At 38.2% G+C, this 72,089-nt stretch overlaps 1 protein-coding gene and 1 long non-coding RNA gene across 4 annotated transcripts; one reads left to right on the top strand and one right to left on the bottom strand.

Annotated features, from left to right (window-relative positions):
- The first annotated feature begins 40,055 nt into the window (after positions 1–40,055).
- On the top strand, positions 40,056–41,656 carry LOC139192869 (uncharacterized). Of its 3 annotated transcripts, none has more exons than XR_011577374.1 (5): positions 40,056–40,304; positions 40,392–40,610; positions 40,723–40,822; positions 40,915–40,995; positions 41,092–41,656. It is a non-coding gene; the product is annotated as an uncharacterized lncRNA (long non-coding RNA). The 3 variants fall into 3 exon arrangements; XR_011577375.1 differs by having other exon boundaries at positions 40,057–40,286; positions 40,445–40,610; XR_011577373.1 differs by having other exon boundaries at positions 40,057–40,286.
- Positions 41,657–57,694: 16,038 nt separating this feature from the next.
- On the bottom strand, positions 57,695–58,594 carry LOC103404016 (uncharacterized). The gene has a single exon (XM_008342874.2). It carries the CDS (start codon positions 58,592–58,594, stop codon positions 57,695–57,697), a length of 900 nt encoding a protein of 299 aa, XP_008341096.2.
- Positions 58,595–72,089: the final 13,495 nt, after the last annotated feature.

Genomic DNA, 72,089 nt, shown 5'->3' with positions numbered 1-72,089 from the left:
TAAGCCTATGCAAGGTCCATCCTCCCATCAGTATGTGATTCATTCTCAACATGTATCCTCACATGTGGCGATTTTTCAAGTCGAACATGTGGACAACACAGCATCCTTATATGTGACGAATTTTCAAGTCTAACATGTAGACAACACAACAGGATGACTGTAGACATCGAAATTTCAGTAAATAAATGTTGACCGATAAATCAAAGTTTCAACGCTCATGTATTACATAAATTTTACACGTAGCGTGTGTCTAAACAAAAAATCGAAATAAGTTGGAAAAGTCATCAAACAAGACACGTGTCAACGCCCGGCAGAAATGATTTATTTCATCTGATTATTTAATCCCAAAAATCAAGTTTTGGAATTCTATAAATAGAAGCCAATTTCATTCATTTGAGGGGGACAAAAATTCATAACCAATTGATATTACACCAAAACCTTGAAGCTTTGAAATTCTAAAGCTCTCAAGCAAATTCCGAAGGATCGAGAAAACTCTCTTCGTTCTTCGCCAAATCTGCCTTCAAGCTCAAGCCCCGACGGCCCCTTGAAGAACTTCCACCAATTCAAGATCAAGCGCCGACGACCCTTGAAGAAAGTGTTCATCGTTCATCATCCGTTCATCCTAAGATCAAGCCCCAACGGCCTTTTGGATCATCAACGTCGACAAATCCACACATCCAACCGTCCTTCAAGATCAAGCCCAAAAGCCCTTGAAGATCCGTTCATCACTGTTCTTCAAGATGAAGCCCAAAAGCCCTTGAAGATCCATTCATCAACTATTCATCAAGATCAAGCCCCAAAGGCCCTTGAAGATCTGTTCATCAACAGTTCTTCAAGATCAAGCCCCAAAAGCCTTGAAGAAAGCGTTCATCATTCGTTCATCCTAAGATCAAGCCCCAACGACCCTTTGGATCAACAACGTCGACAAATACACACCTTACAGAGATCGAATCAGAGGATCAAATTTGAGAGAGATTGTAACACAAAATCATCAAATACAAATATTATTTTGTGCACGTGTTCTTGTCTAATTTGTTTTAGAAATTTTCGTGTTTACAAATTTGGCATGCCCAGTGGGACCATCTCTACCTCTCATCTCTTTCTCCATTCCAGAAATTCAAGCACACTTCCAAAATCAATGGCATCAAGGAAGGCTCAAACTGTTCCCGCAACCGGTGCAAAGAACAAGAGCGTCCTCGTCGCAAGTGGTGTCACTTTGGGCATCACGACTCGAAGCAAGGCAAAAGCTATTTCTGCCGCCTCTTTCACCTCTGTATCAACTCTGCCAAGGGAACAAGAGCACCCAAGGCACGAGCCTGTGATCACCTTAGCCTCACTAAGGGCGTCAAGGGGGGAAAGCCCAAGGAAATACTCTGAATCCATGCTCTCCGATGCCGATTCAAGCGGTAGTTCAGCCATGCAAGTCATGACCACTGGAGCAACTTCAATTGATGAGCAGCTGGCTCAGATGAATGAAGCAATCGCAAGGCTAACCCGAACTGTGGAAGAAAAAGACTTGCAAATCGCTGAACTCGTCAGCCGACTGGGGCCACAGGACGGCGAGAACCCCGACCCAGAAGATGATCCACTAAAGAGAGGAGCTGGCGAAGAAGAGAAGCCTCAAGTGGAGAAAATCGATGTGAAGCCGGAGCCAGACCAAGCAGCGGCACTCATTGGATCTCTTTCTATCCAGCAGCTGCAAGAGATGATCACCAACACCATCAAGGCGCAGTACGAAGGGAGCTCACATACCTCATTGTTCTACTCGAAGCCCTACTCCAAGAAGATTGATGCCCTAAAGATGCCAATGGGTTATCAACCACTAAAGTTCATGCAGTTTGATGGAAAAGGAAACCCAAAGCAACACGTTGCACATTTCGTCGAAACTTGCAACAACGCGGGGACGGAGGGAGACTACCTCGCCAAGCAGTTTGTGCGCTCGCTGAAAGGAAACGCCTTTGAGTGGTACAAAGACCTGAGTCCATCAACAACTGGGAGCAATTGGAAAGAGAATTCCTTTATCCCTTTTACAACACCCGCCGCACTGCAAGTATGTTGGAGCTGACAAGTACGAAGCAATGGAAAGATGAGCCAGTCGTGGACTACATCAACCGATGGCGCACTCTAAGTCTTGACTGCAAAGACAGACTTTTGGAGACCTCCTCGATCGAGATGTGTGTTCAAGGCATGCAGTGGGGATTACACTACATCCTTTAAGGCATCAAACCACGGATCTTTGAGGAGTTAGCCACCCGCGCCTATGACATGGAGTTGAGCATCGCCCATCATGTGAAGAAAGAACCGATCGCCGACTACAAGAACGACAAAGCTCTTGGGACAAAGGTGGAGAAGGCTGCGTGGAAATCCACCAAGGAAGCAATGACGGTCAACACAGCTCCCGTCAAAATCTCTACACGAGGGAAAGCGATTCAAGCCGAAGCTTTTTGTAATCAAGAGATGCGTAAACGTACTTTGAAAGAGCTCGAGGAGAAGATTTATCCATTCCCCGACTCTGATGTGGTTGCCATGTTGAAAGACTTGCTTGACAAAAAGGTGATCGACCTACCTGAGTGCAGACGGCCGGAAGAGATGAATCATACTGATAGTCCAAGGTACTGTAAATTTCACCGTTTCATCACTCATCCAACGAAAAAGTGCTTCGTACTGAAAGATCTCATCCTGAAGCTAGCACAACAAGGGAAAATCGAGCTTGACCTCGAAGACACGGTTGCAGCACACACTACTACTATCGTGTTTGGATCACTCGATCCTGTGCATCTCCGAAGCATGCATAACCATTCCCGTCAATGTTCAAGTCACATGGCACCTCCTACACAACCATCACCGGGGGCAAGCAACCAAGATGCATCTACTGGTGATAAGGAAGGGTGGACATCGGCGACCTACAAAAAAAACAAGGAAGCTAAGACCACAAGCCACAAGGCCAAAAGATGAGCCTAAACCCGTCCCTCGAACTTCAGTTTTTGACAGGCTGAATCATTCAAAACCTAGAATTTCGGCACTTGATCGCATCAATGGTCGAGACCGAACTTCCGTCTTCAAAAGGCTTAAGACGTCAACACCGCAAAGATCTGTCTTTGAAAGGTTATCAAAACCCAAGAAATAAAGCGGCACAGCTAGATCTCCTCCACAACTGTCGGCTTCGGACAAACTTGAAGAAACTAAGAAGCCTTCTAGAAACAGGAAGACAACGCCAAAGGAAGAAAAACTAGACAGTCTAGCCGGAAAAGACGATGTTCAAAGCTTGATTCCTTCAAGGATGAAGCGCCAAGCAACTTTGGAGGTCGACAGAAAATGACCACTGAAGCTAAGGAGGCGCACTATCATCTACACTGGCTAATCTTCACGCCAACAAACCTAAGGGGACCGCACTGAAGAGGAGGCCCAAGAAGACAAAGAAGACGAAATCCCGGAAGAATACGTCACTTCCGGCTCTGTCAACTTAAAATCTTCATCTCAATCACTAGGGGCATGCTCCAAAACCATGCCAATCAAGTCGAGTGAAGTTGAAGGATGGACTCATGTCACTCCGAAGAAATTGCACAAGAAGCATATGTCTTCTCCACAAGTGCACCAATCGGAAAGGGGGCAAAGCAGCTTTCGCCGACCTCCAAAACGATGTGAAAGTGTTGAAGATGAGGAAATTTCGACACAAAGATCGACCATGCACGATCTCTTCTTCTTCAGAAAATTATTCAGCTACTCGATCAAGGCTCCTTGCTATAAAGATTGCGAGGAACGCCTCTCTAGGCAGCAACCATCTCTTCCACAAGTTCACCAATGAGAAAGGGGGTAAAACAGCTCCTGTTAACTTCCAGAACAATGTGAAAGTGTTGGAGATAATGAAACTTTGACACGAAGATCATCCATCCCCATCACAATGCGTGACATCTTCCCAGAAGACTTCTTTAACTACTCAGTCAAGGCTCCTTGCTATGAAGATTGTGAGGAACGACTCTCCCGGATCGCTTGACGAACAAGCAACGCTTCTGGTCTGCACGAGCATAAAAGGCAACACCAAATTCTCCTTGCCTGCACGAGCTAAAACTGCAAACGGCACAAAAAAAAAATGTATTTGAACTACGTTACGACTTGATCTCTTCTTTGGAGGGGTACGTAGGCAGCTCGAATATTCAATTTGAGTTCAGTCACACCAAAATAAGGAATAAAGATTTTATTAAAAGTTTGATGCTATTACAATTTATTTGTACAAAAAAAAAAGAAAAAAACAAAGAGATACATGTTTTATGTATTTACAAAAAAAAAAAAGTTTGTACAATATATATATATATATATATGTATATATATAAAATCTGCAATTGCTTCGGCCCAGCACGGTTCACACCATCAACGAGTCCACCAACGTTGGGCCCAACTCCTGTGGCCCATCCTCACTAGACTCCAAGCTGGTCCAAATCTTCTTCCAAAGCTTCCTCGTCTCAAGTTGTCCATCTCTCTCTTCCGACTTCTGTCATAACCATCAATACAAATCAAGAAACTCATTTTTCTGAAGCACATGCACTTTTGGATCTAACCCATAAGAAGCTCTGCCGTCTCCCCCATGTCTTCAGCCAGGTCCTGGAGCTTCCTTTTCGGTTCGACGGTAATTTGCTGGTCCTAGAGAATCCCAATTGTTTACAATTCGTCGCCGGAGCTAAGGCAAGCCACTACGAGTTCAGCAGCCTCAACTCGTCACTCGATCAGCGGACTCGACCCAAAATGGAGATAAGCACTTCGATAAGCACTCGTCTTCATCTCCAGTGCTTCGAACCCTCTTTTCCTTACTAACTTCGGTGCCGATGCATCTATGACACCTGCTGCAGGTCCCTCATCACCATAGTTATCTCCTTGCGACCCAAGTTTTTCTTCTCTTCTTCTGCCTAACGCCAGTCTCCTTCGTCCTCACTCCACCCAAACCCCACCTACTACACATGGTGTGCACACCCGGAGCAAGTGGACCTCTAAGCCAGCCGCATGATCTCCTTCCTCCTCGCACCACGAAGCTCATCTGATCCACCTCCATCAGGCGTGTCTGTCTCTATGGTGTTGACCCATTATCAAGGCTTTCGCCTCCAATCTCAACACGGCAGAGAAGTGGGTGAATTGCATCGCCCAAGCTCATCCCTGCATGTGAAACGCCCAATCTATCTCTTCCACCACTACTACACTGCATTTGATGAAGAGGATGAAGATTGGCGACGCAGAGACGAAATGCCAGGCAGTACTTCTCGCCCTTCAAACATAAATATGGCAAGTCGTGCGTGAACAAGGAAGAGCACGATTACAGGTTCCACGTGTTCAAAACCGACATCATGGAACATCTTCTGTACGAGCAGCTTGTGTCGACACACGTGTCGTGCTTAAGGATCGCGACGTCGGTCGATCAGCTGTCGAGGATTGACAAGCAGCTAGTGCAGTCCCAGAGCGTGGTCGACAAATACTCGGGAGCCGATAAGGATGTTGGAGTCATGGATGAGAAAGACCTTGATCTGCTTCATTCCATCAAAGAACAGCTGCAACAACATGTCCGAGTTCAAGGAATGGAAGTAGTGATGGCATGTTGAGAGCTTGATCAGTCTTTGCAAAGCTTAACAGGTGTATCCACAAGTGAAAGGGACAAGTCCGCCAAGTCCGCTTCCTCCGCAACGGCAGGCAGTGCAACGGGTGTGCAGTGGTTATGCAGTTGTTGTGCCTTGGAGGCAAGGACCTCGTAGAGCTTGTTGATGTTGGACATGAAGTTGGTGCCGGTGAGGTTCTTCTTGTTGATAACTTTCACGGCGACGCTCTGGCCAGTGAGGACGTTACGAACGTGGTAGACTTTGGCGAAAGATTGCAGAGATGTTGGAGGTGCCGACAACGTGGCAACGGCAGCTGGTGATCCATTCCTTCACGATGGCAGGCAGTGCAACAGGTGTGCAGTGGCTGTGGTCAGTAGCTGTGCTCGGTGGTTGTGCTCGATACACTCGGCCTGGGTTTTCACCCACGAACCCAGCTTGCAGAGAGCATCATAAAAAGAAGGGAAGGTGTTGGCCGCCAAAATATAAAGATATATAAATATATATATATATATATATATATATATAAAGGTTTCACGAATGGTGCATGGCACCATGACAAAAGAAAAAAAAACAATAATTTTTTTTATAAAGGTTGCAAGAATGGTGCACGACAGGAGGAAAAAGAAAGAAAAAAAATGTATAAAAAAAAAGTTTTGGAATGATGGATGGGCACCATCTGAGAAAAAAAGGTAAGGAAGTAATGATGGTGGTAGGTGTGAGCACGACCGAAAGCAAAGAAAAGAAAAAAAAAAAAGAATGATGGTGGACAACACCATGTGAAAGAAAAAAATATATCAAAAAAAAAATTATAAAATCCTTTGGTGCTTCTGGCACCATGTGAAAAAAAAAATGTACACTAAATGAAACAAAGCTCGTTTATTGATTTTTTTGGTAAATTACAAAAATGTACATTTACACGAGTCAAAAAAAAAAAAGAGCAAACATGAGGGAGCCTTCACGAAGGTTGCTCGTGTGAAGCCTCATCACTCGACGGAACTCCAGGAAGAAAAGGAGCCGGAGGTTGATCATTTGGAGCTTCATTACGCGGTACAGCCTCAGAAGACGAAGGCAACTGTTTTTGGAACAAACCCACAAACCTCTGATGATCAAGTAAAATCTGACCATCAGATTCCTGCATCTGGTCAATCTTCCTCTTCATGTTTGTAGCATAGTTATGGGCGAGCCTGTGCAACTGTTTATTCTCATGCTTGAGCCCTCTAATCTCCTGTTTGAGACTCATCACTTCAGCCGCCAATGATTCAACTTGACGGGTTCGAGCAAATAAGCGTTGTGCCATATTAGACACAGAACCTGCACACTGAACACTGAGAGCCAGAGAATCCTTAACAGCCAACTCATCAAACCGTTTGGAAAGTAGTCTGTTATCTTTGGGAGTGACAAGGTTTTTGGCCACCACTGCAGCGGTCATGTCATTTTTCATCACCGAATCCCCAACGGTAAGAGGACCAGTAGGGGATATGAAGGATGGGCGCCATATGTTGTCTGGAGAAGGTGGGACCGCCTCTTCACCAAGGTTCAAGTCAAAACGACGGTTGGAGGGTCCAGACATTTTCAAAGGTGTTGAAGAAAGAAGAGGTCAGACAAATCAAGATCTTAGAAGTGCAAGAAGGGAGTTTCTACTAGCGAAAATTCAAGTGTGCTTTGAAACGAACTGCATGCCTATATAAAAATCAGAACTCGACGGGATTTCAGAGATCGAAGAGGTGAGCTTAAAATTCGAAAAAGGCCAATTCAAAAATCGAAGAGGTGCTAGCTTTCTCAAAAGCTGGGCTTGCTCAGAAACCACAGGCCAAGCTTCTTTTCCAGACTTGTCCGCACTTGTCACATGTAACCTCTGCACTCGACAGAGCTTAGAAATCGAAGAGGCCAATTCAAAAATCGAAGAGGTAAGCTCAGAAATCGGAGAGGCATCTTGCTTTTCCAAACGTGTCAGCACCCGTCACACGCAAACTTAGTTGAGGAACTCAAGAAGCTGCCACATCTGCCTGGAGAACAAATAAGGAAATGCGGCATGCATAATCAACTCAGCAGAAGGAGTCCGAGTTGAAGAATTAGAGAGAAAAAGGGGTCTGAGTTGAATCTAAGAGCTCGAGAAGCTTCAACAACATATTGACGGCATCATCGCCAAAGAGCAAAGCCTCGCTGTCAAATCGCCACCACTTCTTCGAAAGTAAGAGTATTTCATATCATGCTTTCTCCCTGCCATTTTCTTTGTCTTTGTTCTTACCTGCAGGATAAGGATAAAGAAAGCAATCAGCCAACACTTGGTATCAATCTTCCAATCTGGAACCGACTGCCTGGAACCCTTCCTTGATTGCTTACCTAGCACTGCTCTCGAAGTACCCATTATCTCAACATCTTATGCTTCCAGAGAAGATACCACATATGCCAGAAGAACAGATAAGGCAAGGGAAAATGATACATTGAAGCATGTGGAGACAAGCACAACAAAACACGTGTCGATTCATCCGCTACTTCTTCAAAATCAAAAGTATCTCATATCATCAGGATTGCAATCACTCTAGGTGGAGGACTCGTTTTGACCCTCAAATTCTTTGGTCGACTCGCAAAGCGTTGTAGGCTGCACGGGCCGATTCACCACCCTTGAATCAAATCCTTAAAGATCAAGTCACCAACTAGAAGAAGAGCCCATCAATCTTGAAGATCATACCGTTGACCAAACTGCTCAAGTGTGAATTAGAAAGATTGAACAAAGCAACAAGTCGTCACCTTCACTTCGTGCCTGCTTGCCATGTGTTCGAGTCAACCTTCAAGATCAAGCCTCAACGGCCCTTGAAAAAATCTCCAGCTAAACTCAAGATCAAGCCTCGACGGCCCTTGAGGAAATCACAAGTCCGATTCAAGATCAAACGTCCACCACTCTCGAATCAAATCCAGTTCAAGAATAGGCTGTGGAAAGTCAACAATTGGAAGAATCCAGAAAATCCTCCAACCCAGTTTAAGATCAAAGCTGTGGAAAGTCAACAAGCACAAAAACAAATACGTGCCAATTCATCCACTACCAAAGCCAAAGATCATCTACCACATGAAGCTCCTTGTGGTCCAATTTCAACCTTCAAGATCAAGCCTCGACGACCCTTGAAGAAATTTCAAACAAAGTTCAAGAACAAGCCTCAACGACCCTTGAAGAAACTTTCAGCCCAATTCAAGATCAAGCCTCAACGGCCCTTGAAGAAATCTCCAGCCCAATTCAAAATCAAGCCTCGATGGCCCTTAGATTGACATTTACAGTAAGGGACTTCAAAACGCATCTCCTACACATGACAAGCACATGTATACGACGCGCCTTGAAGTGAGGGCATTTGTAGACATCGAAATTTCGGTAAATAAATGTTGACCGATAAATCAAAGTTTCAATGCTCATGTATTACATAAATTTTACACGTAGCGTATGTCTAAACAAAAAATCGAAATAAGTTGGAAAAGTCATCAAACAGGACACGTGTCAACGCCCCGTAGAAATGATTTATTTCATCTAATTATTTAATCCCAAAAATCAAGTTTTGGAATTCTATAAATAGAAGCCAATTTCATTCATTTGAGGGGGACAAAAATTCATAACCAATTGATATTACACCAAAACCTTGAAGCTTTGAAACTATAAAGCTCTCAAGCAAATTCCGAAGGATCGAGAAAACCCTCTTCGTTCTTTGCCAAATCCGCCTTCAAGCTCAAGTCTCGACGGCCCCTTGAAGAACTTCCACCAATTCAAGATCAAGCGCCGACGACCCTTGAAGAAAGTGTTCATGATTCATCATCCGTTCATCCTAAGATCAAGCCCTAACGGCCATTTGGATCAACAACGTCGACAAATCCACACATCCAACCGTCCTTCAAGATTAAGCCCAAAAGCCCTTGAAGATACGTTCATCACTGTTCTTCAAGATGAAGCCCAAAAGCCCTTGAAGATCCGTTCATCAATTGTTCATCAAGATCAAGCTCCAAAGGCCATTGAAGATCCGTTCATCAACAGTTCTTCAAGATCAAGCCCAAAAGCCTTGAAGAAAGCTTTCATCGTTCATTATTCGTTCATCCTAAGATCAAGCCCCAACGGCCCTTTGGATCAACAACGTCGACAAATACACACCTTACGGAGATCGAATCAGATGATCAAATTTGAGAGAGATTGTAACCCAAAATCATCAAATACAAATATTATTTTGTGCACGTGTTCTTGTCTCATTTGTTTCAGGAATTTTCGTGTTTACAATGACGTTGAGCGCGTGTGGCTGTTTGACTTCACACGTGGGACAACCTACTCTGATATCATGAAGAAAGTTGAGGTTCCATCATAAAACCAATTGACAATATGGGGAGTAGCCTAACCTTTTATAGGTCCATGCAAGATTCATCCTCCCATCAATATGGGACTCATTCTCAAATGCCCCCTCACGTGTGGCAAATTTTCAAGTCTAACACGTGGACAACACAACAGGGTGACGTGGAACATGTGTAGCCATTTGGCTTCACACTTGGACTCATTCTCAACATACCTTCTCACGTGCGAATTTTCAAGCCTAAAACGTGGACAACACAACGGGGTGACGTGAAGCGTGTGTGGCCATTTGGCTTCACACGTGGGACAACCTGCTCTGATACTATGAAGAAAGTTGAGGTTCCACCATAAAATCAATTGGCAATATAGGGAGTAGCCTAACCTCTTATAAGCCCATGCAAGGAACCTCCTCCCATTAATGTGAGACTCATTCTCAACACGCCCCCTCATATGTGGCGAATTTGCAAGCCTAACGCGTGGATAACATAACGGGATGACGTGGAGCGCATGTGGCCGTTTGGCTTCATACGTGGGACAACCTACTCTGATACCATATTAACTACAGTGGGACAACCTTCTCTGATACCATGAAGAAAGTTGAGGTTCCACCATAAAATCAATTGGCAATATGGGGAGTAGCCCAACCTCTTATGAGCCCATACAAGGTCCCTCCTCCCATCAATGTGAGACTCATTCTCAACACGCCCCCTCATATGTGGCAAATTTTCAAGCCTAACACGTGGACAACACAACGGGATGACGTGGAGCGCATATGGCCATTTGGCTTCATACATGGGACAACCTACTCTAACACCATATTAACTACATTGAAATATTTGAGAATTGAAGAGAGAAAAAATGCAGAAGAAAAAGTAACTGAGAAAGATGAACTAAAGAGAATATAGACAGAGAAATATGAGACTTTTATATTGACTTGAAAGAATGAAGATTACACACTCCATTCTTATACTAAAAAGTAGTAAAATTTTGAAATAGGGTCCAAAGTAACTAAAAATTTGACCTATTTCAAAAGTCAAAAGTCACTAAAAATTGAACCTATTTCAAAAGTTTGCCTATAAAATTGGACCTATTTCAAATTTTCCCCAAAAAAACTATTAAAACGAGAATCTTATGGTGTCCTCCTCGACAACCAAGTCGTCGTCGTATAGGCCACAATTTGATGGCAGCTATCTTGCGTGCTTTTGAAGAAAATACTGACAGAGCTTGCCACATCAGCCATATTATCGAGCACGGTTCGAGATAAGTTACGATGTCAAAATCTAGTTATATGTTGGCTAACCAGATTTTACCCTTGCCCCGTTCAATTCCTTGGCAGAATAAAAACTCAATAAAGGGCTAAATCCAAAGTTGATCCGTTTTGATACTTTTGCAAAGCAGATATTTGTATCAAATTGCATTAGGTAATTAACTAATATAAATTGAATCAAATTACTCAAAACTGATGTAGTTTATTCAGATGGTCCCGATGCCTACGAAAGTTGATCCGTTTTGATACGTTTTGCAAAGCAAATATCCGTCACAAGAATATTGTTCCATATGTTGGTAGAACTTGGTACAGTGGATACCAGAGTGGGGTTTGATTACTGCACTCTTCGTTGAGACTTTTTAGTTAAAAATATGGCTTAGCCAATTGGCCCGGCTGCCTCTGGATGCATTAGAGCAAGTCCATCGAGAGTGGATTGTCCAGCACCCAGCATCCAAAACAGGCCGATCCCCCAACCAAATCACTCCAGCCTAGCTTGATAGGTTGGCACCCAGCCTAAGCCGTCCCATAGACTGACTCAGAATGTGCTGACCCAAGGCCCCACCTATGTGACGTCATGTTGATGCCAGAGTGATGTCACAGGCCATTAAATTATTTTTTTTGAGCCAGGTGCGCGGGAAGCACATGCGACTAGGCGTGCATTGCCGACAAGAAATCAGAGTCGGGGCCCGCATGCGCATGCGCACTCATCGACCTAATAGGGAGGCCACGTGGCCTGTCCTGGGCCGTTGGATTTCCAACAGTAAAAAAAATTTGAATTTGAAATCCAACGGCTAGATGACGTAGCGAGTTCTGGATCGTCCGATCTGAACATCAACGGTCCACGATTTTCATTAAAAAAAATTATATATATATACCAAACGGTCAAAATTATGACCATTGGCCACGTGTCAACATATGAGCCATTCAAATCCAATTGTCCAGATTAATCTACTTAATAAAAATTATTAAAAAATTATTAAAAATTGTTAAAAATACAGAAAAAATTTAAAAGAAAATTATTATTTTTTCCTATAAATACCTAACCATCATGTTCCACCTTACACCACATTTCAATATGTTCAACACTTTCCACCAAAGCTTTCATATACTTTTTGTGTGAAAAAAAATACCTAACCGGAACCTCATCCTTTCTTTTTTTGTCCATATAAACCCTACATCCCTACATCCATCCTCACACCAAACTCTTCTTTTTAGCTCAGAATCCTTCTTCATTATTTTCAAATCTTAAGTTCTTACAATGTCTTCTTCAAGGAGAGTGTATAAATAGTTTGAGGAGCAACAGAAAAGATTGTTAGCACAACAGGAAGAATTGGTCGATCTCGAGAAGCAACAGAAAAGATTGTTAGCACAACAGAAAGAATATGGTACCTACAACTTCAGACGGGCATGGTTAGTTCACCTTCAGAAGCCTGTAAAGTTTTTAAGGCCCCCTTCTTCAGATTCTCCAAGTCTCCACCTTAGAACTATATGTAGAGCTGACAAGCCCATCTATCCCCCTGTAGCCTTGGCTCAAATAAGAACCTTGATAGTAATCATTTTTCTTTGCCATTTGGGTTCCTTTTTACTTTGCAGTTTGTGTTTAATCTTAACAAAAAATGTAAAAGAAAAATGATAAAAATTCGGGTATGACCAGTGGCGAAGCCAGGATTTGCCGAGGGGAGGGATGAAATTCAAAAGAGTGCATGGTTCAATCGAAGTGGTTGCTTTCACATTGGAGAGTGTAAAGTTTTGAGTCCATATTCATAGCAGAAAATAGTCTCTCCACCAAAGCAGTTGTAAGCAATAATATCAAAGCCAATGTAAGAAGCTTAAATTGGCTAGCATTAGATACTAAAAAATGTTAGGCGCTAGTCAAACAACGGACTGTGACCTAGTAGCTAGTTGCCTAGGCGAGATCTAGGCAGGAGCTAGCCTAGATGGATTTCAATTATTGTAAAATAAGCATTAAACAATATTTATATTGTTTTGAAAAAGTAATACAATATTTATAAATAATGTGAGAGTTTAAGATAAATACGGTGGGAGTCTTAAAAGAGAAAATAAAAATACATACAAGAATTAAAAAATAATAAATAAAAAAAGGGAGAAAAATGGGTTAATAAACCACAAAAAAAAGGTGGGGTCAAAAGAGAGAAAAAAAGGGGGGTGAATGGGTAAACAAACAGGTGGGGCAGAAAGATTAAGACCGAAAGAGAAGTGGTGGGTCAACACAGTATTTTAAGAGAGAGAAAATAAATAAACAAACGATCAGCAGGATAATACTTGGGTAAGGTGTCAGTACCCAATTTTTACTGATTTAGGTGGCCCAATAATTGTCCAACACCTGTCTTTAAAACTCACACCCAAATTCTTGCTATCTTGATAACCAAACACCTATCTTCTTCCTCCCTTCCCCGTGCCAGCTGCTCCGTCAATCCCAACCTCATCCTTCCAACCTCTCTCCTCCGTCTTCGTCATTCCTCTATAAATCCAACCAAACTATTGCCCTTCCTCTACAAATTCGACCAAGACAGTGCATCGGCCAAAACCGATTTTTACAGGTGCCATGAATTCTGATGAGAGTGAAGGGGCTGAACTAGGGGTCCTAGGCATGTTTTCCGGTGAGTGGAGGGGCGGCCGCCACTCCTCGCCCTCACATAGCTTTGCCACTGGGTATGACGTATGAGTAATGGCTACGAACACAACATCAAATCTACGCTACCTTAAAAGACTAGTCCTAACTAAGTATCGATGTTATTGCAGATATAACAACTACATCCGCATTACCATTACCATTACCATGCAGAAACCAAATATTTGCATGGAAGAAAAATCTTAGGGTAAGGTCGTGTAGTGTGAATTTTACCAAGACAAGACTAGAGAGAAGAAAATTGGGTCCAATGATGAATGATGGTGTTTCGTTTTCCTAGGTTGGTCGGGGTCCATCCTCTGCAGCTACGATGACAACCATGAATGGTCATGGGTGCGTAGACGTGGCTCAGTCCAACAACCAGTTGGAATCTTGCGGATTGGCTCAAATTATTTGCTGTCTATCAGTCTCAGTCTCCCTCAAATGAACCAACGAAACCCTAGCAAACCAACAAGACCTCTTTGCTCCCAGATATCATGGCTCGGCCCCAGCCCAACCTCTCCTCTCGTGCAGTTTGCAAATAATGGGACCCAATGGCTGATCCATCTGTTTATAGACACCACACAATGATGTTTCCAAGTTCCATCCAAGTCTACAACGAGGTTGGCCTTTTATACTTTGATTAAAAGGAGATTAATTTTTAGACTATATTTGTAAATTATGTGATGTGTTACTAATACGAAATAACCATATTAATCAACACGTCAATGTAATGCAATTATCAACAACCACGTCATATGATTTATAAAATATGATTTCATTAAATAGTCTACCTAGTTATAAGGAAGAAAGAACTTGGCATGTACTTATAGTTGTGCTACTCCCATATTATCAATTAGCTAGAAGTTGATGCTTGTCCACTAAAGCCATCTCTAACCGAATGGTCTAGAGAGTCAGAAGGCTGAAAATAGCTCGAAAACCATCTCCAACTGAGGGCTAAGCTAGAGGGCTCATGGGCCCCACATAATCTAAAAGGGCCAAAGGGCCAACCGGCTGGCCCAATTCAGCCAGCCCCAAGTTAGGCCAGAAATTCTAGCATTCCTGTAATATATTCCTATCGATTATATCCGACAGGAATTCTAGGCCAAATTTCAAATGCAACGGCTAGCTGACGTCAGCTAGCCGTTATTTTTTTTATTTTTTATTTTACAGTTTTTTATTTTATTTTAATTTTTTTACACAATTTTTTTTCCTATAACTTCTATTTTTATCTATAACTTCCTATAACTTCTATTTTACAAAATTTGTTTTATATTTTTTTCTAAATTATATTTTTTTTTCCTATAACTTCTATTTTACAAAATTTGTTTCATATATTTGTTCTAAATTCTATTTTTCTCCTATAACTTCCAAAGCCATTATACAATATTAAATTAAATTAAGTAACATGAAACAACATTAAATAACATTAACCAACATAAAAATTATACAACACAAAACTTAAACGCCTATTCCATGCTATTTTTGGCCCAAAGATGTGCAAGAAGATCCTGTTGTAGGTACTTGTTTGTGGCACGGGAACGTATCATTCTATAGCACCTCATGTACTCATTTATAGAGATACTACCAGTTCTTCGAATTGAAAGGCAAATTAGGCCCATCATATATTTTTGCACGAGCCCTTCTTGACCTATTTGGATCTTCTTGGTCATCATCGGACTCTTCATCAATATATCCATCTCGCTCATCCTCCACTATCATATTGTGTAATATGATGAAAGACATCATGATGGAGTCCAAATTTTCTCGACTCCACCCTCTTGTCAGTTCGCTGATGATCTTCCACCGTGCTTGTAGAATACCGAAAGCTCTCTCAACATCTTTCGGGTATGCCTCTTGGTGTAAGGTAAACAACTTTTCTGCGTCATTCCTAGGGTTTGGAATTGCTTGGACAAGTGTCGCCCACTTTGGGTAGATGCCATATGCCAAGTAATACCCCATATTGTATTGACGGCCGTTGATGTAGTAGTCAAGTTTAGGTGCTTTACCTTCTGTCAGGTGATTGAAGAGGGGTGAACGCCCAAGAATTGTAATGTCATTTTGGGATCCAGAGACTCCAAAGAAAGCATGCCAGATCCACCCCATTGAGGTTGTTCATCCGTTGGCTGACACACTATGGCTGCAGCCATGGCTGTTGCTCTGTTTTGTTTGTTGCACCTTACTTGCGCCCATTTTTCTTCCAATTTGGAAATGGATGAGGACCCCCGGTTGGAATTCATTGCAAACTTGAATTGAAAGAGATTGAATTGAAATATATTGAATTCAAAGTTGTGTGAATTATAGCCCAATATCCACCCTATTTATAGCAAAAAAAATTCAAATCTAACGGTTAGTTGACATCACTTAACCGTTGGATTTGAATTTAAGTTGTAGTTTTTATATAATAAATTATGTTTGGCCCTATGGCCCTCGGTTGGAGACGTTTTTTTTGTGATAGGGCTAAAACGAGCCCTATGGCCGTATGGCCCTTTGGCCCTCGGTTAGAGATAAAGGCAAATATGGCCCTGTACTATTCATTAAAATAGTAATTTCTTGGAGGGCCAGAGGGCTAAAACGAGCCCTCCGGCCAACCGTTGGTTGGAGATGACCTAAAATATATAAAATAGTCTACCTAGTTATAAGAAAGAAAGAACTTTGCATGTACTTGTAGTTGTACTACTCCCATATTGTCAAGTAGTTGGAAGTTGATGCTTGTCCCCCTAAATATAAACATGAGTAATTTTTTGTTAATAAATTTTTGGAACGTGACGTGAGTTTTATACAAGAAATTTTTAGTCGAAACATGGGCTGATACATCATACATCGTACACCACGTGTTATGATACAAGTAGTTAGACACTTAGAGAAAAACTATTCTCCACTTATTATGATACGTAGAATAGCGACTTCATATTTCAAGAACACTAAATATCTGTTAATCTTGTACATCACGATTATTAATGAAAAGTTCTTACATGTGCACATTTGCATTGTTTTGTGTCATGTATTGGTACAGTTTTTGTCCAATGCAACCAACATCTATGAATGTACCTACATATATATTATTTAGCACTATATCTTGGAATTTGAAGTGAATTAACTATAAAATAAGGAGGGTGTATTCAATTGAAATTTTGGAGATATAAATGGATTTATAAATGTACGAATTTTGATGGAGTTAAATTGATTTGTAGATTTTTCGTGTAAAATTTTGATTCAATTTCGTCAAAATTTCAGGGGAAGAGGTGAGATATGGGAATGTATAAAATATACTACGAAATCAATTCCCTCAAATTCCTTAACTTTTTAAAATTTTCTAAAATATTCCTAATTGAATACACCTAAACTGTTATAAACTTCTTTAAAATCATAATTGAATACACCTGAATTTCTAAGGATGTTAATAAACTGTCTTAAAATCCTGATTGAATACATGTTGAATTTCAAATTACTTAAAATTCTAATTGGATACTTCTAGATTCATTAAAAGAATTAAAATCCCTCAAAATCCCAATTGAATACACCCCCCAAGTTCCTATTGTTTGAAAAAAAAAATCTACAAAACAAGTTAACAAAATTAATCAATAAAAAATTAAGTTGATCACCTAGTTGGGTATCAGGGCCGGTTTTGAGATTTTTGAGGTTTGGGGCGACGCAAAAATATGTGTCCTAACTTCATATAAGAAAAATTATTTGTTTTCTCATGTAAGATTTCGATAAAATAATACTTAGAAAAGCACTTCAAACTCAATAATTTTGAAATACAGAAAAACTAATTTATTTTGTGTTGAGAGAAGGTAATCAGAAAACACCGGGCTTACAAGTAGATAGATGATGAGTTTTGTTTTCCTTCTATATGAATTTTTAAAGTGTTTTATATAAATCGGGAGGTTTTTCTTTTCTTCCCTTTACTAACCTTGTTAATTAATCATTCTTTCAAGTCTTTAAGTGATATGTATAAGCAATGAATGATGACTTAATTAAACCTGTTGGTGACAGGTCATATGAATTGCAAATTTGGTCTAAAATTATGCATTACTCTTTGTTGAAGGTTAGACTTGAATTGGAATGAATGTTTAAAAACTACAACTCACATTGCTATTAGCTAGTAATTAAGAAGAAATTAACAGCCAAACAAAAATTGCTAGAAATTAGAAAGAGTAAACATGCACATAGCATTTCGAACTCAAGACCTCTTGTTAATTTTAAACAACAAAACCACAGCTTCTGATTAAACTTATTGATCATTGAACCAAATGTCTTACGATTTTTTACTCTTATGAAAAGAAATTCATAAAAATTGGAAAGTAAAAAAACCACACACAACATTTATCTAGAACCTCCTCATTAATTTAAAATAGCACAAACCACCACTTTTAGTTAAACATTTTGAACATTTGAACAAATTATATAAATTTATATTCTTATAAAAAGAAATTCGTAAAAATTGGAAAGTAAATAAACACACAGTGTTTCAAACCCAAGTCTTCCTCACTAATTTTAAACAATAGAACCCACCAATTCTAGTTAATTTTTTGGATAATTTGACCAAATTTTATAAGTTTATACCCTTATGAAAATATATATGAAGATACCACCTTAATAATTTTGGTGCTCCCAATTGTTTTGGCCCCAAATGGTTGCCCAGGCCGCACTCGGCTAGAATCAGCCTTGTTGGGTGCTTGGGCTGCACTCTCATTTCACATTAGAATTAATTATAGTGTTAGTAAAATTGAGGGATAATAATTTTGTCCTTAATTAATAGTTAGGACCTCATATCTTTGTTTTTATTTTATTTTAACAAACGATATTATCTACACTAAAGGGGGTGGGAGAGTGGCTAAGCCTAGCAATAATGTGGTTCAAATTTTCCTTTGGCGAGAATCGAACCTATGACGTCTCACTTACAAGTGAAGAGGAATACAATTAAACCGTAATACTAAGTAGCCATATCTTTACTTAATAATAATGGCCAAACACTAAAGCAACACATATTCTATTATTTTTTATACAAAAATATTTTACTGTATGGGGTAGAGATTTTGTTATCAAATAATGAACCAACCATAACAATTAGGTATCGAACTCATCATTTAGGTTAGTCAAACTTGAGTCATCTTTACCTCAAAATAATAATGGTCGACTACTAATTAATACAACATATTTTCCAATTTTCTGTACAAAAATATTTTACTCTTAAGGTGTGAAAATAGCCAACCATACTATCGAACTCATTAATTATCAAGTGATCAACTCGTACATGAGATTTCTTAGTTGAGATTGAGAATTGACAGATGTAGGAGAGGTTTATTTTAAGGAAAACTAATGAAAAGAGCTTGAAAATTTTGAGTTTTAATCAAAATGACAAAAAGGTGTTGTAGGTGAATATTACAATGAGGGACTTTTTAGAGTAAAAATGTCATTTTCGCTAAAAGTGAACAGTACCATGAGTGTTTCGTTAAAACTCACTTTATTTTAAAGGAGCTTTAATGAAAATGGCTTGGGTTAACTTTTATTTAATGAAAAAACACCCTAAACTATTATTTAATAAAAATGGCTTAAATTTTAATCATAAGGACACAAAACTTTTATCTTAGGCCCTACAAAACTAAAACACACGGGCTCACCAAAAAGCCCAAACCGCATAACAATTAATATTCCAAAATTGCCCCTAACGGAGCCTAACCCAAGCCCATTAGCCAAAGTTGCAGTTATAAAATTCATCATCCCTCCCAATGCCATTAATGTTCACCAACCCATTCACACCGTACCAAAAAATCGAAACCTCCATTGCTCAAAATGTCAAGATCTCAAAGCATTTTCAAGTTCAATTCAAGTTTTCAAACAATAATCTATACATCAAATACGGAATTTCTCAACCCAAAAACTCCATTTGAAGACAAAAAACTGAAAACATTCGAATTGTATGTTTGCAGAGTCGAAATCGGACAAACACAGGTACGAACCTATAATTTCTGATATTCTTGATGATTTCTTACTTTAATTTACTAAATATGTACATTTGCATGTTTGAGATTCTAAAAAATGAATTATGTTTCCAGTTCAGAGTTCTGATTTGCATCCAGACGAAAACACACAAAAAAATTGGGAAATAAAAGCAACAGAGAAGAAACAGAGGTACGTACCACAAAATTTCTGATATTTTCGGTGATTTTACAGTAATATGTAAGTTTGCATGCTTCGATTTCATTGAATGAGCAATGTTTCTGCAAAATGGTATATTTTTACTTCACTTTGATAACTGCTCGTTTTCTTATAACCTTTAAATAGTATTTTCTTGCCCTCATATGTTGGTTTCTTTGCTTAAATAACTTAAATATAATCAACATTCTATTCCGGTGGTGTTTTATTTTAATAGACATTGTTTACAAAATAGTTCACGATTTTTAAGTTTAATAAACAGTATTTACGAAATAGTTTACAATTTGCTTCATTTGTAAATGGAATTGAAATGTAAGGAAATAGTAAAATCTGGGATGCATTCACGAACGAGTATAGACATTTATTTACGCTATTACACGAACTAGTGTGATTCTCTGTTAATAATTTGTACATTCAACAAACAGTATAGTTTGATAAATAGTGTAGTTTTTGTGTTTATGTTTGATAAACAGTATGGATTCAGAATCAATATGGTGTTTTAGTTCAATTTCTTAAATAGCATGCCCTACTCTGATGTAAATCTATCAATACTTTCAGTATTTTAAGTTTATGTTTCATAAGTACTTTGAGTTATTTTGATTGATAAATAGTGTGGCCATGTTGTTGTGGATTCAGATCAGTGTGGTTTTCCAGTTGTGATCTATTCAGCTATAGATCAATAAATAGTTCAGTTTTCTAGTAAAAAATTGTGGTTTTCTTGTTCAGTTTGCTAAATAGTTCAGTTTGCTTTAGTAAAAAAGTGTGGTTTTCTACTTCAGTTTGATAAATAGTTCAGTTTGCTAAATAGTTCAGTTTGATAAATAGTTCAGTTTGCTTTGGTAAAAAATGCCTCCTACAAAAGGCCGTGCATTCACTTTAAAACTTTAAATGTGTATTCTTTGTTCAGAATGATATGACGATTGAAAAAAAAGTGTGTATTCTTGGTTCAGTTTAAGAATTAGTGTTACTTATTAGTTAAGATTTATCAAGCATTACTTCCACGGTAGCTTGGTAGTTTGGGACATTAAAAATGGAAAAATGACACACTATAATTCCAAACTACCGAGGGTACATGGGCATACAGACCAATACTTTGATCATGTTGTGCAAGTGGTAAGCACAAAACTATAACTCAATTACAAACTATATTCTTATGCTGATAGGAAAAATCAAACTTCATAATACAATTTATTTTTTTTTTGTATTTTTTGTTTTTTATGTTATTTTTATTTGTTTTGGCAGAGAGACAAAATATAAGCATTTTATAAAGATTTCAAAGGAGACATCAACCTCACAATAGATATTCAAAGATGCTTAACTTGCGCACAACAAAAGGAGGACTCGTAAGTACAAACAACAATTTGATCTCTATATTTTCAATCAAATTTATACATTCAAACACATAAGAAGGACCATGAAAATCATATATACAAACACAAGACTCATACTTGAAAAATAGTTTGTAGTTTGCAAAATAATGTCATACGAAGTTTCAAAAATAGTTGATTTTTCACTCTTTACACTTTACAAAACAATATTACAAATCAACAAATAGTTCATTTTTTTAGTAATTATATGTCATCTAACTACAAATATATGGAAATGAGACACAGAAAATAGAAAACAAAATCATTCTAGGAAAATATACTATAAATTTAGACTTTGCAACATAGTGTCATAATATAGTTTCAGATATAGTTCTAGTTTGCATAACAGTGTTACGAACAAGAAATGGTTTCATTTTTCACTTTTAATATGTCATCGAATGTTATAATATGATCTCATTATCTGTCATACTTATTTGTTTTTCCAAGAAAAAAAAATGCAGATTGGATTGTGGCATATTTGTCATTCAATTTGCAAATCAAGTGCAAGAGGGCAAACCAATAGAAGCCACCTTTGAGAAGGAAGAAGTATTTGCCAAAAGAGCTCAAATTGCAACTACACTTGTGAATCATGAGAATAGTTATGCAAATGGACTGAAGAAGATACTTGAAGACAAAAGACGACAAAATAAATATGGTCAATATGATGACATTCCTGATGAGGATTTTATTACATTAGCATGAGTTTTACAAATTACATTTTCTATCAATGTACATCTACATACAAAACCCCGAGCTTAGGTGGGCTTGTATGCTGGTGCCCATCCCATACTTGCGTATGTTTTATAATTTTTTTGCCCTAGGGGGCCTAACATCATTACTCATCTAAAGAAACCATATAAAAATGAAAAAGAAGTAGACTTTAGTATGAAGCCAATCAACTTCACATACCTAATTCTTTGAGTTATAACTTATAAGAATGAGAACTATATTAAAACAATTTCACATGCTTACATTTTGGCACTTCCTTTTTGTTAACGTTCCCTTTTATTATCCAAAGAATATAGTTACCAAATTAGATAAATTTATGCAAAACAAAAAACTAGATAACTTAAACTGTTTCTGAAATACATGTACACACTATATCTAAAAAATGAAAAATAACAGCTTTTTTTTTTTTTTTTTTTCAGTTCCAAATCAGCACCAATTTCCCATCCTTCACGCATAATTAACGCCCAGCAAAAATCATCATTTCACTCTCGCACTAACTTCACTTTCTCTTCCTAACACCAACTTCAATTTTCACGTACAGATAAGCCATTCACGATGAAGAAACTGCATGCACTATAAAAAAAAAAACCAGAAACCCAGCCCCCAGCTCAAATCATCCATCCTCATTTCCCGATTTCGTACATCATTCCAGTTCTTTTACGGACGAATTCACGCAAATTTCAGCTTCGCTGAGCAACTTGGTCGCAGAAATACCCAGAAAATAAACAAAAGGTAACAATCTTACAATTTTTCTCAACATATTTCACAAAAGCATACGGTTCATTGTTTATATAACTAACATCTACTGGAATCAAGCATATAGAATAACATGCATCAACTTAAACAAAACCCAGATTATACTATTTGCTTAAATTTATTTTGTTATTTACTCTCAGTACGAATCCATCACAGATTCACCCAAAAAAAAGACTATTTACTAGCTAATCGTTCAATATATAAACATACATCATGCTATTACACGAACTAGTGTGATTCTCTGTTTGTAATTTTTACATTTGAGTAAAATAGTTCATGATTTTTAAGTTTAATAAACACTGTTTACGAAATAGTTTACAATTTGCTTCATTTGTAAATAGAATTGAAATGTACGGAAATAGTAAAATCTGGGATGCATTCAGGAACAAGTAGTATAAACATATATTATGCTATGACACGAACAAGTGTGATTGTCTGTTAATAATTTGTACATTCAGTAAATAGTTTGTATTTTTTTAAGTTTGATAAACAGTGTTTACGAAACAGTTTACAATTACTTCATTTATAAATAGAATTGCAATTTTTCCAGATCTTACACATAATAAACCTCCTATTGTACATTTTTATTTCTAATTTATTTAGTTATATGAATCTTATAAAGATTTATGCAGTTATAAAAATGTTGTCTATTTCCATAAATAGTAATTCACCTTGGTATGTTTCAAATATAATTGTGTACTCATACTGATTTTTATTTGTTTATAATCAAGTTGCATTCTAATAAAAACTATATTGACGGATGGTTTCAGTTAGAATAACTGTACAAATGTCAAACTCAACCAAAGCCAATGTCAAAATGATATCCAAAACAACAAAGAGGACAGAACAAAGGAAAATGCTTAGAAAAATAGAAAACATATCACGTACGAAGAAGGAGACAATTCATCTACAGATTGACACCACTACTGAAGAAGAAGTTGGAGAACCAATGCAAAGTGCAAAGAAAAAGGTGCAAAAAAAACAACCACTATAAAGGCAGAGGAAGAGGAAGACACAACCTAAAGAACAAAATAATTGTGAATCAAAGATGCAGAAGAAAAGATATCAAACACACCAACCACCAACAACAATCAAGAGAAAGAAAAAGGAAAATGACAAACCAGTTTCAGAGAGCAAGAAAAAGGAAAATGCCAAACCAGTTTCAGAATCAAATAAGCAACAAATTGAAGAAGTAATAGTGCAAAAAGAGGCAATACAACAAACAAATGAGCATAGTGACACAATTGACACGTTGCCGGACAAAAATGTTTCACCAATGGCAAATGAAAGAGAACAAGAAACATATATTGAAGCTCTAAAAAACATGCTCTCAACAAGAATGATCTGCAAGTCAAAAAGCAAACATTCAGCCAAAAAGCAACAAAGCCAATGACAAAAAACAGAAAGACAATCTTGGGTGAAATTCCATCATTCAACCTAGATTTAAAAGATGAGTCTTCTTCACACCCGGATGACCTTACAGCAACAAATCATATAGACAACAGTTTGAATTGGACACAACTTCAAGTGTACAAGATGCTGAAACCAGATGATAGAAGAAGAATAACTCAATTCTGGTCAACAGACAGCAAGTAAGTAATACAAAACAAAACTCTTAACTAAAGTTTTTTTACACACTCCATAACTTTATAAGCACTGACGAATTATTATATAACTAATACTTTTGCACTGTCCTGCAGCGATGAATACTGGACGGCTGAAACTACATAATTCAACTATTACAGAATAATGGTGTTGAAAGAAGACCTGCACAGTTTGATGGCAAATGGACCTACATCAACTCAGATTGTTGATTCTTTCTGCTACCTGAAAAGAGAAAAAGAGAACATCATGAAACAAATGAATTTCTATGTCTCCACAACAATCTTTGTGAGCAAACAAAACAACTAATATTCTGCAAAAAATTATTTACATATACATATAAAAATTAGAACAATTAATCTGTAATTATGATTTTACATGATTTTCATTTTCAACAGCACAACATCAATGAACAAAGCATTGAAACAACTTTGCGAAACAAGGAAAGACTCTACAACCAATTGATGGACCAATATGGAAAAGTATCAAAGATTTTCTTCCCATTATTTCATTACAACCATTTCTCCTTGGTAGTTTTGGACACAAAAAATGCAGAAATGATTCACTACAATTCTCTTCGACAAAGCACAACAAATGAAGATCTAGACTTTGATTGCTACTGGGAAAATGCAACAATAGTGGTAAGCAAAAACGCACAACCAAAAACTCTATCATTTTTATAGAAAACAAGCATCTTATTATTACATTATAAATTTTTGCAGGGCCACTTTGTTCAATATTGGCTCGATAAAGCAAGAAAATCAACAAGCAATTCAAATGCTATGGATTCAACTCAAACCACAATGAAGAAAATCAATTCTATCAAAAGTAACATTGAATTCCAAGTCAAAGAAGACAGAACCTGTGCACAACAGAAACCAACATCGTACGTTATAAAATTAAAAGCATTTTAGTTATATATATGTATAGTTTGTGCTTACTGCAGTTTCAGAAACAATATGAATAATTTGATACAGTTATAGAAATAGTTTGTACCACACACTTAATTTCATTTTAATACTCATAATCATTCCATGAATTTCTTTGTAAAAAAGATTAGATTGATGCTTATACATGATGAGCTTCATTGACCAACTATCAATTTACCAGAAGGTTCAAGGACGTATCAAAGATTATCAAGTAATGAAAGTAAGGAAAGATATCCTCGTGGATTTGATGAACCATAATTTCAGCTGGACAAAGGAACAAGAAGCATATATCGAAATCTCACAACAACTCACAAGCATTGGACATTAGAATAAAAAATAAAAAATACGCATTATATGTAATTTTGATGTAGATGTACTTTTTAAGGTTCAAGATGAAAATATGAGAGATGGTGGAAAGTATTGGTCTAAACTAAAGCAATACTTACATGTTCAAGCTTACTTTTGCTATGATTTACAAATGTCATTATCAAACATGTTTGACACAACTCTATATATAAATATATATATATATATATTTATATATATATATGTGTGTGTGTGTTTCATGACTTAATCTAAATTTTAATCTATTTTGATAAATAGTTCAGTTTGCTTTGTTAAAAAAGTGTGGTTTTCTAGTTCAGTTTGACAAATAGTTCAGTTTGCTTGGTAAAAAAGTGGATTTCTAGTTCACTGTCATAAATAATTCAATTTGATATATAGTTCGGTTTGCTTAGGTAACAAAGTTTGGTTTTCTACTTCAATTTGATAAGTAGTGTGGTTTTTTTTCATTTTCTCTTACCTAAAATGGAATATTAACTGGATCAAGAATGAAAACCAACATACTTGCCTCCTACAAACGGCCTTGCATTCACTTTAAAACTTTAAATGCAACACACAAACTTACATACAACCTATAAAACAGATATTGAAACCACAAAGCCATAAACTTAGATATGTATTCACTGTTTATCAAACTCAACATACTGTTTCGTAAAACTGGAAATACTAAAACATTGAATTCATATTTATTACTCGAACATAATTCCAAATCAACAATTACATACTCCCAAACACCAATTGAAACAAAATAAAAAAATATGTCCAAAATGAAAATCTGTTACATATCACCAAAAACTCCTATCTCTCAAAACAAAAAAGAAAAAGAATCAACCCTCTTGTACAACAACTGTACATGAAACCTTGTTATGTCCCGAACAACCACACCTACTACAAGTGACAGTCTTCTTACTCCTACTGATTTCCCCAGCAGATTTGATCCTAGTTTTCTTTAATCTTCCAGACAGAACCTTTGTAATTGGAGGCATAAGACCATTTATGATAGTACCAACATTCGGCTTTTCCAAATTTGAAAATGGATGCTTGACAAATTGATATGTTTTTCGATAAAAGCTTGCTTTCCAGTAATCATCAACGTAATAAAAAACATCATGAATATCATGTTGCAACACCTGCAAAGCATGAGAACATGGGAAACAATTATGCTGCCATTGCACACTAGAACATGTCCTATCATCCAGACAAACAACAAACCGATTTCACTCCGTCCTAACTTCAAAAACATCCACATCAGAACGACTAATCCTCCAATGCATGCCCTCCTTCAACATCAACTTCATCTCATTTTCTTTCTTTGGACACAAAATTGTATGAATATTCTGACCAAATATTCTTTTCTCAGCCATACTACCCATCAACCGAACTCTAATGTCTTCAAGAAGATCCATAAGTGGCATACAACGACTATTCGACACCATGGCGTTAAAAGATTCTGAAAGTGCATTGCTCATCAATCCCCATCTCTTACCAGATAAATGGGCAATAGTATAGTTCTCTTTTGGCAAATCACACAAAAAATTCTTCACATGCCCTTGCCCATTATCCTTGAATTCCGCCATGCAATCATCAAAATCAGATAGGGTACATGCGTACGCACAATTTGCCAACAGATTCATCATTTTCTTCTTTAATCCTTCACCAGCAGCCTTTGGAAATAAAGTACTCACATTCTGTTTCAAATAAACAATACAAAATGAATGTGGACACTTGGGAAAGAATTCTCGAATGCTATTCAAAATACCATCATGTCTATCCGACATAAATGTGATCACCCTCCCTTGAGGCCTCAATATACCAGATAATATTGCCAAGAATCATCTCCAATTTGCTATCGTTTCTGAATCAACAATAGCATAAGCAACCTCAAAAATCTCTGCACAACATAAGTGAAAATGCACTGTCAAATGTCAACTACTTCTAAAACTGTAATTGAACTATTTAGTATACTCTATTTGAACTACTTCTGCAACCTTTTTTCTTTATTTGAACATAAAATCAAAGACCAATGCACAAAAAAAAAAAAAAAACAGATACAGTCAAAGTATCACCTATTTATGAAACTGATTGAACTATTTCTTAAAATGTTCTTCAACTAGTTCTGGATATGTTTCTTTTGCACAGTAAGCAAACAGAAAAAAATAATATCCAATATAAAAGTCTGAAATTATTAACTCACCATCGTTACCATTTTTTACCCAGCAAGACAGAAGTGTTCCCTTGTATTTGCTCTTAATAAAAGTACCATCAATGAATAACATCGGGCTACAAAACATGAAACCTTTTATCCATGCATCATAAGCAATAAACAAATGAAGAAATCTATTGCTTGAACGAGCAGATTCAACATACTAAGGTAAGAACTTGTAAACATCAACATCATCACCATTTAACTCAAAAACTGCCCTTTGTTTGCCAAAATATGCAGTAAAATAATCGATATCTAATCCATAAAACTGTTTTAAGTTTGAAATAATCTCCTTTGGTTTAATAAGAGGATTTGACTGAACCTTGTCCTTGATGAAAGAAGCAACAAACTGTCGGCCAACAACTTTGTTTTCTTCTTTCGAATCATACCTTTGCATGTATGCAGATTATGCAACTTCCGAATAACAAAAAAGTCATTAATATCACACTTGGATGCATACACACGCCAAAGACAACCATCAGATTCCTTCCTAGAACACACAAATGTGATTCTTATCATTCTTCAAATACTTCAAATCAAAACTACATTCAACAGAAAACTTCTTCAACTTATCTCGGAAATCAACACAACCTCCCCTAAAGACTTGCCCCTCAAATTCTATGTAATTGTCCCATTCACATGACATATAATTGTGCACACCGTAAGAACCATACTTTCCTAAATGATCATTTTCACTAAAAACAATCATAGAGTCTAATGTACGGCAAGAAGAAGATGTGCTTTCCGTAGGTAACTGAACTATGGAACCATCACATTTATCTATAACCAATATTTCTATAATTGATTTCCCAACAAAATTAAGAACCATCAGCATGTTCAGAACATCGGCATCACAATCTAACATGCAATTAGGATTTTCATTCAAACCATATCGCAACTCAAAACAACTAACTCTCAAACCCTTAAACCTAGAACAAAGATCAATGCAAATCTGATTGAAGGTAGAAGTTGATGAAATAGAACTAACAACGCATAAACCACCATATGTAAACCGAGCTAGTTTATCATTCTCCATAACTATTTATTAATAAACAACAACTGTTTATTAATCTGTTGCAATTCTAAATTCCAATATTTGTAAAACAAATCAGTACCTAATAATTAAACAATATGCATATAAAGTGAACAAAAATAAAACTATTTATAAAACACAACAATCACAAAAAAACAAAAAACAAAAAAAACAAAAACAAAAAGTAAACTGAAATATCCACTGTTTCGTAGAAAAAAACACTATTTCTAAAAAATGTTAAAAACATAAAATGTGATGAACACCTATTAGTTAAACAATATAGATATAAAGTGAACAAAAAGTACACTATTTATAAAACACAACAATCATAAAAACAAAAAAGTAAACTGAAATATCCACTGTTTCATAAACAAAAAGAACATTATTTCTGAAAAATGTTATAAACATCAAATGTGATGAACACCTATTAGTTAAACAATATACATATAAAGTGAACAAAAATTACACTAGTTATAAAACACAACAATCACAAAAACAAAAAATAAACTGAAATATCCACTGTTTCATAAAAAAAAAGAACACTATTTCTGAAAAATGTTAACAACATCAAATGTGATGAACACGAATTAATTCATAATAAATTTCTGAAAAAGGAAAACAAAATCAAGATGACCAACATACAATATATATATATAAAAAAAAAATAAACAAACAAACAAACAAATCAAAACTTACCTGAGATTCTTCGAAATAAGAAACTCCTAACTGAAAATTTCACAAACCAGAATGAATCTGCTAATCTGAAAACAAATCAACAACAATATATAAGTCAAATAAAAAGCTAAGCATAATACATGCAAAAACGAATTCAAAATCGAATTCCAATTAAAAAAAAATAAACAAACAAATCAAAACTTACCTGAGATTCTTCAAAATAAGAAACTCCTAACTGAAAATTTCACAAAACGGAATCAATCTGCTAATCTAAAAACAAATCAACAACAATATATAAAGTCAAATAAAAAGCGAAGCATATTACGTGCAAAAACGAATTCAAAATCGAATTCGAATTAAACAAAAAATTGAATTCAAAATCGAATACAAAACTACAAAAACAATGTTGATTACCTCCAAACGAAAATCTAACCAAATATGAAAGACGATCACTCTAGTTAAAATATTCAAGCACAACGAACAACACCGATGACAATGATTCGATAGAATCTCAAAATATGCAACCACTGCGAATCTGTTCTGAAACAAAGGTTTATTTTGGAAAAATCCCCCTAACAAAGACGAAGAACAACGGTGATCACGATTTCAAAATGCGCTCTCAACATTCGTCGGCAAGCATTACTCAAACCACTCAACCAGATTCATAAAAAATTGAAAACCCCTCTGAAACTGGTCTGCAAAAATTAAAATTCAATTAGTTTATAGGTTCGGCTAACTCCAAACCGACTAATCTAACATAATAGTTAAATTAGGTTAACCACATCCGTTAGGGGTAAAATTGACAAACCACTATGTTATTTAGTCTGGGCTATTGTATTTGGGCTGATATAAAAATGGGCTTTGTACTAATCATTAAATAAACTTTCAATGTGGTTTTCGGTTAAAAGTTAAATTTTTCAAGCCCTTTTGGTTAGTTTTCCTTTATTTTAATAGAATGGTGGGGATTAGTCCAGGTCATGTAAATTGTTGGAGGAGTTGGTGGAAGGTTAATATGTTCGTTAGAATAGTTAGAGTCTTGCGAGCTAAGCAAAGCTATTTATGACATAAATATTTAGTGATATGTAATTGCATATATACCTAGACTCCTAAACCAAACTGTTATGACTTGCTACCAAGGCTATACAATATTCCTGATACATAGTTACAAATTTGCAATTCATTATATGACTCATCAAGATAACTATTATAGCGAACTCACAATGATCACGACAACAGATGGAGAACTTTAGACATTAATATATTGGGATTTCAAGGCTACACATTGCCGATCGATATGAAATATACTCACAACCTTGGTTTTGTCAATGTAAACTAGGTTCCATGCTTCAGAAAATATGTACAATAACTAATTATATGTTGTGCTTACTGCTTAAAACCATATTCCCTGGCTTTCTCTCAATATTAGATAGATTAAATGAAATAGAAACAAAACTGTAGTGGAGTGAGTGGGTAGGGTAGGATTTGGATATAGGGTTTTTCTAGTGAACACATATGGCTTATTGTTTCATGTAATGCAAGATATTCCAATGGCGGAGCACAGTGTGGTCCAAAGCATGAAATGATAGTACAGTCTGACATATACAGAAATAGAGTTAATTACATGATTGCCCATGGATTTAATTCACAAAGGTGACCCAGTGAGTGATGACAACCCTTCGCCCACCTTTCAAAGTTGTGAATTTTTTGTGATGCTCAAAATTTGTCTAGTGCTGCTCAACTCCTCCTCATTTAGGGTGCCTCTATGAGGGACCACTACCCCAAAACTTAATTGTCCGTTGTCTCTAGGCCCCGTGGGGTACCCTACAGCAATGCAACAGTCCTTATTCTTAAAGCTCTCCACTCGATTCGGTTTGGACAGAGTATACCTTAAAGATTATTGTTAGCACTAATATTACACCCACCCAAATGCTTAATATTGCTATATCAGCAGATATTTTTAATTCTGAGTTGTATAATTATATTTTGTGTTGCATTTTGGAAGATAAAGTGACACGGAGGGTCCTGAGATTAGCTGCAAAATTAAAGAAGAATTATATTCTTATATAGATATATGCACCGACTTGCTATTTGAGCCTATTTTCTTTCAAGAATATATCTACCAACCAACCTACTTTGACATCCTGTATTGGGTCTCAGTGTCTCTTTTGGTCTCATATCCACAGGAGCACAGGCATGCACTCCATTCCATAAGCAGAGTTGTCATGTTTTTGAACAAAAATAGAGAACAAAGAAAGAGTTGTCTAAGTTTAAACATGAGAAACGGACTTCTGTACGTGTTTCTTTTTTGGGGCACTAATCAAAGTTGAATGCAATATTTTCTTTTTCCTTGTTATATATTGATGACATTTTGTTACGTGATACTTTCTAATTGTTAAGAGTATGAATTCTTTATCAAAAGAGAAATTAAAATCCTCAACTTTCTTCAATGATCATGTAATTACAAGTGTCATACAATATGGTAAGCATCACTTTGAGGAATATATGAGCACATATAATTAAGAGAGGTTAAAAATAAGCTACAAACATACTCTTTTTCTCTCTCAGCTCTCTCCGACTCACCCTCCCCAAAACCAAACCCTAGGTTTCTACAATCTTAGTCGCTAGCCCTTTGCTTCGGCTTGGGGTAGGTGGCAGCCACTCCCCACCTTCCTCCCAGTCTCTCTCTCCCCCTCCCTAACCCTCTGCCAACCCATTCACCTATTTTATTCCCTTCAATCCCTCCCCCTTCCCAGCGCCGCCCCTTCCCCCACTTCTCCCCCTCATCTCCCCCCCCCGCCTCCCCTACACTCTCTTAGCTTCTATAACACCTCCCATCCTCCCCTCCATAGCTCTTTCCCACCATTTTGTGAGTAACTCATCCTTGGCTATGTCTTTACCCAGATTCGTGCCATCCTCGTTACAAGGTTCCTCGATTTTGGGCTGGTTTGTGGTTTAGGAAGGTTTCGTGGTTGTTTCTATTTCCATCAGCTTGTTTACATGGCAGTAACGCTCCCCTCGACCGATTTGGTGCTACACATCCTTGCACTTTCAGATCTGGTAGACCTGCTGCCTGGGCGTTCAAATCTGACGACGCTGTTGGCTTAAGTGTGGTCTTGGTTCATGACCTGCTCACTGAGATGAGCTGACTGATGGTCCTTTCTCGAAGTAGTGCTTGATTCCTTTTCCTCGCCCTATGAATGTTGTAGTTGCTTGTTTGCGATGGTTAGATGTTGTCTTCGCTTTATGCGTTGAGTTTGTGGTCTCGTCTTTTAACGATGACTTTTTGTGGTCTTGCTCTATGGCGATGGTTTTATGTGGCCTCGCATTTATGCGATGACCTATGAGGTCGTCGGTATAAGTCTGTTGCATCTATCGTGTTTTTGTAACATATTTGTATTGATGACATTTTGTGGGGTTAGGATAGTGTTTGTGGTTGTTGTATAGGGGTTTACTTGTTTGTTTTACCATGCAAATTTACTCCAGATCAATTTCTTGGTCACTGGAGCTTATGTATCCAATTGGCAACCTCTATAATTGTTTGTGAAGTTTAATGAAATACCACTCTATTGTTTCTTGTCGAAAAAAAGAAGAAACAAAAAAGAAAAAAAGTATAGTAGCAAAGAGAAGAAAATCAAACAATAGCCTTATAAAATCACTAGTAGAAAAAATAGTTTGCGCGACGTAAAAACAAATTCGTCGCGCAAAAAAAAGAGGATAGGAAAAAAATAAAATAAAAATTGCACGACGATTCGTCGCGCAAGAATACATAGTGCTTCGACTAACTGCCGTCATCGCATAAAGTCAACAAGAAAAAGCAAGGTAATTTTTTTGGCACGAAGAACTTGCGCAACCAATTGTTCATCACGCAAGTTCCAATTAGTTTTGACCATTTACTGCAGGTGAATCAAAGGAATTAACACAACATTTAATACTGATGTTTGCGCGACAAAAACTTCGTCTCTCAAGGGTCCAAACTTTTCTATAAATAGGTGCTTCTGTTGTCCATTTTCTTCACAATTCTGTTCTTCTTTCGTGCTGAGATGGTGGACAAAAACAAGGATGAAAGTGTGCATGACGCCAACCCGCATGATTAGAAGGACCATTTGGAGTTTGCGCATGCGATTGTCCCACTGCTGAGTGGCGTTCTTAGGAAGATGTGCCCGAGAATGTGAAGAAGGTTGTGATGGATGAACTATTAGTAAGTATATTGTTGATGGATCAATAATTAAGTTTGTGATATTTTTAGTTATACATTGGAATTAATTACTTGCATATATGTGTAACAATGTAAGTATACTCTTGACAATGATATAAACAAACTGTTGATGAAGTTGATGAATGGTGCGTTGGAGGGAGGTTACAATTGGTGGCATTATGAAGTCTTGCGGAACGGACTAGGACCATCCAAATAGTAGTTTTAAATTTATGTTTTGTATAACAATATTTAAATTAAAGGTTTTTTTTTAAGTTATGTATTTGGACTTAATTATGTTTTAATTCATGTTTGGTTATTTAAAGAGTTGAATGATTTATGGTATTAATTATTTTTAGACTAAATATTTAAGGTAATATTAATTTTAGAATAAAAATTTAAGGTAATATTAATATTGATTGTAATTATAAAGTTTACGTAAACATATCTATGTTTACGTAAACTTAATAATTACAATTGATAATGTCGTCGCAAAAAATATTGCCACTGACGGATGATGTGATGAGGCATCTTGCAGATGGGGAGGCATGGAAAGAGTTTGATCGAACGTTCCCCAAGTTTGCTGCTGATCCCCAGAATGTTAGATTGGGACTTGCCACTGACAGATTCAATCCGTTTGGGGTTCTAAACCAACACCATAGCACTTGGCCTATTTTCGTATTCCTATATAATTTTCCGCCTTGGAAATGCATTAAAAAAGAATACATAATGATGAATCTTTTGATAACTGAGGATCCTGGTAGGTCAATCAATGTTTACTTAAGGTCGTTGGTTGATGAGCTAAAGGATTTATGGACAAACGGTGTGCGCACGTACGATAAGTACTCTAGGAAGATGTTCACTTTGCGGGCAGCAGTTATGTGGACTGTGAATGATTTCCCCGCATATGCAATGGTTTCTGGGTGAAACACTAAGGGTTATATGGCATGCCCTGTATGCAAGGATGATGTAACATCTAGTTGGCACATCAGAAAAGTTTGTTACCTTTGTCATTGGAGATGGTTTCCATGGGACCACGAGTGGCAGGAAAAGGATAAAGAGTTCAATGGGAACACAGAGCATTGCCTCAGACCTAAAGAATGGTCCGGTGATCAGATTTTAGAACAACTTAACCATTTGGATTTTGCTCTGTTGGGGAAAACAACAAGTCGGACCAGACCTTCTACATATATGAACTGGACGCACAAGCCTAAGTTTTTTAAGCTCCCGTATTGGTCGAAACTAAAATTGAGACACAACCTGGACATTATGCATGTTGAGAAAAATGTCTTTGACACATTGGTGGGCATCATTCTAGATATCGAGGGCAAGACAAAGGACACAATCAAAGCTTGTCTTGATTTGGAAAGAATGGGCATACGGAGGGATTTATGGATGAATAGGGATAGTGATAAAGCCAGAAGGGATCTTGCGTTTTTTTTCATGAAATCGAATGATAAAAAAGAGTTTTTAAAGTTTGTATCATCTGTAACTTTTCCCGATAGGTATGCTTCTAATATCGCGCGTTGCATGAATGTTGACGGGGGTAAATTTGCTGGACTAAAGAGCCATGACTTCCATGTGTTTATGCAACGCCTACTTCTTGTGGGTATTCGGCACCTATTGCCAGAAGATGTAATGAAGCTAGTCATGTTGTTGTCCATATTTTTTTCCCAATTGACGGCAAGAATGTTGTGAAGAACGAACACTAATCAATTGCTCCATGACATTGTCCAAGTCCTATGCAAGTTTGAGAATATATTCCCTCTAGCTTTCTTCACAAGTATGATCCACGTGATGGTTCACTTGCCCGAAGAGGCATTACTTGCTGGTCCTGTCAACTATCACTAGATGTATCTAATAGAAAGGTATATAATCCTCATCATTTGTTTATGCATCATTAGCCCATGCTTACTAATTTGTATCGTATCGTTTTATTTTGGCAGGCTTCTCGGCAAGCTGAAAAAAAATGTACACAATGTGGCGAAGCCCGAAGGATTAATTATAGAGGCTTGGGTTCAATATGAGTCACTTACTTTCTGTGGAATGTGTTTAAAAGATGTCAAGATGGCTTTCAATCATCCTCAACACAATAATGACGAGTGTGTGAGAAAGGAGAACTTTTTGTTTTTGGCCAAAGCGCACGACCCTTTGGAGATCCTGTACGAGGATAATAGTTTTCCAGAAATGTCATGGAGGTGGTGCATTGGTTCATACTAAACAATTGTGATGAGATAATGGCATACTTAGATGAGCATGAAGATGAACATGAAGAGATGATGAAGCGAGAACATCCATCACACTTGTATGTCAAGAAACACCGAGAATTATTTCCACAGTGGTTTCTCGAATATGTAAGTTATAAGTGTTTTGTATTTGACATATATATTGTAGTATTTAATTTTCTCAAACTAACATGTGTATATTTTTGTATAAAATTAGGTGAAAAAATTGAAAGCATCAAATTCCCCCACTTAGAGTGAAGAGTTATATAACTTGGCGTTCAGCCCGATTCACGTTGAATTGTTCTCAAGTTGCCATGTTAATGGCGTCAAGTTTTTGGGGATTGCATGAGATGACAAGTTGTGTACGCAAAATAGTGGTGTCCATGTCTCAGGTGGAGGCGAAAGTATGGACATTGACTTCTATGGCAAACTAACAACCGTCATGCAATTGCTTTACAAAGACCGATACCAAGTGATCATGTTTAAGTGTCGATGGTTTGATACAGACCTAAATAGGCAGGGAAGTGTTAAAATTGACCATGGCTTACTATCTGTGAACATTAACAAAACTTGGTATGATGGTAACCCTTACATTTTGGCAAACATGGCAAAACAGATTGTGTATCTAGATGACCCTAAAACCGAGAGAGGTTGGAAAGTTATTCAAATGATGGATCACAAAAACGTGTACGCTATACCAGATCAAGACCCAACTTACTACAACGTCACTGACCAACATTTACAATCTTCAATGGAAAATGATTCGAAAACATTTCGAGATACAAATCTTATCCAAGAATCGTTTCAGATACAAGGAGTGTCTTCAATCAAAATATTGATTCATCTAATTACAATTGACCTTGGTGATCTTCCGCGATACGATGTTGCAGTGGGCCCGAATGACGACGGTGACATAGTTATGGAGGAAGAGGATTTGGAGACCGAAAGTGATGATAGCGACGACAGCGAAAGCTATTATAGTTCAGATGATGAATAAAGCAATTTATTTGCAACTTGCCATGTAAAATATAGTAAATGTAATTTTTTGTAATTTAATTAGCTTATTTCATAAATAAATTGGTTTTATTTCAATAAATATAAATTTGAAAAAATTTACCAGGGTAAATTAAATTTTCAGCTCTTTGCACGCGATTGTCATTTGCGCGACAATTAATTAATATTCGTAGCGCAAACAGCTGAAAATTGGGCACGCACGAAAATAATTTTGTGAAAATTTGAATTTATTGTGGGACGAATATCTTCTGTTCGTCGCACAATAATCTCAAGATTAAACTAAAATCGTAAACACTATCCCACTTTCCCCTCACTTCTCCTCTCGGTAAACTAACCCTCCGACAGCCATCTCCCTCGCACTGTCTCTTCCTGGTCCGACAACACTCTCTCTTCCTCCTCCAGCACCCCCTCTCTCCTCCTCCACCGACAGCCTTCTCTCTTCCTACTTCGACAACCCTATCTCTTCCTCCTCCGACAGTGCTTTCCTTCTGAGGTAAATTTCAATTTACATAACTCTAGTCAATTTACGAATTAGGGTTATACAATTAGGGTTCTAATGAATAATTGCTTTTATTTGATAAGTGCTTTGATTTGAGGTGGCTTTGAATTAGGGTTCTAATTTTTCAGTTTTTAGGGTTTACAATTTTGGTAATGTCAAACTTTTAAGCTATTGTATCTAGAAACTCTTGGTCCAAACTTGTTAGTTAACTTGTAATTTATCAATTAAATCCATTGATCAATAATCCTCACCACCTCTAATGAACTCTTTATCCAAATTATTATCCAAATCTTCTTATCCAAGTCAAAAAAACATGTAATCAACTTCTATCATCCAAATAAACATTTGTACCACAAAGAAAAATTAAACTTGTGATGTAGAGTCTGTTTAACTGACGAATATAGTGAGGGAAATAGAGGGTGCGTCGGCAAGGAGAAGAGAGAGAGTTTGATGTAATTCATATTGTGTCTCTATTTTTAATAGTAGGAAACATAAAATTTTGACCCAACAGGTACTACATTTTTAACCGGAGATTATTTTTAGGATACTATCTAAAAATTAAGATATGGTACAATCTCATAAGAATTTTCAAGAATTTACAACGTTATATTTCTAACTTGAGTTTTAGATATGACACTATCAAAAACTAAAGTTTATTTCTTTCCCTCTCCTCCTGAAACTTGATGGGAGATGAAATATTTTATGGGATGGAGAGACATTGATATTATGTTAAATTATAGGAGATGAAATGTTTTATGGGATGGAGAGACATTGATATTATGGGATTAATTAGTTAAATTACAAACTGTGTGTTGAGAATTTAGGGATTAATTAGTTGATTTTTGGGTACTTTGATATGAAGGCACAATTTACTGGAATATGTGGGTCTTGTACGAATTAATTAGTTGATTTTATGTTGATGTTGTTTGTTAATGTGTGTGTATATACACATGTTTATTATATAAGGTAGGTAAAGAATGTGGGTTTATTAGAACAAACAATGACCTTGTATTGACTTACCTGAGTTTTTGGGAATTTATTAAATATGTCGGTGATATTATTTGAGAATGTTTTTGTTTATCCTTCAATGAAATGCATATAGGTAAGTGGATTGGTCTTTTGTTCTTCCTTTAATGAAATGCATATAGCTCAAGATGCTTTTATGGGGTTGAAGTGAGTGATATGCCACATAATTAGGCATGTTGAAGGATATGTTTGTGCAAATGTATAGTTACTGATTTTTTTTTTTCTCATTGTGCATATGTCAAACCTTATTAGAAGTCGTAAAGAGGTCACGACTGCACCCCGTTCGCCTCCCCTGGCTCATCCATCAGATGCCACTGCTCTTGCACATATGGACCACTTGCCGGTTGGTCCTAGGGTCTCCCGGGCTCCGGCGTCATCAGCCTCATTAGTGGCACTACCTGTTAGCACCAGGCGTGGTCACTACCGCCCCCGCACGTTGATAACTGTTTTTTTCCTATAGTGCCTTGCCGGTTTAATATGGTTTGTAGTTAAAGTGGGATGCAACTTAAAGCACCATCATTGATTATGGTCCTCTCATTTTATCTGTTTATTTTTGCCTCATTTGTTTTTTGGTTGCACTGCCTCAAAAACCTTGTGCGTCTACATGTAATAACTTTTGGTTAAAACATAAAGTCACATATCCTATAACTATTTAAATTTTGGTGCATATCACAATATATCTTTGTTCATACATTCAAACAAGTATGGCAAATATTGTGGAGGAACATAGAAAAAAAAATGAAAATTATTGTCATTACAATTGTATATGTTATTGACATGGTCATGCATTGGTATAGTAAGAGTTACCAATCCCATTTACATTGGATCACAAAGTAAAGTTTTAATTTTTTATTTGATTGAACTTGTTGGTCAGTTTCTAGATTGAAAATTGATGATGTTGGTGCTGTGTATAACTTGTTTTCTGGTGTTTGTTCGAATGTGGGACTTTTTCCCCCCTTTCTCTTAGCTTTTTGCAGAGAAATTTGTTATGGAATTTTCAGAGTTGCTCTTGTACGCTTATTCTTTTTTGTTTCCATTTATCTTGAGCATAAATAGTTCAATTAGAGTCTTTTCAAAGGTATATTAATTTCTTTCTTATTATATATAATCAGCTTGTTAGCAGTCATTCTAGCTTTTTAGATCCCTAAAATGCCAACTATAGTTGAGATAAATGCTAAAATAAGTTAAAGGCTAAAATGGTATCCAAAAGTACAAACCTTATAAGGAATACCAAATATGAAATATGATAAGAATTTGGTTAACTTAGTTTTGTTATTTTAGGTTAAGTTTGTTAAGTTATGTTATTTAAGGATTAAACAGTTATTATATGTATTGTTTATTATTATCATCGTTCTGAACCTATTATTAAACATTTGTGATCATTGTGTTGGATACATATATTGTTTATGTTATTTTTAGGTTATTAGGAAATGTTTTAATTATAGGGAGGTTCTGCCGAAATTTTAGTAGGATTTGTTATTAGTTTAGAGTTAACATTAATTTTATATTTCATTGCATCCAAGAAAAACACCCGAGGACCTTGTCGCCAGTTGAAGACAGCGAAGATCACCTGGGTGACCAACGGACATATCACTCTTGGATACGACGAGCAACATCGGGCTGCACTAACGACAAAGCAGCATAACACATGGGCCCACAACATTGGTCACGTCCTTCAGACCTATTGCCCTATGCAATGGAAGTCTTGGAAGGTGATGCCAGACGAGGTGAGGAACAAGGTGCGTGCGTAGTTGTCGGTAAATATCCTACCTTTTAATTGTTTTTCCTTCAACTTTTATATATTTATATTACTTAATGTATGTAATTAATTTGTTACATTGTAGACGAACTACAATTCCGAGGACATCAATAACGATATGTTGGCGTACGTTAACAGGCTCTTCTTTGAACGGTACAAGCAGTGGAATAGCGACCTGCACCAATATTTTGAGACATATGAAGATCCACAGGTCAGTCTTGAGGAGGGTTGCCCGAAGAAGTTTAAGGGTCGGGAGGATAATTCAGCGTGGCTCTGCAGTCATTTTTAGGAGCCCGACTATGTGGTATTTTTTTTATATTAAGTTTAAAATTATTATACGTTTCTTACTAATATTTATTGATTTTTTTTATATTTTTTTTAAATTTGAACTAATACGTTTATTTTTTGTATAACAGAAGAAGGCGAAAGCCAACAAGAGCAATAGAGAACAAGAAGACTTTTCTCCACCAGTTTGGTTCAAGGCCCTTCTTATATAGGATGGAGGCGCGACGGCGGGTAATAATAAAGTATTTCATATTCAATTTTTAGTATGTCATTAATATTAATTTTTTTTCGTACTAACATTTTTCTTCTCTTGTTCTATTCAGGGGGGTTCAAAATTCCTAGAGATCGATGTCTTTAGCGACGTTTATGTTCAACCCGGGGATGAGTTGCCCGAGTCCTTTCATGTAAGTATTCTTTAATTTTAATTATTATCTTACGCATTCAAGTTTCATGGTTATTATATGAATGTTATAATTAATATTTGATGTTGTATTACACAGGCAACAATGATGGAGAAGAGGCAGTTGGTTCTTCAAGAGTCTGCCTCCCAGCTTCCTCCCGATACTCCGCTCGAGTATGTGGATCCCCAACAAGATGCGGGGTTTTAAATCATTACGGAAACCTTGGATCAGATTCTCAGGCGGAGGCCGGGGATATATTGTAAAGGGATGAGGAATGCCCGGCGGCGGGAACCTAGAGTCCCTTCATCATCGCAGTCAAAGAGTCAGGTGATCGCTTTGACAGCAGAGGTGGCCAACCTTAAGACTGAGCTCGCCTTGTATAGGAGGCAGATGTCACAGATTGTACAAGCCCTCAGTCAGTCCGACATTCGTCTCCTGGATCTTCGTCCCCCGTCGACCTCCAAGCCCCTCCAACCTAAGCATGGCCACACCTCTACCCTTTCGATGTCTCAGCCTCTTGAGACCTTCTAGCCGCCTTCGCATGACGACCACATAGATTACGCTGCATTATTTTCTTAGTTTTTTACTTCCTTACTTTTTAAACATTTTTCTTGTACATAGTACATACATTTATATTAATTTAAATATATTATTTTTCTCTTCATTACATTTTTTAATAGCAATTTAATTTTATTACCACAAAAAAATGCAATTTATTTTTATTACATAATAAAAAAAACAAAACGTAAAATTAAATTTAAAAAAAAATATATTTTTATTTTTGCACGACAAAAACCTTCGTCTCACAAAACTCAAGTGACAAGCCAGGTTTCGTTGCGCAATAATAAATTGTGATCGCTCAAAGTTTAGAGAGACGAATAGTCGTCCCACGTATATATCCTGGTATTTTGTGCAACGAAAACATTTGTTCCAAAAAATTTTGTCCGACAAAGGCTAAACCGTCGCGCCATGTTAGCGTGACCAATAATTTTTTTCGTTGTTTAAGAAGGAATGTTGTAAAGCCTTATACAAGGATAGGACCGATGAAAATGGTGAAAGGTATAGAAAAGCGAAGCAAGAGGCGAAGAAAGCTGTGAGAGAAGCTAAGTTAGCGGCTTATGACGATATGTATAAACGACTAGATACCAAAGAAGGAGAGTTGGATATCTATAAACTAGCTAGAGCAAGGGAAAAGAAGACAAGGGACCTAAACCAAGTGAGGTGCATCAAGGATGAGGATGGAAAGGTTCTTGCTACAGAGAACGCGGTTAAAGACAGATGGAAAGGTTATTTTCATAATCTTTTCAATGAAGGACATGAAAGGAGTGCTTCTTTAGGGGAGTTGAGTAACTCAGAAGAGTGTAGAAACTACTCTTTTTATCGTAGAATCCGGAAGGAAGAAGTGGTTGTAGCTTTGAAGAAGATGAAGCATAGAAAAGCAGTAGGCCCAGACGATATACCAATCGAAGTGTGGAAAGTTTTGGGAGAGACGGGTATAACATGGCTCACTGACCTTTTCAATAGGATTTTGAAAACGAAGAAGATGCCAAATGAGTGGCGAACGAGCACTTTGGTGCCTATCTACAAGAATAAGGGCGATGTACAAAATTGCATGAACTATAGGGGTATTAAGCTAATGAGTCATACAATGAAGCTCTGGGAGAGAGTCATTGAGCATAGATTGAGGCAAGAGACACGGGTTTCGAACAACCAATTCGGGTTCATGCCAGGGCTCTCAACCATGGAGGCAATCTATCTCTTACGAAGATTGATGGAAAGATATAGAGATGGGAAAAAGGATTTACACATGGTCTTTATAGATGGAAAAAGCGTATGATAGGGTCCCAAGAGACATTCTTTGGAGGATTTTAGAGAAGAAAGGAGTACGAGTAGCATATATCCAAGCTATACAGGATATGTATGAAGGAGCAAAGACTGCCGTAAGAACTCATGAAGGACAAACCGAAAGCTTTCCCATAACTGTAGGATTACATCAAGGCTCATCCTTAAGTCCTTACCTCTTTGCGTTGGTAATGGATGAGTTAACAGGACATATTCAAGATGATATTCCTTGGTGTATGCTTTTCGCAGACGATATAGTGTTGATAGATGAAACTCAAGAAGGGGTAAATGCAAAGCTTAACCTTTGGAGAGAAGTGTTGGAATCTAAAGGTCTTCGCCTAAGCCGATCAAAGACAGAATATATGGAGTGCAAGTTCAGTGCAAATGGAGGCCAAAACGAGTTAGGGGTGAGGATCGGAGATCAAGAAATACCAAAGAGCGACCGTTTTCGTTACCTAGGATCTATCTTGCAAAAGAACGGAGAATTAGATGGAGATCTCAACCATAGAATACAAGCTGGATGGATGAAGTGGAAGAGTGCATCCGGCGTGTTGTGTGACCGCCGTATGCCACTGAAGCTCAAGGGAAAATTTTATAAGACGGCAATAAGGCCGGCGATGCTGTATGGCACAGAATGTTGGGCGGTGAAGCATCAACACGTACACAAAATGGGTGTAGCGGAGATGAGGATGCTTCGTTGGATGTGTGGGCACACGAGAAAGGATAAGATTAGGAATGAGGATATCCGGGGTAAAGTAGGAGTAGCCGAAATTGAAGGAAAGATGAGAGAAAATCGGTTACGGTGGTTTGGACATGTGCAAAGAAGGCCTACTGACGCTCCGATTAGAAGATGCGACTATGGGACAGAGGTTCAGGGCCGAAGGGGTAGAGGAAGACCCAGGAAAACTTTGAGAGAGACCCTAAGAAAAGACTTAAAGTACTTGGATCTAACGGAGGACATGACACAGGACAGAACACAATGGCGTTCTAAGATTCATATAGCCGATCCCACTCAGTGACTTGGATTTTCCAAGTCTCCAACCGAGAAGTTGTCCTCGTTCGGGAAATTAAGGGAACACTACCTCAACCTACATGCTCCACTCACAAAGCTCCAACATACAAGCTTCAACAAAAGAAAATTCAAAGAACTTAGCGAAGAAGGCTTTGGTGATTTAACACAATACATTGAAATGAAGGAAAGCTTATTTATTGATATCTTGATAAATTACAAATATGTACATATACTTGAGTCAAAATAAACAAACAAGAGGGAGCCTTCACAAAGGTTGCTTAGGAGAAGTCTCGGCAGTCGGTAGAGCCCCAGAAAGAGAAGGCACCGGAGGGGGATCATTCGGAGCCTCAGTACTGGACAGAACCCTAGAAGGAGGAGGCATCAGAGGTTGATCATTTGGAGCTTCATTACGCGGTACAGCCCCAGAAGACGAAGGCAATAAATGCCTTTGGAACAAACCCACAAATCTCTGATGATCAAGTAAAACCTGACCATCAGATTCCTTCATCTGGTCAAGCTTCCTCTTCATGTTTGTAGCATAGTCATGTGCGAGCCGGTGCAACTGTTTATTCTCATGCTTGAGCCCTCTAATCTCCTGTTTGAGACTCATCACTTCAGCCGCCAATGATTCAACTTGGCGGGTTCGAGCAAATAGGCGTTGTGCCATATTAGACACAGAACCTGCACACTGAACACTAAGAGCCAGAGAATCCTTAACAGCCAACTCATCAGACCGTTTGGAAAGTAGTCTGTTATCTTTGGGAGTGAGAAGGTTCCTGGCCACTACCGCAGCGGTCATATCATTCTTCATCACGGAATCCCCAACGGTAAGAGGACCAGTAGGGGAGACGAAGGATGGGCGCCATATGTTGTCTGGAGAAGGCGGGGCTGCCTCTTCAACAAGGTTCAAGTCAAAACGACGGTCGGAGGGGCCAGACATTTTCAAAGGTGTAGAAGAGAGAAGAGGTCGGACAAATCAAGTTCTTAGAAGTGCAAGAATGGAGCTTCTACAGGTGGATATTCAAGTGTGCTTTGGAACTTAATGTTAGCCTCTATAAAAATCTGCACTCGACGAAGCTTCAGAAATCGAAGAGGCGTTTGCTTTCTCAAAAGCTGGGCTGCTCAGAGACCACGAGGGTCGATCTCAGAAATCGAAGAGGCGTTTGCTTTCTCAAAAGCTGGGCTGCTCAAAGACCACGAAGGCCGATCTCAGAAATCGAAGAGGTTTGCTTTCTCAAAAGCTGGGCTGCTCAGAGACCACGAGGGCCGATCTCAGAAATCGAAGAGGTTTGCTTTCTCAAAAGCTGGGCTGCTCAGAGACCACGAGGGTCGATCTCAGAAATCGAAGAGGCACCTACTTTTCCAGCCTTGTCAGCACCTGTCACACGCACACTCAGCTTTGCGGAAATTATGGGCATTCTGTCGAAGATTTCTGGCGAAGTAGAAAGCACATGAATCGTACTGTTCAATCACCCACTTCCCACACGCAACAGTAGCTCATGGGTACCACATATAACTTTGCCAAAGTTCTCTGACAAAGTTGAGATTACTTTTCCAGCCTTGTCAGCACCTGTCACACGCACACTCAGCTTTGCGGAAATTATGGGCATTCTGTCGAAGATTTCTGGCGAAGTAGAAAGCACATGAATCGTACTGTTCAATCACCCACTTCCCACACGCAACAGTAGCTCATGGGTACCACATATAACTTTGCCAAAGTTCTCTGACAAAGTCGAGACACGTGAAGCTTGCAACTCTCACTACATCGCTCTGACCAAGAAGGGTAAAAGAATAGCAAAGAAACAACACTAACAAAGTTTAGACACATAAATTTTGACGGCCTAGCTACCATATTATTACCCACAAGGGTAAAGGAACAGTACCACTGCTGGATAATTGGAAAGTCCCGGTGTGTCAACCTCTGTGCTTCATGGCAAGGTAGACTAGCAAACATGCCCAACCTTTACTCACATTCGAGAAAACACTCCCAACAAGATTGCTTGCCCTAAAATCGAAGAGGCATCGCCCTCCGAATCTCGAGAGCCAGACTCCCAACATGATTACTTTCTCAAAAATCGAATAGAGGGTAAAGGAACAGTACCACTGCTGGATAATTTGAAAGTCCCTGTGTGTCATCCTCTGTGCTTCGTGGCAAGGTAGACTAGCAAACATGCCCAACCTTTACTCACATTCGAGAAAACACCCCCAACAAGATTGCTTGCTCCAAAATCGAAGAGGCACCGCCCTCCGAATCTCGAGAGCCAGACTCCTAACATGATTACTTTCTCAAAAATCGAAGAGAGGGTAAAGGAATAGTACCACTGCTGGATAATTGGAAAGTCCCTGTGTGTCAACCTCTGTGCTTCGTGGCAAGGTAGACTAGCAAACATGCCCAACCTTTACTCATATTCGAGAAAACACTCCCAACTCCCAACATGATTACTTTCTCAAAAATCGAAGACACCGCTCTCCGAATCTCGAGAGCCAGACCCCCAGCATGATTGCTTTCTCAAAAATCGAAGAGGCATCGTTCTCCGAATCTCGAGAGCCAGATCCCCGACAGGATTGCTTGTTCGAAAATCGAAGAGGCACCACTTTCCCAACTTCAAGAGCCGGATCTCCTTGGATAAAGCTTGTCTGTAATCTTCACACGCAACATCAGCTTTCCAGATACCACAGACCACTTTTTCAAAGTGCTCTGACAGAGTTAAAACTTGTGAAGCTGGCAGCTCCCACTACCGTGCTATGACCAAGCAGGGTAAAGGAATAGCATTATTACTTGATGTTAGGGAGACTCCTATATATGGCGACCTCCATCCCCAACGGACAGGCAGACCTGCAAAAATGCTCAACCCTTTCTCTTATCTGAGAGGGCACTCCCAACGAAGCCTTTCAAAATATTCAGCTTTCTTTCCCCCCGATAATACCTCTGTAAACAAGCTATACTAGAGCAAGAATATCTCATATCACCAGGGTTAAAAGCAAGAGTATCCCATATCATGCTTTTTCCCTGTCTTTTCCTTTGGCCTTGTTCTTACCTGCAAGACAAGGAGAAAGAGAGCAATCAGTCAGCACTTGGAATCAAGCTTCCAGCCAGGAACTGACTGCCTGGAACCCCTTACCCTGGCATTGCTCTCGAGTACTCATCTTCAACATCTTATGCTTCCAAGGAAGATACCGCATCTGCCTGAGGATAGGGCAAGTGAGAAGGATACAAGGAAGCATGTGGAGACAAGCGTAACAGCACACGTGCCGATATATCCACTACTCTGTCAAAAGCAAAAGTATCCCATATCAGCAGGGTCGAACGTACTCTAGATTTGATGGACTTGTTTTGACCCTCAAATTCTTCAGTCGGCCTTATACTTTAGAGGAAACCAGAAAACCCTCCAGCCCAGTTCAAGAATAAGCCTGTGGAAAGTTACTTCTTCAAAAGCAAAAGTATCCCATATCATCTCTTCTCATTTTTCTTCTCTTTATCCTTCATGCTGCCTGCAAGATAGGGAGAATGTGAACAATCAGCCGGAGCTCTGATTGCTTACCTTGTCTGTTACCTCTTTCAGCAGATCCCCTAGCTCGGCGACTTGGGGGACTCCTACTACATGGTTTGTATCGCGCTTGACCAAGCCTGAAACTACAAGTAAGCTTCAAGTGACATTGATACATTACCTTGTGCATCTCCACCAGTTACAGATACCACCCCTGGATGGAGGAAGAGTACTTCCAGAGAAGATTCCACATCTACCTATGAGACAGATAAGGAAAGTCAAGCCGATACCACACTCCGGGACTTAGAAGTTTCGTGGTTACGAGATCATTCTCCCACAATATTTCCTAATGTCATTTGTACTAAATCATTCACTTGTACTCCCTAAAGGAGAGCTTGAACCTATGTACTTGTGTAAACCCTTCACAATTAATGAGAACTCCTCTATTCCGTGGACGTAGCCAATCTGGGTGAATCACGTACATCTTGTGTTTGCTTTCCTATCTCTATCCATTTATATACTTATCCACACTAATGACCGGAGCAATCTAGCGAAGATCACAAAAAGTGACCGTTTTCGCTACCTAGGATCTATCTTGCAAGAGAACGGAGAATTAGATGGAGATCTCAACCATAGAATACAAGCTGGATGGATGAAGTGTAAGAGTGTATCCGGCGTGTTGTGTGATCGTCGTAGGCCACTGAAGCTCAAGGGAAAATTTTATAGGACGGCAATAAGGCCAACGATGTTGTATGGCACAGAATGTTGGGCGGTGAAGCATCAACATGTACACAAAATGGGTGTAGCGGAGATGAGGATGCTTCGTGGGATGTATGGGCACACGAGAAAGGATAAGATTGGGAATGAGGATATCCAAGGTAAAGTAGGAATAGCCAAAATTGAAGGAAATATGAGAGAAAATCGGTTCCGGTGGTTTGGACATGTGCAAAGAAGGCCTACTGACGCTCCGGTTCGAAAATGTGACTACGGGACAGAAGTTCAGGGCCGAAGGGGTAGAGGAAGACCTAGGAAAACTTTGGAAGAGACCCTAAGAAAAGACTTGATTACTTGGATCTAACGGAGGACATGACACAAAACCGAGCGCAATGGCGTTCTAGGATTCATATAGCCGACCCCACTTAGTGGGAAAAGGCTTTGTTGTTGTTGTTGTTGTTGTTGTTGTTTAAAGTCTTTCTTCACGATCTTTGCGCAATGGATTCTGTGCAACGAAGTTTCTGTCGCTTTGAAGTTTGTGCGACGAAAATACGCTTTGCGCGACTAACTTTGGTTCATCGCACAAATAGTAAAACGTAGTAGTGATCCATCAGAAAATAAAAAATCTGAGGTTTATCGAATTTACACATTTTCACTTGATCTTTAATACATTACACCATCTGATTTAAATATTATCATTCCTTTGGTTAAACTCATAATTGAAAACTAAGACGCTTTGAAAAATAGAAATATTTAAGCAATTTCCAGGCAATTTGTGGTATGATATGTTGGCTGTAGCAATTACAGCTCATAAGGATAGGGTTACGTTTTGAAATAATAGTCAAGAAAAAACATAGCATGCAGGAAACATATATATCAATGCTTCATAACCAAATCTCATGCATTATGCCATCGCCACCACACGTCTGATTTCTTGGATGCCACACATTAATTAGAATCTGTGTGTGCCACGAATACAAATCCATAGTGGTCCATGCCACCTTATACAATTGGTCAAGGACGACACCGCATGTCCATCTGGAAATCTCCATTTCCATTTAACTATTTGCTGCATGCAATCTCCTGATTAGTCCGATCAAAAACAGAAAATGCATACCTAATTTTATTAAATATGATTATTAAGTAGTTGTGTATCGTTTTCTCTCTTAATTCCTAGAGTTTTACGAAGGAGCAAGTGGCCAAGCTTACAATTCAGGCACCACAAGTGCAAGCAGCTGAAGTACTGATCGATCTGAATCACTGAATGCCATGTTCATCGCTTGTCTGCCACAACTTTCAGCTAACTTTGTGGATTTCATGAATTGTGTTGCTATTGGTGTGTTGATAAAGCAATAATGACAGAATTCCCGACGAGGCCAGTAATGTGAAATAGCTTAACGTTCGTACTATGCTCGTCCTGTTCCTTGATAGTAATGCTTCAAAGTTTCCGAATAAGAAAATTCTGGAAACAAAGTATGAATTTGGACTATAATATGCAACATTTGATATTCCTTTGCTTATATTATGTGTTAATAGATAGTGGCAGTAGAAAACATATTAAGAGTATGCACAAATGCCTTTCAAACTAAAAATCTTGTGAATTTACCATCCAGATACCCATGTTTAAGTGCGAAGGTATCTCCATTAGTTTAGACGTATCAGTTGCAACTCATTTGAACCATATTTTAAGAATACTTTTTTTCCACTGATTAGAGACCCCAATAAATGAGTTTAGTTGACTAAAGTTTGTGAGACATATCTTCTACTTATTTGAAGATAAGATGTACATCTTTGAAAGCATAAATTTTTTTTTTTTTTTTTTGAACAAACGATATTATCTACATTAAAAGGGAGGAGGTAGGCTTAACCTTATAATGGGCTAAGCAACAATATGGTTCAGATTCGCCCTTGGCGAGAATCGAACCTAATTAATATTAAACTAAACATGGTAAATACCAAAAATATATATGACAATATTTGGGAATTTCTTATATATTCATTAATCTCCAAAGTGGAGTATATATAAGAGCTACAATTGGTATTACATATGTACTTCACCAATGTGGGACAATAAACTACTATTGACACTTTAACTAATATATAACTCGCAACACTCTCCCTCAAGTTGGTGCAAAGATGTCACGCATGCCCAACTTGTCAAGCGAGTTGGAAAACCCACTATTAGACACAGCCTTAGTAAGAACATCAGCAAGTTGATCTTCAGATCTCATAAACGGAAACATAATAATTCCAGCATCCAATTTTTCCTTATTGAAATGTCGATCAATCTCCACATGTTTTGTTCGATCATGTTGCACTGGATTATGAGCAATCTCAATATCAACCTTGTTATCACAATGAAGTTTCATAGCACTCTTGGGTTTAAACCCAAGATCTCTCAACAATTTTTTCAACCACAACAACTCACATGCACCATGAGACATACCACGAAACTCAACTTCTACACTTGACCTAGCCACCACTTTTTGTTTCTTACTTCTCCAAGTAACTAAATTACCACCCACAAACGTAAAGTATCCAGATGTAGATCGCCGATCAATGATAGAACATGCCCAATCTCCATCTGTATACCTTTCGACATTCAAATGACCATTCTTGAAGAAAACCAAGCCTCTGCCAGGAGCCATCTTCAAGTACCTCAAAATACGGGTTACTGCATCCATGTGAGCTTCACTAGGTGAGTGCATAAATTGACTTACCACACTATCTGCATAAGCAATGTCAGGGCGAGTGTGAGACAAATAAATTAATCTCCCCACAAGCCTCTGATATCGTTCCTTATGAGTAGGAACTTGATCTAGAAATAAGCCCAGACCATGATTCTGCTCAATCGGAGTATCAACAGGTTTGCAATCTAACATACCTATTTCAGCTACCAAATCAAGAACATACTTCCATTGAGACAGTAAAATACCATGCTTGGATCGTGCAACCTCGATTCCAAGAAAATACTTCAATTCACCTAATTCTTTCATCTCAAATTCAGTAGCTAGGTACTTTTGAAGGCATTGTATCTCCTTCTGATCAGTCACTATCATGTCATCAACATAAATAATCAATGTAGTTAGCTTACCATTTTGTCGCTTTAGAAACAAAGTATGATCTGAATGACTGTGGATATACCCAAACTTCTTCATTGAACTTGTAAACCTCCTAAACCACACTCTAGAAGATTGTTTCAAACCATACAAAGCCTTTCGTAACCTGTATACAACATCTTTTCCAATACCAGGTGGGAGATCCATATAAACTTCCTCCTTAAGATCACCATGAAGGAAAGCATTCTTAACATCAAACTGCAACAGAGGCCAATCTTGGTTTGCTGCTAAGGACAGAAGAACGCGTATAGTATTAAGTTTGGCAACAGGAGCAAACGTCTCCTGATAATCCACCCCATAGGTTTGAGTATAACCCTTAGCAACTAATCTGGCTTTATACCGGTCAATAGAACCATCTGCTTTGTGCTTAATAGTAAACACCCATCTACATCCAATGACTTTTTTCCCATTTGGTAAAGGAACCAAATCCTAAGTAGAATTCTTTTCCAAAGCTTCCATCCCAACTTTCATGGCATTAACCCACTTAGGGTCAGACAAAGTATCTTGCATTTTTGTTGGAATTGATACACTAGATAGCTGACATATGTAAGATGCATACAGTTTGGACAAACGATGAGTAGACACATAATTGTTGATAGGATATTTGGCTTTGGCATACATATCAGGCTCATATTGTACTTTAGGTTTTCCACGATTAGCTCGTGGAGGCAACTGATAAGTAGAAGAATCGTCAGAATTTACCTCATGTATACCACCATCTTGTACCAAATTGTTAGAAGAATCATCACTAAACGAACCATCATTAGGCAACTCGTTAGACATATCAGCAACAAGTAACCGATCATCAAAAGGTAATTCGTCTAACATACTAACAGGCAACTCGCTAGACACATCTGATCTGTCGTCAGTAGAAATAGTTCCGGGAATGATAGGTGACCGATCACCATCTGTAGCCAATTGATCAGTATCACGCAACAAAATAAGTTCTATTTCTAACTCTGCCTATAACACATCATCCATACCATCTCTTCGAATCTACACTTCACTCCCCCTTTCCCCCTAAAGTGGAGAGTCGGAAGAGGGCTTCACAAAATACGAAACTTCCTCGTGGAATGTGACATCCATGGTAATATAAGTTTTTTAAGTCGGAGGATGATAACACTTATAGCCTTTTTTATTGTTAGCATACCCAATAAAGACACATCGGAGAGCACATGCATCAAGTTTACTCCGCTAATGAGAGTAGACGTGCACATACGCAATACACCCAAACACTTTCGGAGGAAGCTTTGGTACAAAAACAAGAGAAACATGTTTTTGTAGCACATTAAGCGGTGTCTAAAAATCAAGAACTCTACTTGGAACACAATTGATCAAATACACAGCAGCCAAAACAGCATGAACCCACAAATGATTAGGAACACATTTATCCAACATCAAAGAACAAGCAACCTCCATTATTTGACGATTTTTCCGTTTGGACACACCATTTTGTTAGGGTGTAAACGGAGTAGTCGTCTGGTGAATAATACCATGATCACGAAAAAAACATGCCAAAGTGTGATTCACATATTCTCCTCCGTTATCAGACCTGAAGACCTTAACCTTGGTTTGAAACTGAGTAGACACCATTGTACAAAATTCTTGAAGAAGTAACGGAACTTCACTCTTATTCTTCATCAAGAACACCCAAGTTAAACGAGTACAATCATCAATAAAAGTAACAAACCAACAGAATCCATTAGAAGTAACTTTCGTCGGACCCCACACATCAGAATGTATCAAATCAAATGGTAAAGTAACTTTAGAATCACTTATGGGAAAGGAAGCATGATGACTCTTAGCCATAACACATGTTTCACACTTGAACTCTGAATCACTACAAGTACGAAATAAAGAAGGAAATAGATGCTTCATATAACTGAATGATGGATGTCCCAATCATCGATGCCACAACCAAATTTGATGTCTATCATCCACTTTAGCACTTAAAGCTTGATGATTATTTGAACCGAAAACAACAGTATCCTCCATAGTCAAGATGTACAAACCCTCTATTCTTTTACCATGACCAATTATCTTCTGAGTTTGAATGTCTTGAAAATAACAATACGTAGGGTAGAAGTGAGCAGAACAATATAAGGTATCAAGAAGTTTTCCTACCAACAAAAAATTGCACTTAACATCAGGAACAAGTAAAGCATGGACTAGTGATAAGGTTTGAGTCAGATAGATAGTGCATTCACCCTTCACAGGGGAAGATGCTCCATTTGCACTAGTAATATACGGATCACGAACATAATCACATAACTCATCAAATACTCTAGGGTCACTAGTCACATGATCAGTGGCCCGAATATCAATTATCCATTTATTTGTTCCACCAAGATGCATAACAACACTATAATTATATTGAGCTATTGAACAAAAAATCACGAACAATAAAGGCACAAAAGATACGCAGTGGAATGAAAACAATTTACCAGAACATTGTAGCATCACTGTTCACGTACAGTAGCAGAGACTATTCATGGGACTGTAGCATATGTTCACAAGCATATCACTGTTCACGCATTGTAGCAAAACGATGTACTGTAGCGCAACACTATTCACTTTTTTTTTTTTTCAACGAAGGAAATCACAAAAAATGTGGTCACAAAATTAAAGCACACAGGTCACCAAGAGCAAACTGCTCTGATGCCATATTAAACTTAACATGGTAAATACCAAAAATATATATGACAATATTTGGGAATTTCTTATATATTCATTAATCTCCAAAGCGGAGTATATATAGGAGTTGCAATTGGTATTACATATGTACTTCACCAATATAGGACAATAAACTACTATTTACACTTTAACCAACGTCTAAAATATCGATATTATCCCGATATTTCCATCGAAATTTCCGTATTTTTGGACTACCAATATTTCCGATATCATCGATATTTTAGATCTTGATAGGAACTCTATGTGGTACTAAGTCACTCATGTATCTTACCATGCAATGTATAAAGTGTAAAATATTGTACTAATTCATTATATATAAATGATTATGGTGTGTTTAAACTTCTTTCATTAATTACTACATATTTTCTAGACTCACAATGTTTGCTAGCTCGCTATATAATTAACTTAAATCAGTTAAATCCATCATGCTATGCATTTCCTTCTAATTTTTTGTGATAAGCTAATAGATAATTGACTAAATAAACATCTTGCAAAGTTTCAATAAAAATTTTCAAGTTTTTCTTACAATTTCCGTGGTTTTTATTTAATTTTTATCGATATCGATAATATCCCGACATTTCCATCAAAATTTCCGTGTTTTTGAATTACCGATATTTCTGATATCATCGATATTTTAGACCTTGACTTTAACTAATATATAACTCGCAACAATTAAGACCTCTCACTTACAAGTGAAGCGGAATACCACTAGACCGTAATATTAAGTAGCAAAGCACAAGCTTTTTTAGTTGGCTAATTTCCTAGATTGTACACAATACGTATCCATTAATTCGTATTAGTGCTGAGTTTATTTATTTATTTTTTATTTTTTTGGAAAGAGGATTCGATAGTTTTATTGAAATTATCAAATAGAATACAAGTCTTGGTTAAGCACCTCCCAAATATAATTCGGGGGTTCCTCAAAACAAACAATTGAGTCACTACAAGATAAACTTAGCCTGGTAAGGCGTGGCTTGCATAGCTTCTCAATGAAGGCCAGAATTCATGGAACTCCAATTGGTAAGTAATTTTGCATTCATATAGGAAATCATGTATGAGAACTTTGGGAAATGTGAGATCAAATATATTTGCGTAGTGTTTAGGAATCAGTTTGGTTTGGGTTGTAGGTTTCATAGAAAATCAATTTAGTATCTTTAATTGTGTTGGGCAAGTGGCCATTTACCATAACGGTGGAAATGTGTTAAGTCCTTGTATGACGGCATGGGTTCAAACCTCGTTGGTGGCTAATGTAACATTTAATCTAACAAAATCTATCGTTTGACAAAAAAAAATTGTGTTGGAAATAAAATAGATTAGAGAGTGACGACAGATTGATTGTTGGGAAAAATCAAAGTGCATACTTTTATTATCGTTAGACCTCCTTATGTAGGGTGAAAGAAATTTGGAAAGAAGCCCAAGTTTCTCTAATTTAGATCAAGGATTTATGAGTAATTAACTAACAATTTCACACATTAGTTAAGAATACTGATAACCACATAGACATAAGTATTTAGAACACTCCTTTTTGGATGTCTGTGCATTAATGAAGTTTTGTGCACTGTGATAGTTGCCTTAATAAAATCATGCTTGGAAAACCCAATAGGACAAAACCTAAGTAGGCCTTGATTCGAGTAGTCATCATTGTCAAGTTTGAAGTAATGTGACTCGCTCTTCAAAGAATTGAACTTTGAGTAGAATATTGTAGATGCAAATTTCTTCCTCCTTGATCTTGGACAAAATTGCACCTACAAAATAAATAACACCTTTGGTTATGGCCACAAGCCTCACGCGCCCATGATGAATGGGGGGGGCTTTCGCCTAAGAACATTCGATGCCAAAGTTAGAATTTAGAGAAAATGAGTGTTTAGAAAATTTTGGGATTTTTTTAAGAGTCTTGGAATAGCCTTTTGGTGAGAATGGGTGCCTATTTATAGGGTTAGGCTTTGCCCAATTTTCCCAAGGTGTGGCTGGCCACTAATGGGTTTTGGTGGTTATAGTTTTTGCTTAATTAGCCAATTTATTGGCTAATTAAGTATAAAAGAAATAAATAGGAGGTTACAAAATTGAATAGTTGTGTAAATAGGGTAATAAAATGGAGAAAAGTGTGAAAAGCTAGGGAGAAAGGGGGTGGCCGGTCAATCACTAGTTTTGGGATTGAGTGGGATATATGTTGTGGTTATTTGGATGTTTTAATTGATGTTTAATGGATTAATTGGGTAATTAATCCATTAATTAACCAATTAATATAATTTTGGAATAAATATTTTGGAGGTTACGGGATTTGATGAGATGAATATTGAATTGTTACCTTTTTTGAGCATTTTTTTGCTGCTCGTGTTTAGGAATCCGGTGTGCCTCAAGGGTAGTTTGGTCATCTTTTACCCAAAAATTCACGTGTCGCCTTGTGATTATTTTTGGCTCTACAAATGCCCTTACACCTGCTGGGCTACTTGTAGGAAAGGTCAGCAGGTGTAAAGATCTTCTTGCTCTAGGAAACTTAGGACTGCTTCCTATTTTGATGTAGATTACCTCTTTAATATGAAATTAGATCCTTCTAGGAAAGGGAAATAAATTTCCCCAAAGCTTATTTAAGTCCACCTTAAGTGGGTTATTAAATCAACTTTGAAAAATGATTTATTCTACCCTATAAGAGAGAGAGAGCTTAGAGGATATTTGTTCCCCCTCCTCTAGCAATCTTCTTTATTTTGCCCGTGCAAAGGATCGTCTTTCATTGCTTTCTTCGTCTTCTCCGCGCCGCACCGATGTAAGAAAAACTTAATTCTCCTTATCTTCTTCTTGGGAGGTGCTACCACGGGACAACTGTCGAGGTGGTGCGGCACGTCAGCTGGTAGGGGCCAGGAGTTGGCTTGGCATGGGCCAAGGAGGTGATGTGGCAAGGGCCATTGTTAGTGTTGCTCGGCTTGATTAAAGCCAAGGATTGGCTCAGCATGGGCCGAGGAAGTGGCGTGGCTTGGACAACGATTTAGGCTCCCACGTTTGGGCTGCTCGCCAAAAATGAGGAAACTGCTTGAGTTTGATTTCTCAACTGTCGTAGATGGAGCAGTCAAGGATGAAGCTGCCAAGATCAGAGTTGTTGAAGATGAAGTGTTGGATGAGCGAACTGTTAAGTGTAAAAGTAGCTGCTACCCCCTAACCATTTGTTGCTTAGTTGATCTTCAAGCATTTGATCTTTTGAACTATGTGGCCTTCTTGCATTGGAGAGCTTACCCAGATATGTGTCGGGAAATTAGTTTACCCTCTCGCACTGGAGAGCAATTAGTTTAACCTTTCGCACTGGAGAGCAGACCCTTTTGGGTGTCGGGGAATTGGTTTACCCTCTCGCACTGGAGAGCAATTAGTTTATCCTCTCGCACTGGAGAACTTACCCATATGGGTGTCGAGGAATTGGTTTACCCTCTCACACTAGAGAGCAATTAGTTTAACCTTTCGCACTGGAGAGCAGACCTTTTTGGGTGTCGGGGAATTGGTTTACCCTTTCGCACTAGAGAGCAATTAGTTTAACCTCTCGCACTGAACACACTGGAGAGCGGACCATTTTGGGTGTCGGGGAATTGGTTTACGATTGGAGAGCAATTAGTTTATCCTCTCACACTAGAGAGCAGACCTAGAAAGGGTTTTGAGCAGTTGTTGTGGACAGCAGTTGAGCCAGATTTATGAATAACTACTTGAATCTTCATTGAGAGTAAAGAAATAAGTCAACTGTGCTGGAAAGTAGAAACTGCATAACAAACTGGATATTCTTTGGCTTGTGAAGCTTTGTTGGTCGAGCTACTTGAGTCTTCGAACTTATTTGGAAAAAATCCAAACGTGGTTCAGGGGGTGATGGGAACTTCCCCTGCTTGAGTAGGCTGGTTTGTTGACCTATCAAGATATTCGTCGCATTGGCCCTCATTTGTCAGTTTCTCAAGGTATTTCTTCCACTTCAGGCAGCCGTTGGTAGTGTGGCCTGGTCCTTGATGGAATGCACAATATTTTGTATGATCCAGACTAGTAAGATCGCATTTCATGGGTGGCGGCAGTTCGAACCAAGGTTCATTCTTGAGCTTGCGGAGAATTTGGCCGATTGGAACTATGAACTTGGTGAATGTTTCAAGCGCTGAGTCTTCTCTGGTCGGGGAACGTTCCATGTGCTTCTTTTCCAACTCGTTTTTGTTAGAATGCTTGGCCTCGTCCCATAATGCATGCTTTTCTGCCAAAGCATACGAAGATGTTAGGGTCAATTCTTCTCCCATGATCAATTTTCTGAATAAAGGATGTTCGGTGGGAAGCCCATTTCTGAATGCTGCCGTTGTTATGTCTTCGTTACAGCCAACAATCTTGGCCTTCTCCACTTTGAACCTCTTGACATAGTTACGAATTGTCTCCCGAGGGTCTTTTACGATGTTAAAGAGATGGTCGGATGTCCTTTTGATTGAGCGGTTAGACGAATACTCCTTAGTGAAAACAAAGGAAAGTTCGTTAAAACTCAGGATCGACTGCGGCGGTAAAGTGTGAAACCAGTCTTGTGCCTCGCCTTGTAAAGTTGTGGAAAAAATTTTGCACATAAGCGCATCGTTGTTCCTGTAGAGGATCATGGTACTGCGGTAATACTTAAGATGTCGATCCGAATCTTCGTCTCCTTTGTACGGAATGAAGTGAGGCATAGTGAACCCGCGAGGTGGATCAATCCACTCGATCTCATTCATGAATGGTGACATGCTTATGTTGGTCATGTCTCGTCGAAACGCATCGTCAGCAGCTTCGTTTCGTTGGAAATTGTGCAGTTTTTCAGTTAGGAGCCTATCAACTTCTTTTTGAATTTGCCTTTGCTGGGGCAATGGAATTTTCGACTTCCCCCAGTCGTGACCTATGGGTTTGGGCCACTCTTCTCTATGCTCGACCCCTCCATGTCGCAGCTACGGTGTATGTGGCATGTATCTGGCAGACGAACGGGCCGTTTGCAAACTGCCGATTGAACTTAAGTCGGAATGAGTGACTGCTTCTCTCCGTCTGCCGTGCTGCCTACTCTGATGTGAGGTGGAGAATGCTCCTTGCAAGCCTAGTTGTGAATGAACATTTCACCTGGAAGGTTGTCCATGTTGATAATTGGAGTGTGACCTCAATCGTGAACGTATGCTCGTCCGGGGGCTTGATTGGGAATGCACGCTCCTTCGCGTGCTAAGACGAGAGTATACGCTATCCCAAAGACCTAGGCGGGAGCGTAAACTACCGGAACGTTTGGATCGTGGCTGGTTGATAGGCTGCTTGCCGGGACGCTGGTCGAGAGGTTCATCTGCCCTTGTCCTACTTAGGGACACCTCGTCTAGGGCACATTGGTTCTCGGTGCGTTGTAATAGTTGATTCACCAAGGTTGTCTGTTGTGCAAAGGCGCTCGTCAACTCTATGAGTTGTCGAGACAAATGTTGTTCGCCATTTGGATTGGAATAGCTTGGAATGAATGTGCTTCCTTGAGCAATGGAAGTGCAGTAGGCTCTGGGCGCGAGATTTGAATTGGGAAATGTCAAATCCGCGGTGAAATATGGTGAAAATGCCCCCGGCTTGATGGTTGCTCCGGATAGTTGAGATATTCTCGGGCCAACTTGAGCTGCTTGGGAAACCATGAGAGGTAGGGCTGGGGGAACAGGCAGGGCTGCATGAGCAGGCTGGATTATGGGATCTGATAGGGATTTTTACTACTCATGTGCACGGGCTTAAATCTCATATTTTACTTGCAAGAATCACAAGGTTGTTGTAGTATAAACGGATCTTGCAAGGTCGTTCTCCACAGGGATTATTAAATAATTCGAAACTAACCAAATAACAATTAATTATTGTAAAATAGAAATTGAGGGATTTGATTTTATAACCTAATTAAAATAAAAACGAAATTAATAAATTAAAATAAACGATCTGCAATATTAGAACTGGAGAGAAGAAAACAGTTTTGGGAGAGTAAAATTTAGAAAGCACTAGGGTTCCACCATCACCTAGCAATCCTATGAACTTTTACCAATTACTTATGATCTACACATGCCACTTTGAGGGTTAGATTTTCCTAATTCATATTCTACTTGGAACCTCCAACATAGAATGTATATCTAACATGCAACCCATCCGGACGTTCGGATCAAATATGAACATGCAAGACTCATTATGCTTTATGAAAATCCTTCGAAAAACCATGCAATCCTTAAGACGTGATAGTCATCCTAAGAGAAATTACAATTATTAATCACAAGAAGCCAGCGTCAATTTCAGGGAACCTTCCAACCAAAATTGCATCAAATTACTTTTCTAAAGATCCTAATGGTGATCAGGCATTAAGACAATTAGATAGTTTTTATCCCGTTGATTAACAATTCAAAGTAAGCATGCAATCAATCATAAGAAAATAGATAAAAATCACATATTCATGCTAAGGCTCAAGGCTTCGCCCTAGCAAAAGAAATTAGTTCCGCATATTCATAATTGAAATCATAGAAATATCTTCAAGAAAAGGATTGAAAGCATCTTCAAGTAAAAAGTCTCCAAAACCCTAACAATTCTCTCTGTCTCCAAAGTTGCATAAAATAAAGCGTGTTCAGAAAAACTGTAGACGGCCAAGCAATATATCTGCTAAGCCTCCCCCTAAACCCTAGGAAACTAAAATTAATAAAAAAAACCCAATAAATTAGGAAACATAACCCTAAATTAAATGGTAAAATTCGTCTAAAATCTGAACAGCCACGTTTTGGACCCATAAGCTGCTCCAAAACTGACCCAATATAGCTGGATTTAATGTTTGGAATATTCTGAACACTTCTCCAGAAGGCCACGAATCTATCCGAGGTCATCTTGGGCTCCAAAAACGCAATTTAAGCCCAAAAACATCATTTTCCAGCACTGCGCATTACTTCTTTATTTTATTTCCAGAAAATAACCGCTTGGTGGAAAAATCCCAAATTTTGATACGATCAAGCTAAGTGACTCATGAACGTCCTCCAACTGGAATTACTCCAAAATTCCTCCATTTGGTCCTGTTGTGCTCCAGAGGAAGTCGAAAGTCCTATATTGAAAATACAATTCAAAGTATCAAAATTCTTCCAAAATATTAACCAAAATATACTAAGATTAGGGTAAAATATAAAATATAAAATCTACTAATCAGGAGCAGGCTGGGTCGCGAGAGCAGGCAAGGTTGCGGGAACAGGCTGGGTCACGAGAGTAATCTGCTCGGCAAGAGCAGGCTTGGCCGCAGGAGCAAACTGGGCCACGAGAGTGGATTGCTCAGCGAGAATAGGCTGGGCCACGAGAGTGGGCTACTTGGTGCGTGATGCTCGCGAATGCGAGGCTTGGGCTGGATTTGGCAACGCATTGGGCTCGCGTTAGGCATGGAGTGACATGGCTCGGGCCGTGGCTTTGGTGGCGTGGGCCTTGGATAGCACGGCTTGGGCCGTAGTGGTGATTGCCATGGTGGCCACTGCGGTGGTTGCCATAGTGGAGCCTTGTGGTGGTAGTGCCGCTCCCCTTAAGATCACATTTAGTCTCGTGGATCGCCGCAGTCCCATTTCTTGAATATTGGAATTTTCACTTGTGGAATTTTCTAAATTTCTAGCCATTGTATTTCTCTTTTACGTTTTATCAAAGAATCTTGGCAAATAAAAAATTCTAATAATAAGAACGTATGAAAAATACAAGTGGACTAAAAAATAGAGAAAATAGAGAAAAAAACCTTTTTGCGCGAGAGTCTTCTACGAGTGTGAATCTCAGCTCTCAATGAAAGCACTAATTTGTGGATGCAAATTTCTTCCTCCTTGATCTTGGACAAAATTGCACCTACAAAATAAATAACACCTTTGGTTATGGCCACAAGCCTCACGCGCCCACAATGAATGGGGGGGGCTTTGGCCAAAGAACCTCCGATGCCAAAGTTAGAATTTAGAGAGAAATAGTGTTTAGAGAATTTTGGGATTTTTTTAAGAGTCTTGGAATAGCTTTTTGGTGAGAATGGGTGCCTATTTATAGGGTTAGGCTTTGCCCAATTTTCCCAAGGTGTGGCTGGCCACTAGTGGGTTTTGGTGGTTATAGTTTTGGCTTAATTAGCCAATTTATTGGCTAATTAAGTATAAAAGAAATAAATAGGAGGTTACAAAATTGAATAGTTGTGTAAATAGGGTAATAAAATGGAGAAAAGTGTGAAAAGCTAGGGAGAAAGGGGGTGGCCGTTCAATCACTAGTTTTGGGATTGAGTGGGATATATGTTGTGGTTATTTGGATGTTTTAATTGATGTTTAATGGATTAATTGGGTAATTAATCCATTAATTAACCAATTAATAAAATTTTGGAATAAATATTTTGGAGGTTATGGGATTTGATGAGATGAATATTGAATTGTTACCTTTTTGGAGCATTTTTTAGCTGCTCGCGTGCAGGAATCCCGGTGTGTCTCAATGGTAGTTTGATCCTCTTTTACCCAAAAATTCACGTGTCGCCTTGTGATTATTTTTTACTCCACAAATATGACCTTGGAAACTGCGGAAGTTTATTAGGAGTTGACAATAGCTGTTTGCATTTCCGCCAAGAAAAAATAAACAAAATAAAATCCAGATTTAAATGAACGAAATATTATAAACTCCATGATAAATATAAACTATATACAAGTAGTCGCCTATGGCTTTCAATAGTTCTACAAAATGTGAACTTTTTTCGAGTATGATGTAACAATACAATTTCATTTGAAAAGTGGAGTTGCCTTTTTCAATTTGGCGAACCTTTTTACAATTTTTCGACATTAAGGAAAAAATATGACTAAATAGTCCTTAATATACGAGTTGCTACAATTATTCAAAATTATCGATTACCATCTATCCGTGATCCAATAATTCTCACTTACATGCACATGCTTAATTTATAAATATCTCATTGCTTGTTTATCAATGCCTCCTTTCGTCTTCCTTTGTCATAAAATGAATTGCTTGGAGAATTAGATCATAATATCCAATAGAGTGTTATTATCAATAGGGATTGAACTTTATTAATCTCTACTTCTGGGAGTCCAAAACTTGGGACCTATTTACGTAACTTGTGAGACAAAAGAAGATGTATCAACACACGTTCACGATGTTCTTGAAACTGTCTACCCCTAAATATCAGCACAGCTAAAATAAAATGACTTGAATCCCATTTCTATGAATGAATCATCTTTGTGTACACAATTAATTAGTTGAAAAATAATCTCATCCGAACTGATCATGATGATGATGATGCATGTGATCAAGATGCATCTTCCAAGCAGAAATTAGCAATGAATAAAATGCTTAAAGCTTTTGGTAGGCCAGGATAAGTTGTGTGCTCAAAATCAATCTGAAGTAGCATGAAATAGCCTATAAAATTTGAGAATTACATTGGTAATAGCAAACGAATAATATAATGACCGTCATGTAGATACATCTAGATCATTGGTCAAATAGTCCACAATTTGCTGTTGATAAAGCCCACAAATACAGTTTTAAACTTTTGATAAGAAAATGGGAATCCAAGGTCAAATTTGACTTAGATGGCATGAGGACTTCCGTGTGAGCAATCTTTGCGACGACGTACACAATGCACGGTATTGAGGCCTTAATTATGAATTTGTAATAATCATACACATAATTGTAGAACTAAGGATGGTCAAGATAATCATGTCATTATTTGGTCATTAAAACTTCTGGCTCATGATGAGCGTACACTGTTTTTCTGATTGTGCGATATAACTAATAAGAAAAAGTACGAGCTTCTTTGGAACTTTATGCCTAATTACTGCTGCATCGCAGTACTGAAACATATATCTAGCATTTTAAGTTGAATTTTTATGTTTTGGGTTCGGATTCATCGATCCTATGCGTTTGCAAATTTACAGCAAGTCTTGTAGTGATGAAAATGGGATGAAAGTTTTTTCATGCGTAATACGTGTTTGATTAAATGTCTAACGAGCATCAGCAGTGGTGGTGCATCCACACTAAAAGTGAAGTATGGTGGTAAATCGGCAAGAATTCTAAGTTGTGTTTGTGGACATTTTTGCAGCATATCAATTTTGCCATTTTGTGTTTTGAATGGGGAAAGGCATATGTTGATGTTCCTGAATCCTGACATATTCAATACATGAAAGGGTCAGAAAAGTATATACATACAAATGAAGAACATGACCACAAGAGGAGTTTACCTGAAATCAAAGATATTGAAAGAAAAGCAGAATCCATAGACACCAAGGCAAGGCATCCAATGCTCCAAAATCATGTGATAAATGGAAACTCTCAACAATTGTAGGATAGGAAACATGTGCTCTAAATGACCTCATGATGTTAAAACACCATCAAAACAAAAAAGCAAAGACAAACAAACACAATGAAAGATTTTTATCCGTAAAAGCATCAAAAGGTTTCCTGATTTCCAAGCCTATATCCTAAAGGCTAATGCTAGCATTCGAATGAAAAACGTTTTCAAACGAAGTTACTGCTCGGAATTTGACCAAGTAATCTGGCTAGTAAATAGTTGTTTTGAGATTAATTGTGAATTTGAACATAAGTTGATTCTTGACAATAATTGATCTTCTTTTTAATGCGCACGAGTGCGACAGGGAAGGGATGGACTAAAATGCATCATAACACATAGGTTGCGATGCATTGAACAAGCATACTCGCCTTTTAAGGACATGCCCTATAAAGTCATTAATTGATTGATCAACCTTCACTTTTGATCCCCCCAAAATAAAGAGTAAATAATAATTAATTAGAAAATCTTGCTTTGCTAACGCATGCCCCATATAAACCATACCACTAACTCAGAATGATAATACTTGCGTTTAAATAATCATAACTCCATAATTTTCTCCTATAACAGATCTAGATCTTCGCTTTTGAAAGCATGTGATCAAGCAATAATAGTTTTTTATTTTTTAGTTTATTTTTTGTTATAGTTTTACATTTAGATTATGAAAAAGTCCACTCATCTTGTATTTGATTTCAAATGCTTATCAATGAAGGATTATTTTTCCTTATAATAAGTAAATGGTCTAATCTGCAATCTGCAGTCAAACAATATATATAGGATAGTGCTACTAACACACTTATTTTTACCTCTATGTTATTAACTTCTTATTTAAGTGTAATTGTGTAAATCCTAGATTAGATTTTATTCTAGTTATTATTCCCTATTAGGACTTGTATTCCTTGGAGGAGAAATGATTTTTTCATTCCCTTATTACTATAAATAAAGGTACTGCGTATGGGGAATAACACATCCTCTACACAACCCTACAAACATATCTCTCTCTACCGCCGGCCCTCTCTCCCTGTCAATTAAATATAGGTCACAACACATTATCAACACGCTCATACCACTGCGCATAGGAATCTGACGTGGAAGTTTTCTACTTCAAACCCGTTCATTAATATCATCATGCAATCAGGTTCTTTCAAAACAACAATTTTTATCTCGATATTTTTGCAGCCCTGATAGCATAAACATTCACCATAATGCATGACCCAACTTTACGTTTTTCGACTTTTAGATTCTCTATAAATTGTGTATGCATTGTATTCATAATTATTGAATTATGTGAATTTGATATTACCATGAATTGCATCAAATATATGTCCATGCATTAAAATATTTATATGAATATGCATTGAATTAATCTAGAAATTGAAAAGATTATTAAAATATGGATCAGGGTTTTGTTCTAAACCCCTCCACCATGTGAGCCGCAACTGGCAAGCTGCCAAGCCGTCGAGTCATCAACCCTAAGCCTGCAACCTGAGTGGCAGAGCTGAGTCGCGAGACCATAGAACCAGAGCCGAGGGCTCCTGGTTTTGAAACTCAGAAAAACCCGATGCCTTCAATGGCATCTTTATCATCACAGGTGGACCTGCAGGCCAACCTCGACCTTGGGTCACCGTCACAACAACCTAAAACTCATCCATCGACAAAGATTAACCAAAATTCCTTCGAATTTCATCGGATTTTTTTGTTCAAAATTCCGATTTGAATTTCTAGGGTTTTTTAATTGAAAAGTTGAGATTGCAAAATCTCCGTTCGTAATCATGGTAAAAAAAACACCCAAAAATGGTACCACCAAGTTTTCCTGTCCAAGATTTGGCCACTTGCAGTGGCAGCGTAATCATGGTAAAAAAAACACCCAAAAATGGTACCACCAAGTCTTCCTGTCCAAGATTTGGCCACTTGCAGTGGCAGCGCCAGTCATCTTCTCTGGTGAAACCCCTAGCTCTGCTAGGACTTCTTGGTCCAAGCTCGATACCAGTTTTTGGGCCTGGCATCGACTCGGGCTGAAAGAAAAAGAAAAGGTTTTTTTTTTTCTTTTGGGCTCACTACTGCAAGCCCAAACCATCATCTCAGCCCACTCATAACACCAGCCCAATTGGGCCTCGGTGTCCCCGCTACAGTGGAACCCAGCCCACACAGCTGTTGTGGATTTCCTACGCTGTGACACACAGCATCCCAGCCTCACTGGTGCATCAATGCTCTCTACCGCACACAATCAACACCCTTGTTGGGCTTATTTTAAGCTCGGTGTTCCTTGGTAGCCAACTTGCTGCCTTGGGCTTGAAGCCTTTTGACCTGATCAACCTATTCCAGCCCAAATTTGGGCCTGGATCTCAAGGTATTAATTTGCTCAGCCCACTCGTGGGCTTTTTAGACAATTTGGGTTTTATAATTTTTCACCCATTCTAATTTTGGCCCAAAGTCCAAATAATTAATTCAATTCTTATAATTCTAAGACCTGAAGTTCTATTTGCATATTTTCTTGTTGCATATTTATGTATATGTTTATGTTTATCTGCGATAACATATGAACATGAAGTTTATAATTAGTTCGAAACCTGAAGTTTCTAGAAACATGCCTTGTTTGAAAACCTGAAGTTTTCTTTAAAACATCACCCATGAAAACTCGAAGTTTTTTTCATGAAAATTTAAACCAATACATGTCTATTGGAACCTGAATGTTCTACTCATATGTGAATGGATTGAATATTTCTTCATTACACTAACCACAGCTTGTCCATTTATTTTGTGATATGAACATGTCGAATTTGAAAAAACTCGACTTCACCACTTTAGAGGTCTCTGGAAGAAACTACCTCTAGTGGGTCAAAGATGTGAAGCTCCACCACGCGGCAAAGAATTTACGTCCCGTCATTGAAGATGAGATGGACAACCCAGTTGGCAAAGTTGAGAAAGCCACTATAATGATCTTCATCCGAAGACACATTCATGATGCACTACAAACCAAGTATCTTGTTGCGGAATATCCACGAGCACTTTGGTTTACTTTGGTTGTTCAATTTGTTCACCAAAAGGAAATCTTCTTACCTGAAGCAAGACATGACTGGCAGCATTTGCGCTTCTAAAACGCCAACATAGGCGTGGTAGGGGCTGCTAGAAGCCACCCCATTAAAGTCAACAGAGCCAAGGCCCATCTAAAGGACGAAACCGATATCAAAAGTGCCCTAACCTCGCTCCCAATGCCCCAAACTTCAAGAATAAATGCAAAGCACTTGAAACCATGGATGCAGACATGTGTTACTACTGTGGTTCAAAGGATCACTGGTCTCGTGTTTTGTCGTGCTCCCTAGAAGTATGAATAAACTTTATGCAAGTGGATGAACCAGAGAGTACCAAGATAAAGGTTTCTAACTTTCAAGATGTTGTTACCCTTATGGAAGATTAGAATCTTAGACATTAACTATTTTCAGTTGCATTTAGAAATAATGGGGCTGAATTCCACAATGTGGCAGAACCCGTCCTTTGTTTTTTGGTTTAATTTTGAACACTTTTCCTTTATGTTTGGATTATTTGTTGGTGATTTGTTTTTGGATATTAAGTTTTTAATTAATTACTACCCTTGAATACTTAAATTATTTTGAATGGATATTTGTTTTAAGAACTTTTATGCATGTGACCGATTCAAATTAATTTTATTCTAGGTATGACTAGTGGAAAAGTTAGTTGTCTGGCAGATAGTGCAACCACGCACACCATCTTCCATGAACGTATCTATTTCACTAACTTCATGCCTAAGAATACACCTCTGACAACCCTCTCAGGCCCATCCAACCTGATCGAAGGATACGGTAAGGCATGTATAATGTTGTCCAATGGTACAATATTGACTGTTGATGAGGCACTATATTCTCCATGTTCTGGAGGAATGTTATTGAGTTTCAAGGACATTAGAGACAATAATTACCACGCTAAAACCTATTTAGAAAATGGAGTTGAATTTATGTGCATAACTTCTTACGAATATGACCAGAAGCGTATTCTAAAGAAGATGGAGAGTATCCCGAGTGATCTATATACTATGACCATAAGCCCTATAGAAAGCCACTATGTGGCTGGCTCTACCTCAGGGACCGCGTATAAGATGACACTTTGGCATGATCGTTTGGAACACCCTGGACGAACAGCGATGCGCCATATTCTTAAATCATCACATAGGCATCCACTAACCCAAAGTTTAGGTTCGATTCAAGGAATCGCATGTCAAACCTGCTATATAGGAAAGCTTATTATTACGCCTTGTTATGACAATATTCGTTCAAATCCTCCTATTTTTCTACAAAGGATTTAGGGGGACATTTGTGGACTGATTTACCCTTCCTGCGAACCATTTAGATATTTTATGGTTTTGGTTGATGCCTCCACACATTGGTCACACGTGTGCTTATTGTCCACAGGGAACACTGCATTCTTCAAACTATTGGCTCAGGTTATCAAGCTCAATCTATTCAATTGGATAATGCTGGAAAATTCACATCTAAAACTTTTGATGACTATTGCATGTCGATTAGGGTTGAAGTTGAACATCTAGTACCCCATGTTCACACCAATAACGGCCTGGCAGAGGCATTCATTAAGTGCTTACAAATGATTGCTCGATCATTGGTCATACGTACCAAGCTCCTGATCAGTTCTTAGGGTCATGCAATATTGCACGCAACCATATTAGTTCGCCTGAGGCTTGTTGCAACCCAACCATATAACGCCCTTTAGTTGGTTACTAGATACAAACCCGATATATCGCATCTGCACGTTTTTGGTTGCGTGATCTATATGCCTATTTCACCGTCTTTACGTACAAAAATGGGGCCTCAACAAAGGATGGGAATCTTTGTCGAATAGGACTCTCCTTTGATCATTCATTACTTAGAACCTTTGATAATCGATCTGTTTATCGCTCATTTCATGGATTGTCACTTCTATGAAATAGTATTTCCATCGTTAGAAGGAAATAAGAACGTCAACATTCCTGAAGAACAACGCGCGTTATTGTGGACGACTCCCACTTTGTTTCATTTAGATCCCCGCACTACTCAGTCTGAAACTGAAGTGCATAGCATATTAGATCTCCAGAGCGTAGCTCAGAGCATGCCAGATGCTTTCACCAATCTAGCGTGAGTGACAAGATCACATATTCCAGCTCCGAATGTGCCTACAAAGATGGATATACCAAATGTATGATGAACTTCCCTCCTAGAGGCCTAGGACGCCACTTTGACCAATCCACGTACATTAGCGGCTATTCAATCATCTACCACTAAACAAAAGTGTGGCATACCACTTGGTTCAACGGATTCACACCCCCGGAAGAGGAAACTCACGACATAGGCCCCTGAATAGCCTACCATGAATACAACCGTCGCCTACTCATTCTATCCAACTCATGAGAAAATTCTAGATTACGGAAGCATCCTTGAAGAGACGAATCGACTTCCCGAGAATCGTGAGAGTTTGGTCCATTAAGCTAGCTTAGATGATGTTTGTTGTAGAAATGAAATGATCATCGATGATGCATTAGCATATGCAATAGCTATTGGCTACTGAGATCATGTTAAGCGATGACATTAAACTCTGTTCTGTTGATGAATGTCGCGACGTAAAACTAATTGGTTAAACTGGAAACAAGCAATCCAATTCAAACTCGATTTGCTTACGAAACGTAAAGTGTTTGGACCTGTAACTCTTACTCCTCCACATGTGAAGCCCGTTGGCTACAAGTGGATTTTCAATTAGAAGCATAATGAGAAGATAGAAATTGTGCGTTACAAAGCTCGTCTTGTTACGCAAGGCTTCTCACAACTCCCCGAGGTTGACTATTGTTGATGCACAAAATCAGTGAAGACTTTAGTACAACAGAAAGTGTGAAGTTTGTGACCTTCGCTAGATTGCTCCGGTCACTAGTGTGGATAAGTATGTAAATGGATAGAGACAGGGAAGCAAACACAATATGTACGTGGTTCACCCAAATTGGCTACGTCCACTGAATAGAGGAGTTCTCATTAATTGTGAAGAGTTTACACAAGTACATAGGTTCAAGCTCTCCTTTAGTGAGTACTAGTGAATGATTTAGTACAAATGACATTAGGAAATATTGTGGGAGAATGATCTCCTTTTATAGAAGAGTTTCTAGCTTTGTTCAGACATTGACACATGTCGTGTTGTGATTGGCTTCTGATATTGACACGTGTCGCGCTATGATTGGCTTCTGATGTCGACACATGTCGCACTGTGATTGGCCTCCTGGTTGGAGGAAAACTCTTCTGGGTCCTTGACGGTATAACGTTAACTAGTGCTCAGTAGTTTCGGGATTGGTCAAGTATGGTACAAACAATGCTCCCCTAAGTTCCCAAGTGAAGGAAACTCCTCGATTGGGGACTTGCAAGATCCAAGCCGCTAAGTAATCATGAAACTTCGAAGTACTGAAGTGTGGTATCGTTTTCACTTGCCTTATTTGTCTCATAGGTAGATGTGACATCTTCTCTTAAAGTATTTTTCCTCAATCCAAGAGCGGTATCCTTAACCGGTGGAGATGCACAAGGTAATGTATCATTTTCACTTGAAGCTTACTTGTAGTTTTAGGCTTGGTTAAGCACAGTACAAACCATGTAGTAGGAGTCCCCCAAGTTGCCAAGCTAGGAGATCCGCCGAAAGAGGTGACATACAAGGTAAGCAATCAGACCTCCCAACAATCAGTCCCAGATCAGAAGTTTGATTTCATGTTCTGGCTGATTGTTCACATTATCCCTATTTTGCAAGCAGCAGGAAGGATAAAGAGAAGAAAAAGGAGAATAGATGATATGAGATACTTTTTCTTTTGAAGAAGTAACTCTCCACGGGCTTATTCTTGAACTAGGCTGGAGGGTTTTCTGGTTTCCTCCAAAGTATAAGGTCGACTCAAGAATTTGAGGGTCAAAACAAGTTCATCAAATCAAGAGTGCATTCGACCTTGATGATATAGGATACTTTTGTTGTTGACAAAGTAATAGATAAATCGACATGTGTTCTATTGCACTTATCTCCACATGCTTCCTTGTATCCTTCTCACTTGCCATATATGTTCCTCAAGCAGATGTAGTATCTTTTCTGGAAGCATAAGATGTTGAAGATGAGTACTCGAGAACAATGCCAGGTAAGTAATCAGGCAAGGAGTTCCAGGTAGTCAGTTCTTGACTAGAAGCTTAATTCTAAGTGCTGACTGATTGCTCTCTTTCTCCTTGTCTTACAAGTAAGAACAATGCCAAAGGAAAAGACAGGGAAAAAGCATGATATGGGATACTCTTGCTTTTAACCTTGATGATATGAGATACTCTGGCTCTGGTGTGGCTTGTTTATAGAGGTATTATCGGGGGGAAAATAAGCTGAGTATTTCGAGAGACTCTGCTGAGAATGCCCTCTCGGATGTGAAGAAAAGTTGAGCATTTTTTTTTATTTGCAGGTTTGCTTGGTTGTGGACGATGAAGGTCGACATATATAGGAATTGTCCCAACAGCGAGTAGTAACGTTGTTCCTTTACCCTTCTCGGTCATAGCAATGTAGTATAAGCTGCAAGATTCACGTGTTTTAACTTTGTTAGAGAACTTTGAAAAAGTGGTCTGTGGTATCTGGAAAGCTGATGTTGCGTGTGAAGATTGCAGATAAGCTTTATCTAAGGAAATCTGGCTCTCGAAGTTCAAAGAGCGGTGCCTCTTTGATTTTCGAACAAGCAATCCTGTTAGGGACCTGGCTTTCGAGATTCGGAGAACGGTGCCTCTTTGATTTTTTAGAAAGCAATCATGTTGGGAGTCTGGCTCTCGAGATTCGGAGAGCGGTGTCTCTTCGATTTTTGAGAAATCAATCTTGTTGGAAGTCTGGCTCTCGAGATTTGGAGAGCGATGCCTCTTCGATTTTTGAGAAAGCAATCATGTTGT

Source organism: Malus domestica, chromosome 16, assembly GCF_042453785.1.
Source record: "Malus domestica chromosome 16, GDT2T_hap1".
NCBI lineage: Eukaryota > Viridiplantae > Streptophyta > Magnoliopsida > Rosales > Rosaceae > Malus > Malus domestica.
This window is presented reverse-complemented; position numbering and strand designations above follow the sequence as displayed.

What these genes read in the sequence shown, in the direction of transcription:
- LOC103404016 (XM_008342874.2), bottom strand. Translation starts at nt 58,594, where the DNA reads ATGACCAACATAAGCATGTCACCATTCATGAATGAGATCGAGTGGATT.